The 72,089-nt window shown below is 36.1% G+C and overlaps 1 long non-coding RNA gene across 1 annotated transcript; it reads left to right on the top strand.

The window, feature by feature from the left end:
• Positions 1-23,089: 23,089 nt before the first annotated feature.
• LOC311596895 lies at positions 23,090-57,554 on the top strand. Its single transcript, XR_014779024.1, has 3 exons — positions 23,090-23,232; positions 46,875-46,976; positions 57,015-57,554. It is a non-coding gene; the product is annotated as an uncharacterized lncRNA (long non-coding RNA).
• Positions 57,555-72,089: the final 14,535 nt, after the last annotated feature.

The raw sequence follows: 72,089 nt of genomic DNA, 5'->3' as shown, positions 1-72,089 counted from the left end.
ATGGTCACCCAACATTCTCTATAATGTTGGAGCCTCATCTCTGGCTTTCTGGGCCAACATCTCTGCCAGACTTATTCATGACGCAGGAACTATTGAGGACTTGCTTACCTTATCATGACAGAGTTTGGCTGTTGACTTGGCCTGCATCTAAGCATTAACATTTTTAGGCATAATTCTGTCTGTGGCAGAAACAAGGACATTTTTTTCCCAGTGGCTTGTATGCCACATTTGAAGCTACCTCCTTAAGGATGTTCTTTGATGTTCATCATCTTCTTTGAGTTCGGCGGGGTGTTGTCAGGATTTAACTTGTTTTGTTGTCAAAGAATCTTTAGAAGAGTAAAAACTTCTTTAAATGCCATATTCTGTGGGTCTGTGAGGCTTTTGAAGACATTATTTAACTATTTTACCCTATATATCTGTAAAATCATATCTATCTGATAGACTTAGGATATATATTATTGTGCTAAATCAGACTAGTATTTGATACGACCGTGGCTTGCATCAATATACAAAATTCTATATCAATGACTTAGAGATAACCTTCTTTGTGAGTAACATCAAGGCCTTGAATTAAGGAGTAGGTTCAATCATCTACCTTTTGTTCTATCCTCCCTGAATATTTCTATATCCCCCTTTCTTTCTTTTCAGCTCCTATCTCCTTGCCTGTGGATGAAAGATAAAGGAATAGAGAGACATCCCTGAGTTCAGCCTAATTTTCTCTCTGTACAAGATGAATAATAAATTATAACTAACTCCCTGTGAAAATAAACATAAGAGAGCAAACAGAAACCTACCCTATCCCCCTTAGAGGGAATGGGGCGTTGTTCTTTTAAAGTTTCTTCAGGCTGAATTGGGGCATATAATACCTTAGAAGGGGTCACCCCCCAAAATTGGGGAAAATGGTTAATCAAGGCAAGGATTGTATTTGTGGCCCAGTTTCTAAATGCTGAGAGATTCCAGGCTTAATAAGAGTCCTGTGTGGGACATATTGAAATGCTGGACCAATTGGGAGCAGAAGTTTTCTATGATGCTGTCTGGGGAGCTGTCCAATTCTGATGGGTAACATCAACAGAGGTGTCTGGGGTTGTAGCAAGGAGGATGCAGGACGTCAGTGTCCAGCATGCTGAGAGAAATGTATCCTGTCAGGTCTGATCCAGCATCATTGTCTGGTTCTTTTGTTCTGAAAACATAATTTCTCACAAGCATTATACAGTTCGAACAGTATAATTGTATGAGGTGTGCGGTACGTACAGAGCAGTTAATACTGATTCTCTGCTCATTGTATGAGTAGAAGTAAGACATCTGCAAATCTTCCTTCATGCCATACTAAGAATGGCCTCTAGTAATAAGTCACAGAGAGTCTATGGCCAGCGTGAAGCCTCTCTATGCATTAACATTCATATCTCTGCCAGTCTCAGAGCTATTTTGTTAATGTACTAGTTTTGTTTAAGTATTGCAACATTTAATTTGAACTTTAAATTTCCCTTCTCTGAGTAGCTTAAGCTTGTTGAATATTTTTGTATACATAATTGGCTTTTCGGAAAACAGGAGATATACAGGCTTTTTCCTTAAGTGGATTGTCTCTTTGGTGCTTGGGCTGACCCTAAACTTCAGGGCTCTAGTAATGGTCCTACTGAGTGTCCCTAGCAGCCTGGACTATGATGCATTCCACCATAGATGCCTTGCAGATCTTATTGAAATATGTTCATTAATTCTAGGCAAAAGACCAAGGTAATAAAGCAACTACTGTACAATCTAGTTCATTCTTTTAACAAACATTTTAAACACCTATTTAGTTTCATTTTCTAAGAAGTTATGGCTTATTGATCGATATGTAAGGTTCACTGAAAAATAAAATACCTCTGTGTGTTCAGAAATCTTAATTTATTATTAAAATGACAACTTGAGCAAACATTTCCGGTAGTTAAAACTTTTCTCACAATATAAATTACCAGTAAATATATTATTCAACTACAGTAAAAGTGAAAATGTAAAATTTTAAATCCCTCTTAAATCCAGTGGAATATGTTAGTTTATTTATTGGCTATAGAATATAAAGCTTAAAATAACTAGTTCAAAATATAGAGTCATATTATAATTGAATGAATAAAATAAATAGATAAAACAATGTGCTCATGTCTTTGTTCCACAGATAGAAACTCACAACTGGTTAAAGTGCAGAGGACATTTGTCTGTGGACTGTTGAGCCACAAATAGAACATCTACATAACATGCCTTTTCCTCAATGCTCAGAAAAAAAAAATCTCACAACAGAAAGCATAATGAATGTAAAATCCAGAGTCAGGGAATATCATATTGAACCAATGTGCTGGACAGAGCAGAGCCACTGGACTCATGGATTAACAATGGCTCTGCTTGCTTATACAGGACCCACTCACCCCCAAATCATGACAGACAATATTCCAACATGGGAAAGGGAAGGACATAGTGTTCGCACCCACAAACCGAGGAGTGTTGGACAGTGGATGACTGCCAGGGGAGCGGTGGAGTCAGTTCATATTAGGCATGTGACTGCTGCTAGATCCACCATGCTGTAGTCCCTACAGTGTAGTGGATGGTCTCACAGGTCTATTCATATATATCTATAAAACATTTATATACACATGGCACTATTCAGGAGTCATGTGATTTTTCACTTTGAAATTAGTGGGGAAGACACACATATACACAAGCACACACACACACATGTAATATATATAGAGGAGAGAGAGAGAGAGAGAGAGAGAGAGAGAGAGAGAGAGAGAGAGAGAGAGAGAGACTGTTCACCAAACTAAACCTCAAGAGACTGTGTAGAGAAATGAAGCCAAGACAACTGGAAAGGGGTTATTTGTCTGGGACTGCTCTAGAACAGTGAGGGTAACAAAGAGGAAACTGTATTCTGAGAATAGGGAGAGGAATGCTCAGAACCAGTGATGAAGTGAAAGGAGCTCTGAAAAGCATAGGGCGTTTGAACGGTATCAAGGAGCAAAAAACTAAACTATCAGTAGTTTCAACTGCAGCTCCAGAGTTGGAGATGGCCAGCCTGACCCTACTAGCACAAGATAAGCCCCAGGCAAGTAGAAACAATTCTGTGAACAACAGAAGGTAGGCAGTGCAACTGCAGGCAAAATCAATGGTTCTTACAAACTTTCAATGTGTTTCAGTTTTAGTATAAAAGTAACTCTGTGCTACAGCTATAGCTCAGAACTCATCTTCCCATAATAGCTATTGCTAGATTTGTTCTTGGCTAGTTGGGTGTTCTGGTTCCTAGCAGAGAACACAGCAGGTATCTGCACTTTCCTATAACTTGAACATGAATAGCTGACATCCACACAACACCTAGATCCAGCAGAAGCTTGTCTGGAGGAAATGGAGACGGGTTCATACCAATACATGAGCTGAGGCTTCAGGCACCAGTGGGTTTCACTTGAGCCTATGTGAACAGACCTGGTGAATGTCGACTCACAGGCTCATGCCTTGAGAGTCCTACCAGAAGCTGTGCACCTACCACCTGGAAAAGTTTGATTTTTCTATCTAAAAGTCTCAGATCATGGAATACAGCTACAAAGTCTCGGTTCTGCCTATAATCTGGTAACTATGCGTTCAGACCTAGAATGTGCCTAAAGTACTCACGTGGCTCCAAGCTCTCTTTCAGAGTTCATTTATTAGCACCCAAGGGAACTTTCTTCCCCATATCTTTCCATTACAATATCCCATACCACAGATCAACTAATTCTAATAAATACTGGACCATATCCTGATTCTTAGGGGTCTTTGCAGGAACCTCATTTCCTGTATAATTTAAAGGAGATTATGTCTCAGGAAGATAGATAGTGGTATTTTTCAGATTCATGATTTTAAAAGATTAGAATAAATAAACATCACGCCATAAGCATTAATAAGATACAAGAAGCCTAAAAGTAAATATAACATCTTCAAAAGAAAACATTTCCCCTCAAATAGGTCTTAACTTTAAGCAAATGTATGAGGCCAAAGAATGACAACAAAATGAAAATAGTGATCTGATAGAAACTGGGTGAAATATAACAGGATGTTTTTAATCAATCCAAGGAGACAAAGTCAGCATACAGGATATGAATGAGAAATTTACCAAGAAGAGACGTTATAACAAGCAAGTAACCAGGAACTAGCAAATCCCCAAGTGCAATCACTTAAATGAAAACAAAACAAAAACAAACAAACAAAAAACAGAAGGGAGAGGTTTTAAACAGATTAAATTAAGGAGGAATTAGAATTTTGGGTGCTTGAAGGCCAAACCAGTATTTAATACAGTCAAACAGACAAATTAAACATTGAAGGAAGGAAGGAAAAAAGGAACAAAGGAAGGAAAGAAAGAAGGAAGGAAGGAAAGAGAGAGAGAAAGTGACAGGAATAATACAATGGAATTAAAATTTAAAAAATGAACATACAATACTTACATGGCATAGTCAAGCTACCAAATACACACGCAAATTGTAATTCCAGAAAGTAAACACGAGGAGAGCCTTGAAGCTTACCTCACAAAGCATCGGTATAAAAATTCTGTAATCTTTAGAGATATAAACAGTTACCTATGAAGCCTAAAGAACCCAGGCTTGTGCTTTGTTGTTGTTTGTTTGTTTGTTTGTTTTACAAAATATAGCTTTACCAAAGTAAACTGTAATTAATATATTAAAAACAGTCTGGAGCCGTAACTTAGTGGGCAAAGTGCTCGCCATGCAATATGAGGAACAGGTTTTAGATTCCCCTCCAAGTGTGTAAAAACTTGACTCATCATGGGAGAGAGACACAGAGAATTCCAGCTACACAATAGCTAGCTTGACTAGCCCCCAATGGATTCCAGGTTATTGTTTAGCCAGTTAGTATATTCAAGAAAAATAAAAATCTTTATGTTAAAGATACTTGAATCTCCAATTATTTTCCCACCCCCTTCCCCTTCTTCTACTTCTTTTCTTCTCAAGCAGGGTATTGTTTTCAGATTAGATCTTCTTTTTAACTTTTTTGTGTATTCCCTGGATTCATTTCCTGGCATAAACTTACCAACAATGTAACATTATCTAAAAACCAGTAAAGGAAATATTCTTATTCCCATCTGAAAGCATATCCATATTGTGCATTAAATATCCAATAAATAATGCTGAATACTAGCTACATATCCCAACCCAGTACACACAGCACAATCGAAACACACACAGGTAAAGCTTTACATTTATAAAACTCCCAGAAGCTACAGAGATTCCTTCCTCCTGAGCTTGCAGCAGTTGGGAACTTGTAGCCATCACTGCAGAGTGCTGTTTACAGTGCTGTGCTGCTGTCAGGACAACTTTTAATGGAAAGGAACTCAGGGAAGTTGAGTTTTGTCCTAAGAAACTACCCTTTCATCAAGTGTGTCCAATTATTATAGGGTAACCATTCCATAGCATCATTCTGTTCATTTTGCTATTCTGTGATACAAATATTTGACTTATACATTTGTTTTACAGTCAGACAACAGATGAATTAAGTCACGTTAAATAAATATAAATATAAGAAACTTTCACTCGTTTTTCTTAAAGAATTTTCAAGGAGTGCAAAGTTTCTTTTTTTCATTCTAATGTAGACCAAGTATTAATCTAAAACACATTTAAAAAATTCTAACTATATTGCTTTCTAGATATATCCTTATAACTAGTTTATTTTTGTTTTTATTATAACTTAGTCCTGCTTAAGCCCCTGGTTATTCATGCATGAGATGTTTTTGATTATGTCTTAAATATCTTCATAGAGGAGTTCACGAATTTGAAGCAAGGAAAGAGTATATAAAAGAGGATTTAGAGGGATGAAAGGGTAGGGAGAAATTATGTAATTAAATTATAATTAAAAGATTAAAAAATATAAAATTATTCATGAATGATACTCTGCTTTTGGTATCTCATTATATTGAAATTTCATGATAGTGGCACGAAATTAGTTCAGGTTCAGAACTAAGGACACAAATGTAAAGTATCATTTCCAAAAGAACAAGACAGGGTAATATATGAGAAAAAGTCCTTTTACATTGATAGAAGGGTAAGTTAATGAGGAAAATAACGTTTTAAGAAATGTTCAACTTCTTAAACATTTCTTAAAACTGGATTGCAGATATAAAGTTGTGTAAAATAATAGTTATTGCCTCAACAATTATAAACTGTCATAGCAACTCCAAGAATGACAGCAATAGTGTTTATAGAGAATATAAAAATTTCTATTGAAAGCCATTATGCCCACTATATTATAACTCAAGACATATTCCTAAAAAGAAAAAGACATAATATAAATATGGTAATTACTTCTTATTAATTTCTATATTTATGAAAATTTCAATAATAAGTTTTTTTTATAATTTGGCAGTGATTCTTTTTATTATTTGGAACACTAGATGGATAAGAGTAGCCAAGAAAAAATGTGCAGAAGTGTAAGAAGTTTAAGTTTTCCTGAGCAGATATTCAGTGACAATGTAAAGTTCTAGACCTTTGTGTGCCAGACAAAACCATTTGACAAAAGTAACCATTCATTATGGCAAAAAAAAAAAAAAAAAAATTAACATCATAAAAGAACAAACAGACTTCATATAACTCATGACCTTTGCAGGAAAGAATGGTATGAGGAAAATACAAAATGGGAACCTTTAAAACATAACATTCAAAATCATGAAATGGGAATGAAGTTACATTCAATATTTATTAATATTATACACAGCCCACGTGTCCCTTTTTTCACCTGTTACAGATTAGCATTTCACTTATTTATACCAGTGTATATGAGCAGACAAGACTCTCACTATATTTACATAGTGAGGAAATAATGGAAAACATTTGATCATTAGAGAAGGAACAAAATACAGTTTACTGATACCCTGGGCTTCTGTACAGATAGGATATAATATAAACAGTTAACATGAGTCAGTATAGAACTGTATTATTAAGTAATGTAATGGAAGTTGAATACTGTTAGAAATTTAGGGTATTTTACAAATAATATTTGTGTAATCCAGAAAATATATTTTGCATACACACTTTCCAGAAAAAAATATATATAATGAAATAGATGGAAATGATAATATCCAAGCGAAATAAACTGACTGATATTGTTTGGGAGGAAGGAAATGAAATGTCCACAGGTAGATTGGCTTTCTCTGCATTGCATGTAACTGCATTGGGGACACAGGTCTCGTGCAGGATTTTTTAGTTTTCACAATATAAGTGGTGCCTGAAAGATAGATGACTCAGCAAAAAAAAAAAAAGCTCCTGTCATGTCAATCTCAAAACCTGTGACAGAGGAGAGAACAGGCTCCTGAAAGCTGCCTTCCTACTTCCACACAAGCACCATGGTACAGATAGACAACACATACACACCTCACACATAACACATATCACACACATAATACACACACACACACACACACACACACACACACACACATATATATATATATTATAAAGAGAGGGGGGAATTATTAGAAACATTTAGCTGGAAAGGACATACAGACTGACCCACAGAATAACCAAAATGACGACACCAGATTTTTCTGTCCAAAAACATCAAAATTGAAAGTTGAGGTCCTTAAACAACGCAATCTCTACTTGATGTATTATTGTTAACTGAATTTCTTCACAGAGGTAAAAAACAGTCGATTACCCTGATGTGAAACATATGACTAAAAAATTCACTTTTAAGGAGTAAATTGAGTGAGTATGCACAGAAACTATAGTAGTTAACAACGATGCCAAAGACGGAAAGAAACCTAGCAATTTCCGATGAAGAAATACCTTAAGTAAAGTTAACATTAAGTGAGCTTCTTAGAAACAGTGATAAAAATAACGATAATGAATACTATTAGAAATTGCTGATGTTCAGGAAGCGTTAAGGGTGGCAGGTGAGATTGGTGGAACATGGTGAAGAGCAAGCATTGCCCAGAAGATAATTACTTTCAGAGGAGATGATCAGGGATAGTTTTAAGTTGGTAAAAACGGACTTACTGTATTCTGTTGTTTAATATAATTATCCGTTTCATACCGTGATTGAAAGGATGACAAAATTTGACCATAGATACTTACATGGGATTGTAGATAATTTAGATTCACATTTAATTTCTCCATATCTTTATACAATCTTGATGAATTATATTTGTTCATTTTTATGTAAAATACTAGATTATAGCCAATACTCGCCTCTAGAAAAATAAATGTTTATATGACAAGATGTCTTATAGCTCTCTATAGCTTAGTAAAATCAAGAAGAAAAAACATAAAATATATAGACATGTACATCTAGGTGTACATATGTATATTTCTGTGTAAATTTATAGGAATAGGAGAGAAACTAGGATTTTTCTTTAACAATATTCAAGGTTGAGAAATAGGGTGAGTTAACCTCTTCCAGAGTAGAGGGTCACAGGAGGGGATTGGAAGGTTAAATGATAGGAGATCAATCTATCTGTGGCACCAGCACTTAGCCTGGCCAGGAAAGAGGAGACCAGGAGGTATTGTGAGTCCTCACTAGGTAAAAGAGGCTTTTGTGGCTAGAAGTGAGGCTAGTGCAGGGGTTGGGAAATCGAATAAGCCGAAGAGAGGGCTGCAATTTATCAGGGGCTCTGAGAGAAATAGAACAAAACTGGCAATGTGTCCTTGGTTATTAAAGCAACTGAGCCTCTTAGGTCTGGTGTCTGCCAGGACCATTACTGAGAGTTGCCATGTGTTCGTCAGCTGTGGACAAGGAACTGCATAAATAATCATTTGTTAATAGCAGGTACACTCTCAAGTTACAATAACGCATTAAGGAAAACAGCATTTCGTGTTCTTATTGCGCAATAAAAAAAAACCATAGATACTTTTAAAGGATGAAGTATAAAATTCGAGAGTACGACATTTCCTAGTCAAGATGTGATATCAAGTGTATTGTTCAATGCAAGAAGAATTATTCATTTTTATCAAAATACCGAAAAACTGTTGTAAAGGAAGCCCATGTACACGGAGCTGGTTACATAAATGTCAAATATTAAACAGACTTAGAAGTGTAGGAAACTGGAAGGCAGTGGACTAAGGGGCCTTTGAAAGGTGAACACAGAGTTTGGTAACGCAGAGTCCAGCTGCTACCAGAGAAGGAGCAGCCTTGGAACGCTTCAGGCATGAGCTTTTCAGCTCTCGACAGTCTAATCCATTAGGACTTCACTTCTTGGCAAGGTGAGAACAGAAAATACTTTACTGTGCCACTATAAGCAAAGTTTAAGTAATTATACCTCAAAGCCTTTCCAAAAAGGATCTCTCCTTTCTAGACCTTGAAGCTGTGTGTTGGAGAAAGCTTCCTGGTGTGCTATTTCACAATTTCCGTGTTCTCTTTGGCTCAAGGTCTGTTTTTGCACTGCCTTTTTCTTATTTTGATAGATCGGAGTTGGTTTCTCTTCTTGAGCAACAGATTTCTCTGCAATTATTGCAGGTGGCTGAGAGGATTTGGGGCTGTCTCCAGATACGTAGACTTTAATACATTCGTGGTTCCACTCCCCGTTCCCCACAAGCTGCCTTATCATTGATGTGGTTACTTTATCTTCAGCCTTCACGAAATCTGTTAGTTGTTTGTCTGGAGTCCGGTTCACTCTCAGTAATGTAAGAAAAGAGAGGCCCAGAAAATAGACTGATAAAAAGAAACACTATTTGTCATTTTCCTTTCCAAGTTACCTTAGGATGTTGCCTTTGTATACTGGTTTTGTATATTATTCAAAAATAATCTTCTCTTTTTTTGGTCAAACCACAATGTGGAAATGAATATTCCACTTATCTTAACAGTTTTCATGTTTAGTTTCCCCATATTCACTTCTTCTAGGAAATGATTTTGATGTGATCTGATGGAAATTTGGTTAAGTCTAGTTATTTCAGATTACCAAATGGTTATCACAAAAAGACATATAAATTAATAGCTAATTAATATCTGTTCAATTCGTAAGCAGCAAAATAAAGCTCCTGACTTGGAAGCTTTAATTATTTTAATGAATTGTTCTTGTAAATGAGCTTATGGTAATGATATGTGCCATTCATACAGTCTGTAAACCATTGATTTGTGAATTAACTTTTTCAAATTCAGTTAAAAAATGGAGCAAGCTGATAGAGTGAAAACTTCCTAAAATACACGAAGGTGATTCTAATGAAGTATTTTATTAATGGGGAGATCGAGTCCCAATTGGCCTTGAATACAGGGACTGAGTGGCATTCAATTGAGTCATTGGTCACAGGGAGGTGCGCACATGTGTGTGTGTATGTTTGTGTGTGTGTTTGTGTCTGTGTGTGTGTTTATGTGTGTGTTTTGCTTAAACAACCCAGGCTGTTGCCAAGCCTATAGATTGCTCTCCACAAACTGACAGTGGGGCCCCATCGTTAAGACAACACCTACACAACTCACTGAACATGGAGAAATCAATCTGGTGCCTACATTAAACCTTCACTCCTACATCCTAGTGTCTTTGGTGAAGAAAGGTACATTATAGGCTGCCCAAAGAAAAGGGTAAACACCCTACCAGCCACACATCCTTTGGTTTATCTGCCTGCAAGTTATGCTAAGGCAATGCTGGCACAGAACTTGTGTGAGTAGTTAACCAATGTCTGCTTTAACTTCAGGATGGCTCCATGATATGACACTCATACCCACCATTGATTGGATGACCAAGAACCATAGATTATGTAGCCCAGAGACCCAGGGTAAAAGCAAACACTACTAGTCTTTAAAAAACTATCAATGAAATGACTCAGAATTATGTTCTGCTATATACTTATAGAGCTGTGCCTTATTAAGTCTTCACATTAAATGCTTCCTCCTGCAGCAGACAGGAACAGATTCAGAGTATTACAGCTAGACATTACACCTAGAGAGACTCCTTGAAACAAACAGCTTGCTAAGGGGATGTCTCCATCAAATACCTTCCCTCAGAGATCAGGAAATCCCAATGAAGAAGAGGGTGAAGAGGTTAAGAGACAGAGGGGATGTAAGACACTAGGAAAAGAAAACCCTCCAAATCAACTGAGCAAGGCTAACTGAAGAAATAAGCACAATGTCTACTTGGGTCTACCCCAGATCATCACTATATATTTTATAGCTATTAACTTAGTATTTTTATGGGACTCCTGAGTGTATGAATGATTGGTTCTCTGATTCTTCTGTCTGCCATTAAAGTTATTTTCCTTCTTTTGGGCTATCTGGTCCAGCCTCTATGCTATGGGATTTGTTTTTTGTTTTTTGTTTTTCTCATTATATTTGATTATGTCATGTGTGTTTGTTATCCTTTAGAAATCTGTTGTTTTCTAATGACAGAGTGAAAGGGAGTGTGGGGAGGAGAGGTGTATGGGGGAGGGGGAAGAATTGGGGGAGTGATGGAGGAGAAACTGTAAACACCATGTATTGTATGAGAAAATAAGCTATTGTCAATTGGAAATAAAATAAGTAAATAAAAAAAATGGGCCAACGTGTAAACAACAGGTATTCGGAATAATTTTAATTAACCATAATAAAATGATTTAGAGTTGTCTAGCTAGAATTTTCTGTTATTCTTGTATCATATCTAATCATCCTACATAACTTTGGTCTTCAGGTGTTGCTACCACTGCCATGTGATAACTTGTGTTCAGTTCACAGATTCCTGCATGTAGTCTGTCTTTTACTCCTCTCTCTACACGTCTTGATTATATTTCAAAGGCAATTATTTAGCAGCAGCCTAAACTGTCACTATAAGGAGAAGGTATTAGCTATCCCATTGCAGTATGTGTATTATCACACTTGAAACTATAAACCTAAGAAAATATGTGGGTTTTTGTTTGGGTTTTTCTTTGTGTGTGTGTGTGTGTGTGTGTGTGTGTGTGTGTGTGTGTGTGTGTGTGTGTTTCAAGACAGGGTTTCTCTGTGTAGCCTTAGCAATCCTGGACTCACTTTGTAGATCATGATGGCCACAAACTCACAGCGATCTGTTTACTTCTACCTCCATGGGTGTTGGGTCACAATGCCTGGCTGAAAATATGGTATTTCAATGAAAGATTCTCCTTAGAATTTGTTTTTATTAAATTGGCATTTTTTCTCTTATGAATGTGTGTACTGATGTACTTAATAGAATGATGCTATTTAAATATGGAGACAATGCAATATTGTAGATGGACTTCGTTTAAGATGGGGAATAGTCAATATTTTATAATATATATTTATTTATGAAAACTTTCCATTTGGCAGTTATTGCCATTACCATACGTTACACGGTTCCTCCTTCATATGTTTGTGTTTATTGTTTTTCCTTGGTGTAGTATAGAATCAGTTAGTAGGTAGACTGTCAGGCACACCCATGAGAGATTACCTATGTTGAGGCTTGGCTCTCTGAGAATGTCTACTACAAGGAATTACCTCGGTTGGAGTAATTGATGGGGAAAGGCCCATCTTAGCTGTTGGGTTGGCCCACTCTCCCAGCAAAGACCATGGACTGCTTTACGTGGAGAGGGGGAGATAAGCTCTGACATTTTTCCTCTATTTGATTGGAGACATAATGTGAGCAGTTATCTCAAGCTGCCACCATTTATTTCCCAACCATGATGTAACCATGAGCTCTGAGTCAAGATAAACCCTTCTTCAAGTTTCTTTTTGGCCAAAGTATTTTTTCATAGCAACAGAATAATAACTAATATGTTTCTCAATTTTGTAAAGCGTGTATATAGAGTCAACAGTTTATTTCTTTCATTGATAGGCATCTCTTCATGGGAATAAGCATAAAAAATGTAGATAGTTAAGGATACTTTCTAAATAATATATGCAGTGAGATTAAATATATTTACACATAGGAGAATGAAGGATGGTGTCTTATATTTTCTGTAGAGATGAAAATGTAAACTGATATTTTCATTTCATAATAACTTTCGATTTAGATAAAATTTATATCCGGAGTGCTAACATAAACATATGCACATTTTCTGTTAATATTGCAACAAATTGTAAATCTGTAATCAAGTGCATTTAGGATCATATGGAAAACGATTCATTCTGATGTTTGCTAGCTCTGAGTGCTAACTGTTATTTTAAAAGATAACTGGTTTAAACATACATATTGAAACATTAAACAAGGGGAAATCAAATCACTAAAGCAGAATGTCTTCACTAAGTCATATTGTCTAAACTTACCATGTATATAAATGTTGACAGAGGGAAGAAGAAGCCACACATGCTAAGAAGTGGTAAGATGGCTCATTGGTTAAAAAAAAAAAAAAAAAAAAAAGCTTGACAACAAGCCTGATGGCCTGAGCTGATCCCTGGGATTTCACAGTAGAAGCAAAGAACTATCTCCCACAAGTTCCCCTCTGACACCCACACATGTCCACTGACACTTGAGCACGCACAGCAATGTAATTAAAAAAAAAAAAACAGGAAAGAAAGAAAAGCGAAGCAAGACATGAACCAAAGAAAAAGAACTAAAAATGGTGGGATGATTTGATGAAAGGTTAGTTAACAATATAAAGAAATATTGGAATGGGTGGTGAAAAGGGGAGAATATTCATTTTTCTCACCTACAGCTGCTTTAGCCAAGGAGCCTTTGGGAAAGATGACCCCACCACTCAAAAAAATAAAAAAAGTGACCTTTGCTGCTTTTGTCTTTCTGGAAATTGGTTAACAGTCTGTAAGTCAGTTGCTTCTGTTGAGCTGAAGAGTGACTGGGCGCTACTGACCCTCTGGTTGTGTCAGAGATGTCAGAATAAGGTATTTAGAAAATTCTCAACTGTGTGAAAGCTAAACTGGACATGGAGGAAGGTGTTTTAAGGGATGGAAGTAATTAATAAGGCACATGACAATAGAAAATCTGTAACACTGAAGGACAAGTTATGTATGTGTGTGGTGTGTGAGCCATATTTGAAGAGAAGCACATGCGGCAGATGATGGGGTCAGTGCTAGCGATGATACAGGGTACAGATCACTGGGCCATCAATATAAAGACTGTGATGAGGATGGGCTGGGGAGGAGGAGGCAGGACCAGCAGAGAGAATAAAACAAAGAGTGCTCTTGGGAAGCACTGTCTTGCCTTGTCTCTGGCATGTATGATGGAGTTGGATTTGGAGACTTAACTCTTTAAATACACTTCAGAAATCTAAAGAGATATCTTAACTATCTCTCAATAAAATTGGAGTAGAACATACATTGTAAAGTATTCGAAGAATGTATGGAAGTTGTTTATGAAGATAAGTGTGATGAACCCAGATATTCTGGCATAATAAATCAAACATAATATTATATTTGGGTGTATATGATTTTTAAACACCAAATATATCATTTCAAGTGCAACAAATATAATGACCACACACACACACACACACACACACACACACACACACACACACACAAAGCTTTTACAATTGTGAATATATTTGATTCAGTAATTCTTTTATGCTAAGGTAATAAACACTCATGATTTTACATAAAGTTTTGTTAGCTTATTTCTAACAGTAGCAAAATTTGGGAGTGGAGGAAGTCATCTCAAGGAAGTTTTTAAGTAAGAAGTTTTTAGATGAAATATCATAAATAGGCAGAAAAGACTAATATGTAGGCATTGACATTTTAGTGGAGAAAAGTATTTATTAGTGATAAATTATAACACAATTAAATAGCTGTGAAATATCTACTCTAACACTCATATTTATAAATGTTATCTGCAGACCTAAATGACAGAACTATATTACCAAAAGCTCAGGACACAATAAAGGTTGCATGACAGGAAGGTGATAGCCCAAAACGAAACAGCTATATAATATTGTTTTCATGACATGAAGTTGGTTCTTGTGGTAATCCCTCACTGTAGTATAAAGAGATTCAGAGCATAAACAGATAATTTATAAAAAAATATTTTATTTTTCTGTGAGTTTTCCTATGATGTAGAGACTTTTCAGTTCTGTGATTCTAAAACTCTTCCATTTTACCCCAAAATCTTTTACAAGACTTTAAAAAAAATTCTGGTCAGTTAAATGACAAGTCTTTTTTGCATTTAAGAAAATATAGTCAGCTATTTTGTAGAATCTGTTTAAAAAATTACAGACCAAGAGAAGCACAGCTACTCCAAGAGAACAAAATCTTGGAATAAAATTTTCCAATGTGGCCGTAAGAATCCTTGGTGACCACAGAGAGAGAACTTAGAGATACTTTACTAACTGTGTAAGGAAAAATGTCTGGATGGCTCTGTGGAGATGTGGATTGCACGTAAATCTTGGCCCAGGCTTGCATGTGATGTACACACATACAGGCAAAACACTTGCACACACAAAATAAAATAGACAATTTTTCTAAAAAGTTTTTTAAAATGAAATTTAAATGACTATATATGGAATGCTTCATATATGCAGTCATGGTATCGAAATTTGTGAACCTTTGCCTGAAATAAGGTAGAGGATCACTGTTGCAGAAATAGATAGGATGGGAGACCAGAAAGCTGTGAGCTGGAGCCACCGTTGCTCCTGTGTCCTTGCACGCACAATTTCAGGAGCTCAGTATACATCCAGAGCTATCAGGGCTGGAGGAAAGACGGGTGTGTGTGGCCTGTGGCTGCTTCAGGAACTTCACACAACCTTCTATTATTTCTCCTGCCAGAGTGACAACTTAATTTTCCAGGACAGGTGTGGACTGGAATTTTCTACCTTCTGTTTACCTTCAATATAAACTCCCTGTTTCCTAAGCCAAACTTGGTAAAAGTTAGCTAGTTAGGGGGAAAGTGGCAGGTGAGAAGTGTCTTCAGACATTCAATTAGCAGGCATACACAGTGCCATGAGGGCAAATGGGAAGTGAAAAAAATCAATGTACAGTGCATGCTAGCTTCATTTCCCCAAATCATATTTAAGTTTTTATTAATATTTAATAATACCCTTGAATATATGGACTTAGGGTTTGCTTATTAAAGCTTTCATCATTTTGTTTTCTATAATTAGTATTTTTATAATACATTGTGTTGGTATAATAGCATTTTGAATTAACATAATATATCAAGTATCTTCCCTAAAAATACATAAAATGTTTCTATTTAAACCTGCATCATTCTGTGAATTTATTTGTATTTTGTGAGATAAATCCTCCAGTTATCCTCCAGTTTTGCTCATTTAACATTTCGCAAGTGATAACCTGTTTTAGCACGGCTTATCAGTTGTGTATTCTTTCTCCAGAAACAATAAATGCCAGTCATTTTGTAAATTGATGCTTCAGTGAAATTTTTCTGATGTTTTTTTTGGTCGTGATTAGAGTTGGGTCATGGGCTATTCACGGGGGGCACCACAGAGAAAAAGTGGCTCACTCATCACATCATGTCAAGAGTCTGTCCGTCATCGACATTCACCATGATTGCTCTAAGCTTGATTGCCCTGATAAAGCAGTGTTTACCAGTCTCTGCTCTGTGAAGTTCTGATTCCCTTCCCTTCCCATTCTCTACTCTCTGTAACCACAAAGAATGTAGCGGGTGGGTGGGAGGTCGTAGTTTAGCTTCCAGTTATTTTTTGATAGTATTTCAGCTACATTAATCGTGTGAAATGTAAGATTTGTCCTTTACATTCATTTACATGTTTATAAATTAAATATGATGACAGCTTTTATTTCATAAACTTATGTTTTGTGTAGTTTATTACTTGAATTATTATAATTTGGGTAGTGGTTATTTTATAAGAAATCTTTGTCCAAGGGATCTAATTATATTCACTCTATGAAGGTTTTTAAACTCAAGGATGGTCACCAAAACCTTGGATCATTGATTAATTAATCAAATCTTTTATGAGTAATGCCCTGAGTGCATGTTAAATGCTGCGTTTTAGATATTAAAGCATACCTTATTAAATGTTTATTATAATCTCGATAATAATTATCTAAGAACAATAATTTCTCCTTTTAGAAATACATATAGAATGTGTTTTCTCATTTTATATTTTAGTATTCATTCTCTTTTCACTGAATTCACTTAAATTTGCATATTTTCAATATCAACTACACACAATGTTTGCTACTATTAAAATTTTCTTCAAGCTCTTTAGTGCAGCTTACATTTTTTATCTTTACTTTGCATTCCCATACTAATTTTAATCTTTCTTTAAGATATATTTTATAGTTGATGGAGTCTTCTGTCAACTTTATAATTGGCTATATTATATTGCTTACAAAAATAAAACTTTACTAACCTCTCATTTTAAATTATTTGATTAAGTAATCACAATGCTACATAAACTATTTTTAGCTTGAAACTCATTCTAATACTTGTTTTATACTTAAAGTTTCTTGAAAGTAAAAACACTTAAACACAGAGCAGCTAAATGTGATAGTGATATCCATTTAATTCTGCGTTACAATCTTACTAACAGAACATCAACAAATAAAAGATGATTCTGATTTAATATTAGAATCATTTCTGTTCATGGCAAAATTGGGATTCATGCTATGCTGAGCCCTTAAAATATAATTCATATATATGTTTGCATATATCACATAGAAAACAGAAATATCAAAATTCCATATCATCCTATTCTGAGTTAATTAATACAAGAAACTTTATTGTAGCTATTTAATCCTAAACTGCACATTAGTATTCATTGGGAGGTTTCTAGTGAAAAAGCACATTTCATTTCTTTTTTTATTCAGCATTTGAAGATTTGTGCTACTCTCAACCTTGGTCAGAGCAGCTAACTTTTGAAATGGGACTTGTAATCAGTCAAAGTGCTGAGAATAAATGATGTTGAGTAGTCAGGTATGACTGGATAAACTACATTAATCTCCTTCCATGCAAGGCTCAAGAAACTTGAAGAGGGAGTGAAATAATATAAGAGTCTGTAAAAAAAAAATGTTTTTTAATCCAGCAACATGGCCGCTCTGAAAAGGGATCACATCCAAGGGCTTTCTAGGTCTGTGTGATCCAGATATAATTAGGATTAAAATGTGATCTGACTAGAATACAGACATGACTTTAATATAGACGTTTAATCCCAAACAGTGGAGGTAACATTAGTTTACAGAAGGAAGCAGCAATGTTTGGAAGTGACATCTAATTGAGTATCAGACAAAGTGATGAATCAGAAGAAGATTTGACAGAATGAGTCAGAGATAGAATATGCCCAACTCTCATGAGAACAAGACAGGAAAAGAGAGGCTACTTAAGAGCATTGGGGAGAAAGGAGGTTTTGTTTCGTTTATTTCGGTTTGTGTTTTTAACTGAGATTTGCTTACTTGGACAGTTTTACAGAGACATGTTGCAGAGAGACCAAGATAGACACAGGTGCAGACAGAACAAGCCATTTAATGAGAAGGAGCCAGAATATTAAAACATATTGCCAGAATTAGTTTGATGCCAGGCAGAGCAACTCAGTCAAATACTAAGAGAAGCCAGTTTGAATCAGGCAGCTTGGAGAGGAGTTTAGGCTGCAACGGCTGAGTTAAAATGAGACAGGGAAGAGTTGAGGAAGAGCTAGAAAGGCTTGGCTCTCATGTGATCCCTGTATCTGAGGAAATAAAAATGGCATTTACAAGAGCAAGCATATGTAGAAAAGAGATGTGAAATACTGACTTCTAGCCATGACACGGCTGTTCCACAGCTGATGTGGCAGCTGTGGTTATCTGAAATAAAAACTCCAGCATGGACAGGGAGAAGCCTCCAAAGCCCCACCCTATTGGAGGAGTCACTGATCGTTGGTTGTTGTGGAAGGAGGGTCAGTCTCTTTGGGGATTTGGCTGTTGGGAAGTCACTAAAGCCCCAGTGCACAATCACACACTCCTGGGCATGTGAGCAGCACTAAATGAACTCAAAATGTTATGAATAACAAAAATAACCAAGGGAAAAGGTAAAAATCTACGAGGGAATGATATGGTTGATACAGCAAGAGTTGGAGAGATGTAGTCAGGGATGAATATACTTGATATGAGTTGTGTAAATTCTTTCAAGTGTAAATAAAATGTTATTACAGATAAAAACAGAGAGTTTGTTTTGATAAAAATTAAATACCATATCCGTGTAATGGTTGAACTAACTAGCTGTGATTTAATAGGAAGGCAAGCCTATGTTTTCAAAAGGTAAATTTGCTGAAAGATAATGATTTTACTAATACACAGCTTCATACAGAGACAATACATTGTAATTGGAAGTCTTATCATCTACCAGATGTACTTTTATATCCATTTAAAATAAATGTGAAATGTCTTTACTTGACATTGCACTAAATGTGTATCTTTGTAAATATTCAACAATGGTAACTTGACTTTTGTTTTGGTGTAAAATTTGAGTTTAGGTTTTAGTTTCTTTTTCTCAGAACAAGGACAATTAAAGGCAGGATGATCTCAGAGACCATTATGGGATATTGTTTCTTTCACAAAGTTTTAGTTCATGGTGTTTATAAAATGAAGAAAAAGGCTATCACAGAATCACATTTAATGAAAGGGCACAAGCTATTACTGACTTTGTCATATTATTGAATGCTGACCCTGGGTTTGACATTGCCAATTGTCAGAGAAATATAGCCAATAATATCATGCTATGTTTGTTAGCGGTGTTGGCTCTTGGAGAAAGATTTGAAATGGCAATAAATTGGCAGACATAATTAGTTTTTTAAAATTTTTTATGAAAAATCTCAATGCCATGTTTTATTATACTTCTAAATCTGATCCTAGAATAAACTTAAACATTCATATAATAATAATAATAATAATAATAATAATAATAATAATAATAGTTTCTACTTATCTTGATCTAAAGATTATTCTAAAACATTTTGTATATTGTGTCACTTTTTTATAGAAAGAATTGCAAATGAGCATTTACACAAATTTCAAGAACCATGCGTTGGCAATTTGACCCCCAAATTGATATTAATAAGAAGATTGGAATTTTAGTGGTCATAATTTATAATTTCACACTCATAAATAGGATTAAGACCCTTAAAATGGCATAGTTGATAACAAGTTTACCTTTCTTCTATATGAGAATCAAACTAGAATGCTGTCACTTAACTTTAAATATGTCAGTGCCACATTCTTATACTTCTTTCCTTTCTTATCTATGAAAATCCAGTTTATATTTTTATTTATAAGATGCTTATTTGGTTTTATCATTACCAAAAGGACTAAGATCTTATAATGTTTACAATCAGCTTTTAAAAAGATTCTTCAATTTAGTACACTTAAAAAATATCTTGAAAAAAAAAACGGGGACCTAGAGAATATGACATTTTAAAATATTTTCATTATTTTAAGGATTCATTCACAATAAGACAGATTAACTCCTAGCAACACCCAGGATAGAGGATGATGAGCACCATAGACCCTCCTTATAGAGATGGCTTCAAATGTGACAAACAAGCCACTGGGAAAAATGTCCTTGTTTCTACCACAGAGAGAATTCTGCCTAAAAAAGGACAAGCTTGGATGGAAGTCAAGCTTTCCAAGACAGGATAAGTAAGTCCTCAATAGGTCTTGCCTCACAAATATGTCTGTCAGATAGATTAGGCCAGGAGGCTGAAGAAGATGCTCCAAAGTTATAGTTTTAGGTGAATGCTCAGGCAGAAAACTGTCTTTGTCATTTTCTTATTTGAGAAGCTGCTAACCTGCACCCCCTGTATACTCGGGTAATTAATTTTATTCCTTGTCAAGTCTCTGATAGGGTTGAAGACCAAATAGTTTAGTTTTACAATTAAGCTTAGTTGTTTAGGGGTTAAGATGTTTTTAGGTCTAGATAGATGTTTTAAGTTGATAATGATGAGATATGATAGATATTGATTTATATTCACAATTTTAGACTCATCTAGAGAGGAAAGCTGCCAAATACAAGTAGCCAAAACACGAAGAATGTAACATTTATATATTCCTGATTGTTTTATGCTTCTTCTTGTTTTAGGTCATTTATTATACATACATATACATATATGTGTGTGTGTGTAATAATATAAATGTATATGTTAAAATTATAAACATTAAAAAATTTAAAAAAGTACAAGCTCTTAGGGCTGTGGAGATGGCTGTGTGTCTAAATGCCTTGTTGCCCAAGCATGCAGACCTGTGTTCAGTTCTTTAACACAAACACGAATCTGGGTGCACAGACACATACATGTCACTTCAGTGCTGGACAGCGAGGTAGGCAGAAGCATGTGGTCACTGGTTCTTTCTGAACAACCTATCTGGACAATTGAGTGAGACTCAGGTTTAGGGAGAGACTGTTTCAAAAGGAAGGTTGAGAGAGAAAGTAGAAGACAGCCAGTACTGACTTCTGGCATCCACGTAAGTCTGTACTAGCAAGATTTCATTTATATGCACATGTATACACACTTTTCAGACACACACACACACACACAGACACACACACAATCCAAACTCATTCAACGTTTTCCCCTCTTTTTTTCTCATTCTACTTTTAACAATTCTGAAGTAAGTGCAAAACTTGATACATGTAAGAAGAGATCTGTTTCTTTACCATTATACTCATTCCAGTTGCCAATAGTTTCATTGCTCCTACCAAACTAACTGGAGACATTTTGGTCTGAAGCTAATGTGCAACTGGGATCCCTCCACAGGAATCCTCAAGTAGCTTAATTATGGAGTAGAAGATATGAGTAACAATAGCAGTGTGGTCATAAACAAAGAACTGAGAGACTTTTCATCATGAGCAAGAAGAATTTATTTATTTTTAATTATTGTGGATTGTTCTCTCACAGTTGCAATTGCTCTATTTTTCTTTTATCAATAATAATAATAATAAAACCCTCAGACAGCATGCCAACATATTCCAATTGAAGTCCCATTTTGGATATTTAAATCTTTTAAAGTTTTCATATGTCGTGAAATATAGTATTGTGTTTTTTTAAACTTTTAACATAAAAAAATCAGTATTAGCTTACAAGGTCTAGGTAAATATGAAGCCGACTTCATTAGCTTGCACAGCCACTTGTTCCATTGTGTACTGACCATTGATTAAAGAATGCACCTTTTCTGCAACCCCAAATAAACATGTAACTGATCAAATAACACTAAAGAGCACCATGTCCTTCAAGGCTTACCATGAACTGCTTCTGGGCAAGTGCCACTTACTCATGTCACACAATGTGCCTGTGTTTTTGTGGAAAGATGGCTTGAACACGCAGATGAAGGCACATGGATCCTACTAAAGTAACAATAGCCTTGCCTCTAGAACTCCAAGAATGATACGGATGTCTTACCTTTATTTTTCTATTGAAAGGTATTTTTCCTCAAGAGTCAATATTACCTTTCTATATTTAAAGTTCACAAGTCATTTACAGAAGGATCAAGGTAAATAAATCAGATTCCTAGTGTAAAGAACACATGATGTTATTTCAAGATGAGGCCACACCTGCCCTGCCTAATAAGGACATAGAGCAGAGGTTTGGGAGAAAGCCCTTTATTTAATTTAAGGTTTTCACGTTATAATTATTTTAAAATACTATAATTTAACAGTGTGTTGGGTATAGTTGAAATTAGAAATTAATCACAAAATTGAGATATTTAAGAGTAATGATGACCAGTCTAATAGACTGTGATGTGAAGAGTACATAGTTAGAATTATAAAGGTTACTAAAAAAATAAGGGGCATATTAAAGCAGAATATTGAATACAGAAGAAAGCAACAGGTACTGATGCAGAATTTATTTTGAATAACTTGAAAAGCTTCAGAACCCCATGATATGTTGATACTAAGGATGGTGAAACCGTCCAATAACAGAGGACAATGCTGTCTTCTTAAAAATACCAAACTATCCATAAATTTAAAATGAAAATTGCTCATTTGTTTTTGGCAGTTCTAAAGGAGACAATGTATCAAGCATGTCTAGATCTCATGCTGCTGTCTTCATCTTATTTCAGATTTAGGCCTTCAAAAGTACACTGTGGAGAGCCACAGAGAGCAGCGCCCCCTGCTGCTTCCCTGGTGCAATGCGCCCTTGAGCAAGCCCCTTATGCGCATGCCTGAAGGCGTGAGGTGGCGTGATCCAAACAAGGCATAGCGTGAGGTGGCATGATCCAAACGCACCAACCAAGAGCGACAACGTGGCAGTCTCTGATAGGACCAGGCACACTATAAAGGTTCTGTGGGAGCTTTTCCCGGGGTCATTCCGGTAGTCCAGGTTCCTGAATAAACTGCTGCAAGAAGAGTTCCTGGTGTTGGTGTCTTTCCTGCTTGTCGGGGGCAGCATCGGCATTTTGTTGGCCCGTACGGGGAATCTCAGAACTTGCGGCAGCCAGGGCCGCTAGCTGGTAAGTTCCCCGTCAGTGGGACATAACTGTTAAGTTCTCAGGCTTTGAGACAATAAAGTTCCAGGACTCGGACAAAATGGGGAAATAAGTTCCTGGTAAGTGGGACATAATTGTTAAGTTCTCAGGCTTTGAGACAATAAAGTTCCGGGACTCGGACAAAATGGGGAATTATATTTTGGGGAAAGTGAAAGAGGAACAGTTTGAAGGGGACTATTCTGGCCCCGAGGACAAAAAATTAGAGGAGTTGGCTGAATGGCTAGATAGCATTATTATACCAAAAAATAAGGAGACCAAGATTACTCAGCCGTCAGCTCCTGAACTAGAGCCACCTAAATCTCCAGGCGGAATAAGACCCCCGCCCCATATACCAGGGGGAGGTAGGTCTGCCTGTCCTGAGGTATGGAGGCAATTTCATTTGCAAATGCCCCTCATTGTTACCCAGTTTTTCAGAATGCACAAGGGAATCGTTATCACGAACCCTTGGATTTTAAAATTGTCCAAAGACTGGCTGAGTCTGTTCGTGCTTATGGCACGACCGCAGCCTTTGTTATGGTGCAGTTGGAATCCCTAAGGAGATATTGCATGACACCCTCAGATTGGCAAAATTTAGCACGAGCCTGCCTTTCACCTGGCGCCTATTTAGATTGGGAAGCTTATTACATTGAGTTCTCAGCTGAGCAGGCAGCTGCCAATGCAGCTAACAGACATCTGGCCTGGGACCAGGATATGCTTATGGGGCAGGGACGTTTCGCTAACCAACAGACAGGATATCCGGTGCAAGTTTTTGAGCAAATTAATTTTATTGGCACAAGGGCATGGAAAGGCCTTCCTAAACGAGGGGAAGTATCTGGAAATCTCACTAAAATTATTCAAGGAGGTAATGAAATATTTGCCGACTTTGTGGCCAGATTAGTTGATGCCACTGGAAAGATCTTCGGCGACCCAGATACTACTATGCCTTTGATAAAACAACTTATTTTTGAGCAATGTACCAAGGAGTGTAGACAAGCCATAAATCCATACAAACATAAATCTTTAGATGTGTGGTTAAAGATCTGCAGAGAGATAGGAGGACCATTATCAAATGCAGAATTGGCTGCAGCCATGATGCAGGCAGCCCAAGGAAGGAATAGAAATGGAATTACTGGTCCTCATAATTGCTTCAAGTGCGGCAAAGAAGGACATTTCAGACGCCAGTGTCCCAAGGGGGTTAATCAGAATAGTCAATCTTGTCAGCCTATTTCTCCAGTACAGGGGGGACAACCTACCAGGCATTCTCTGTGCCACTTGCTCAAAATTTAATGAATAAGGGGGAACTGTGGAGAGCCACAGATAGCGCCCCCTGCTGCTTCCCCGGCACATTGCGCCCCTTATGCTCATGCGCAATGGTGCCTTTAAGCAAGCCCCTTATGCACATGCCTGAAGGCATAGCGTGAGGTGCATGATCCAAACAAGGCATAGCGTGAGGTGGCGTGATCTGAACAAGGCATAGCATGAGGTGGCATGATCCAAACGCACCAACCAAGACCGACAATGTGGCAGTCTCTGATAGGACCAGGCACACTATAAAGGTTCTGTGGGAGCTTTTCCCGGGGTCACTCCGGTAGTCCAGGTTCCTGAATAAACTGCTGCAAGAAGAGTTCCCAGTGTTGGTGTCTTTCCTGCTGGTTGGGGGCGGCATCGACAGTACACTATAAATAACTATATTCATTTTCTTTGGCCTTGCAAAATAAAATTAAATTGTAATTTTATAGTCTCATTTATAGATATATCTTAGTTAACATGTACTCAGGACTTATAGTTTATAACTTATTTCATTTAAATAGTGTATTTTATATGCACAAACATATTGATTATAACCAAGACTTCAAGTCAGGTTTAAGTGGATAGGATGAAATTGCCTATGGAAATGTTTGAGGCGGTGTTAGTTTTCATGACAATTTGTGGTTGGGTAGTGCAGAATGTTTTCTTTGTTATTCTTCTTATATTTATAAAATGCTAAGTTAGAAGAAGGGGGTTTGGTCTTGGGAATGTTTGTAGTAAGTATAAAGCCTTGAAGTAAATATTTTTGTCATTCTGAAGTTTTTCTAAGACCTTGCATGTAGCTACTACAAAAATAAAAAAATAAACAGATGGCTTCAATCTTTTGAAGACACAGTACATGCCTTCCTTCATTTGGATACTTGTTTTGTCAGATTCCCTCGCAAAGAAACTCTGGCTTGCAAGATGTGACACTATAGATATCTGAACTGCCTGTCAATGAACAAAGATTTGAAGGATGTACTGCTTTGGGAGATTAGAATTTTTCTTTCTGTTCTACTTTTGTCTCTACAAACTTGAAGACCCTTAAAAGTAAACCACAGACCTCTGGACAAGTAATTCTATGAGCAGGTGTTCTGATGTTTCTCACTCATTTCATGGGCAACCCATTCAATATTTTTAATTCATGAGGATATTATATCATTAAATATCTATGCTATTCACTTTTAAATGTACCAACCATTCATTTGTGTAACTTCAGAATTTAAAGAAAAGATTAAGCCCAATTTTCCTTTAGTCATATTAATGATTAGACTTCTGATATATTAATGGCTGTTTTATCCACATTTGTAAATTATATTATACATTGTATGTATTCTACTTTTAATAGTTTGATATTACAGAATAAGCAATTTATTGAGTCATAAAAGCTCCTATAAATAATCTTTTAAATATCCAATCTTATAAGAGTGTATAATTTATTGGTGATTTGCTATGTCTACATACCAGTATCTTAAATATATAACATTTAGGATTAATAGCGCTGATGGTAATACAAAACATGATATATTCTGCAATAAATGAAAACCTTTTACAATTTAAATTATTATGACCTTAGAAGAAGAGCATGCTGGAATTGGTTTAATAACCTATTGGCTTTTGGTTGAAAGTTTTACTGTTTTTTCTTGATTTACCCATGCCTGCAAGATAGCAGCTGTATCTCACAACTTTATATTAACATCCAGTAATGAATACCTGGACAAAGTGAGAACCCCCCACCAACTCTGTTTTCTCCTTGAAAAGGGATAAGTGTGTTCTTTTGTTTTTATTTTAGAAATTTGTAGCCAATTTTCAGTGTTAGATTTTTTTCTCTCTGTCAATGTCAATTGTTTGAACACTTCTCTTTCTGCGTTCTCTCATGATTTTCTTCTTCCCTGCTCTCTTTCTCAGAGCCATGGACATTTGCAAAATTTCTATCTCACAATAGAAATTTAGTTCTCTTTGATCCCACGTCACATGATTCTCTCACTGACTCTTCCTTTGAGATTTACTCACTGTGGCTTTGCTGTATTCTTCCCAAGATTGCAAATTCCCTTGTCAAAACAATCTTTATACATCAATGACAATTTGTATTTTGCCTCCTTTTCTCTAGTTTGGCTTTGGTATTTATTTACTTTTTATTATATTTTTTATTATTTGAAGAATTTTTAAATTTAAATATATTTGATCATATTTTTCTCCTCCTGTAGCTTCTTCCGGATCCTCTACCCATCCCTACCCACTCAACTTTAAGTTCTTTCTCAACAAGAAAATAAACAACAGCCCAGTATAATAACAAAACATAACACAAAAAAGAAAAAAAAAAGCAATACCCCACCCCTGAAAAAAACCCACAAAATTGTAACCAAATCAAGCACGCACACACGCACGCGCGCATACACACACACACACACACACACACACAGACACACACACACACACACACACACACACAGACTGTGGAGTATATTATATATTGGTCAACTACTTCTGAATATTAGGCCTGTTCTGGAGTGGTTGATATACATACTGTTACCCCATTAAAAAAAAACTGTTTTCCCCTCTTCCAACAGGTAGAAACTACAGTACAATTATTAACATTTACCCAAGTGATTGATTTTTTTCTTTCATTTGTTCATTCATTCATTCATTTTTAATTATAACAAAATAAAATATAGTAAAAGAAAAACTATCACATTAAGGTTATACAGGGCAAATCAATATAAGTAAAAGAGCCTAAGAGAGGGAACAGGTCAGAGACTTACTCATTCAGCAATGCTATACAAACACTAAACTGGAGGTCATCATGTATACACAGAGCAGAGGACTTGATGCAGACTTATGCAGGCTTTGCTCCTGTTGTTTTAGAGAGCCTTGTTTTTGTTGTGTCCTCCATCACTTCGGGTCTTACACTCTTCCCCTTCCTCTTCTGCTGTGTTCCCTGCGTGCTGAGGGGAGGAATTTGATGGAGACTTCCCATTTAGGGGTGAGTGTTCCAGGTCTCTCACTCCCTATGTAATGTCTATCTGTATAAGTAACTTTTATCCTCCTGGCTCAATTGTTGTCTGGGAGGCTTGCTGCCTCCTTCTGCTAACTTAGGCCTAGCCCTGGAAGCTTCTAGCTTTTGTACAATTTACCTAGATCTAGAATGTTTCGGCCTCTGAGAATTACTACTTAATAAACTCACCCTTGTTTTTTCTGAGCTCTGGGATGGCTGGTTCAGCTCAGCTGTTCCTGCTCAAGGCCTGCTCTCAGTTGATTTATTTAATCTGGCTCCTCTCTGGGTGCTCTATTGCTGTGCTGTCCTTGAAGTAATTATGCAATCTGCTCCAAACTTCTGGCTTCTTCTCATTTTCTGGCTCATTCTGTCTTTACCTGAGTTTTCTCTCTGCAACTCCTCTGTTTATTAGTGTCCTGGTAAAAATCCTCCTCTCTCTGTAAGACTGCATCTTAAGCAGCTTCCTTTTTTCGGCAGAGTTGGGTGTATCCTATTCTGTCAAATTTCTGAGTCATTGGCTTTTCTCTCATTCAATAGACATCACTTTCAAATAGGTTGGCTCATCCTACAAAATAGCTTTACCTTCATTTGGGATTAAATGTACGAACCACCACATCTGGACCTAAGCTTTTCTTTACCACATACTTGGTCTATACCAGGCCGGCCTTGAACTCAGATCTGCTTGCATCTGTCTCCAGTATTAAAGGCATGTTTTATAGATCACACAGACTTATACGATCTTTGGATGATCTCTTACCAGCCGGATCACATAGACCTAGAAAGTCTTTGGATGTGATCTCTTGCCAGAGCAGCCATGTTCTGAATTAATATTCCTCTACATCTATCTGTGGATCTTTATGTTTGTTCCCATCTGCTGCAGGAGGAATGTTTTCTCATCATGGGAAAACAATACTCAATTGTGTAAATGTAATTAATTTTCTTTATTCATTCATCTATGGAGAGCCATCTAGGTTGTTTCTAATTCCTGGCTATTATGACTACAGTAGCAATGAACGTGGTTGAGCAGTTGTCTCTGTGGTATGATGCAGCAACTTTTAGTTTATGCTCAAAAGAAGTATAGCTGGATTTGAGGTAAATCCGTGCTCATCTTCCTGAGGAACTGCCACTCTGATTTCCGTAGCTGCCAAACAATTTTGCATGGCCACCAGCAACGTGTGTATATTGCTGTTATTCTACATTCTCACCAGCATGCACTGACACTTTTTTTGTTGATCTTAGCCATTCTGAAAGATGTATGATGGAATTTCAAAGTAGTTTTGGTTTGCATTTTCCTTCAGGCTAAGGATGTTGAACATCTCTTTAAGGGTTTCTCACCCATTTGAGTTTCCTCTATTGAGAATTCTCTGTTTAGAGTTGTACCTCCTGTTTTTAGCTGAATTATTTGTTTTCTTGATATCTAGTTTCTTGGGTTTTCTATATATTTTGACATTAGCCCTATATCCAATGTGTAGTTGGAAAAAATGTTTTCCCATTCTGTAAGCTACCAGTTTGTCTAAAGGATAGTGTCCATTGCCATGCAGAAAACTCTCAATTTTATTAATTGTTAATCTTAGTGCCTGTGTTAATGGTCTTCTGTTCAGAAAGTCTTTTTCTATGCTAATGAGTGCAAGGATAATGCTCACTTTCTCTTCTATCAGGTTTACTGTATCTCATCTTTTGTTGAGGTCTTGGACATGTTTGAAATACAATTTTGTACAGAGGGATAAGTGTGGACTTATTTGTGTTCTTCTACATGCAGCCTTCCAGGTTGACTAACACCATTTTTTGAAGATGCTGTCTTTTTTTTTCTAGTGTGTAGATCTTTCCTCTATAAGCTCTCCATAGATGTGTGAATTTATTTTTGATCATTGTGCCTTCTTTAGACACAACCATGCTTTTTTTTTTTATTACTGAAGCTTTGTTGTAGAACTTGACATCAGAGATGGTGATACCTGTAGCAGTTCTTTTATTATTCTGGAGGTTTTTCTTTTCTTTTTTTCTTTTTTCTTTTCTTTTTTTTTTTTTAAGCTATCCTAGTTTTTGTTTTGTGCGTTTTGTGTTACCATATTAATTGTACTGATCAGTGAGTACAGGAGATCTCTTGATCTTCTGATATCTTCAGTTTTTAATCTAGCAAGTATTTCCCTTGCTTAGAGTTACTCCAAGACGTTTATTATTTAGGGCTATTGTGAAAGATATTGTTTTCTTCGTTTCTCAGAATGGTTAGCATTTGGTTATAGGAGTACTACTGATTATTGTGAGTTAATATTTTACCCAGGTACGTTGCTGAAAATGTTTTGCAGCTGTAGAAGTTTCCCAGTGGAAATTTCAGTGTATCTTATGATCCTACTATATCATCTGCTAATAGAGATGCTCTTCTTTCTTTCCTATGTGTTCCTTTGATTCCCCTTAAGGTGTCATATTGCTCTAGTTAAGACTTCAAGCACTATAGTGAGTGAATATGGAGAAATAAATTTCTCTTGTTTCTAATTTTAATGGAATTGCTTTGAGTTCTGAGCTTACTGTAAACTGCCTTTATTATGTTGAGGTATGTCCCTTGTATTACTAATGGCTTCAGGTCTTTTACAATAAAGGAGTGTTGTATTTTGTCAAAAAGCTTTTTTTTTTCTTTGCATCTAATAAGGTGACCATGTGGATTTTGTCTTTCAGTTTGTTAATATGGTACATTATATTTATTGGTGTAAGTACATTGACTTATTCTTGAGCCTATGAAATAAAGCCTCTTTGATTATATTAGTTAGTATTCTTGGATTCAGTTTTCAAATGTTTTTGCATCTATATTCAGAAGAGAAATTGCTCTGTAATTCTCTTTGTTGTATTCTTATGTGATTTGCGTATGAGGATGACTGTTGACATAAATTTAAGAGGAAAATGTTTCTTCTGTTTCTATTTTGTGTAAAAATTTTTGGATTATTTGATTTAATTCTTTTTTGAAAGTCTGGTAAAATTCTCCTCTAAAACCATGTGGTCATTGGCGTTTTGGGGCGTGGGGTGGGTGGGAATGTACCAGCTTAAGGGCTGGAGGGAGACAAGAGTGGCATAGACCATTGATATTGGGAACATTGCGGGGGGATGAGGCAGAGAAACCTAGTACAATGAAAGCTCCATAAAAATCTATGATGGAGTATGTAGTTTTTAAATTTTATTTTATAGTATTTTTAACTATTCTTTTTTATTAAGTAACTTATTCAGATTGCATCTCATTTGTTATCCCCTCACTTGCATCTTCCCATTCCCCCTCCATCCTTCTTTCATGCTATTCCCTACTCCTAGGTCTGTGACACCTGGTGACATTCAGAGGAAGAGTAAGCAGGCTACCAGGAGGAGTATATAGTTTTAAAGGCTTTGATTCCCTGGGTTTCCTCTGTGTCGGTTGTTTTGTTATCCTTTTCACTCTAATTTTGTGAATATGGATATACTCTATCTGCCTCTTACTTTGATATGATAAATGCTTGCCAATCTTATAGATTTTTCTTAAAATATCAACTCTTTAATTAATTTATTCTTTATATTTTTGTTTATATTTTATTGATTTCAGCCTTGAGATAGATTAGTATTTGGCATCTACTACTTTTGAATGTGATGTCTTATTTTTATTGTAGAGCTATCAGTTATGCAGTTAAGTTGCTAATTTGTGATCTCATCTCTTTTTTTTTTATGCAGAATTTTGTGTTATAAACTTGCCTCTTAGTAGAGTCTTTATTTTTTTTTTTCAGACAAGTTTGGGCATGTTGTGAATTCATTTTTATTCAATTCTAAGGTCTTTAATTTCTTATTTTATTTTTATTTTGACCCAATTTTCATTCACTGGAGATTTTTTTCAGTCCTGTGAGTTTGTATGTTTTCTGTTGTTTTTGATATCTAGCTTTAATCCAAGGTGTTCTAGTAAGATGAAGGATATTTTAATTTTCTTCTATCTATTGAGACTTATTTTGTGTCTGAGTATGAAGCCTCTTGATGGACGGCCTAATGTACTTTAATGCTAATTCCTTCTTACTGTCTTTGTGACCCACCTTTTGCTTAATAAAAAGCCATCCCACGTAGGCAGGGCAAAGGAAATAGGTAGGGCTTGGAGAGAGAGAATCTGGGAAATAGGAAGAAAAGAAAGACCAGATAAGAGAGACCCTGAGGGAAAGAAAAGAAGGCCTCCATGGGTTAGATGGAGGAGAAACACATGGCAGGCATGGATGGAGATTCGGCCAAGATGAAGAACATTAGTAAGTATTTGGGTTTATGGATGGGAGGATCCTATACCTGTCCCACTATGGGAAGTAGTTAGAGGATTATTGTCTGCCCTACCCCAGGTTATGTAGGGCTATTTTAAAATATAACAAGTGTCTGTGTCTTCATTGATGGCTAGCCAGGCCACCTGATAACACAGATAATTTAAAAACAATAGAAGCCAATTTTGGAGAAAGTTTCTTGAGGTTCCAAGAAAGACTTGCCCCTGGTAGGCGGTTAATAAGCATTTATTGTGCATGCCGTGTTCAGACACCTAGTCTGGCTGTCTCACTATTTTAGTGTCTGATATGGAGGTCTGGGCAGCACACCTTGCTAGGCATCTGATCGTACATAGACTATAAGCAGCTGTGCTCATGAAAGTTGCTGTGTGAAAGGAGACGAAAGACAAATTCAAGAACCCCAAACGTTTACCAGTGCCCCTAAATATTTCTGCCATTTCTAGTCTCTGCCCGAGACAAAACTTCTGGAAGAGCCCTGAATATTTCTCACCACTTGGCACAAATATGAGATGGGCATGCTCCATTTCTAGGTTCCCACTTTAAAATTACTTAGCCGGCTTTTTTTCCTCCTTATCATTACTAGACTGTTAATGTTTTGAAGACATATATTACTTTTCAGATTATAATTTGATTACATTTCTTTGTTCCCTGTCCTCTCTCCACTTCTTCCCATAACCTTCCACACTCTCCAGCAAATTCACATTCTTTTATTTTCACCACTAATTGTTATTTCATATGGGTTTTTATATGTATTTACAATTATATTATTAAATATATACTTTTCAATCTTGACAATGTTAATTGTATGTGTGTTTTCAGGGCTGTCTATTTGGCACTGTACACCATTGGCTGCTCTCTTCTCTAGGGAAAACCACCTCTCCCATGCCTAGATTTTCTTAGTTGCTGATAGTTCTTTGTGTAACGTTTTATCCTCATGAGTTGTCCCATATCCAGTTTGTCATAATATCCTTGTTTCACTCATACTTATGCAATCACGTCAGTTAGACTTCATGGACATATATCCTGATATTATTAGGAGACACACTCTCACAGCAAAGTCCCTGGTCATGTGGCAATTACACTATTTCCACTTCCACTTCTGGGAGATTCCCTGAGGCTTAGGTTTGGGGTCTGCATATGGATTGGGCGTTATTAATTCATAGGTTCTCTTGAAGACCCACTTTGACAGTTCTTCTGGTGATAGGTGACTAGTACCGCACATAGATCAGCAGCATTAAAAAAAAATATGCCTTGAGATTTTAATGATTATATTCCCTCCTTTCCTTTTCTCCCTCCAGACCTAACCATATGCTCTAGAACCGTTGCATCCTGCATGAAAGTCAGCTCAAAATGGTTCAAATGCCTGAATATAGTGTTGTAAACTTTGAAATGAATGATTAGGACATAAGTATAATAGTAGTACTTTAATATGTAATCATAGACAATGCCTCTCTGTATAGGGCACTGTAACTCTGGAAGCAAGAGCAAGAATTGACATGGGAACCACATGAAATGCAAAGTCACTGCACATCAAAAAAGTTAAGGGTTCTAGAAACAGCCTAGGATGAGAGACCAGTTTGGATAGCTACTCATCTTAAAAGAAAGTAACATCTGAAATTGTAAAGAAACAAAAATGAGTAAAAACCTAATAACTCAATAAATAGACCATATAAATCATACTATTACATGGTCATCCATTTGTTTGTTTTTGCTTTGTTTTGTTTTAATCTACTTATTTTATAGGAATGTGTTTTACCTATCAGTGTGTATGCACCATATGCATGTCTAGTGTCCACAAGGCTCAAATGAGGACCTCTGATCCTTTGAATGTTAGTTATGGATGGTTGTGAGTCAGCAGGTGGGTAACGGGAAATGAACCTATGTCCTCTGCAAGCACAGCGCTCTGAAGCACCAGGCCACCTCTATAGCCCTCACTAGACACCTTTTAAATAATCTATTGTGTAGAAATTTATATGTGAGGAAATGTTCAATATATTTATCTATTGGGGAAATAAAAATCAAAACTGAGTTTACAACAACTCATACTAGACTAAATGGCTCTCTTTTTACAAACATTATGAATAATAATTATGAGAATTAGGGCAGAAAAAAACTTTAGTCATTACTAGTAATACTGTAAATTGGTCCATCCACTGTGGAATTAAATATAAAGGTTACTTAAAATTTCACAGTACATCTGTAATATAGGCATACAAATTATGCTTCTATGCCCAAATGAATCAATGAGTTTTCCATAGAGTGACACTCCCACCTATGTTTATGGTTTCCTGCTGTGCTCCGCACAATGGCCTTATGATATAATCCTAATATGTGCTAATACATGTATGAATGAGCAGAAAATACAGGACACACACATACACAATAGAATTTTACTCACATGTAAAGAAGAACTAAGTTATTTATCTTCCTGAAATGAGGACGCTGCTAGAAATGATTGTTTAAAGTGAAACAAACCAGGCTTAAAAATTTAAATATTAAGCACCTTTTTTCAATTGGGGAGTGTAGAGAGAAAATTTAAAAACATGGTAATGGAGTGAGTATTGAAAGCAATGTAAAAGAATTACAGAGAAGTGGGTGGTGAGTGGGCTTAAAAAGTCAAATTGTGCTCTTACTGTACAATACTTCTAAAAGTACTTCTTTCATACCTGTCCTGTGCTATTACTATTATCATTCAAAGGTTTATAGTCTGCATGTTGGTGTAGTGATGACTGACTCTCAGTCACATGTGCATACTTGTTTCTTAGCAAACTTTTGATAAACAGAGAATGGCTTCACCAGCAGTTTCTGCTCTGTGTTCCCAGAACAGCGTGGAAAGATCTATGGTTTTGCTGAATTTTGCCACTATTTACTTACAGCCTTCATGGCTTTATTGAATTGTAAGCCCCTCTAGAAGAGAAAACTTTATTTATCTATCAATGTGTCCCCAGTGAAGCGCTAGTGCTCAATAAATGTTTGTTGAACAAATCTGTAAATAACAGCGGTGGGGAGACATATGTAAGATGTTTTCAGGTGGATCTCAGCAGTCTCCATCCATCTTCCCTTCTCTGTAGCTCTAGGGAAATATCTGTTGTGTAATTCTTGTATAATTTTCTATTTGTGGGACCATTTATATTTTATTAAAAATGAAGGTGGTTCTGAGATAAATTTCTCCCTCCTCCCTTCAAAGTTCTAAGATTCTGTTGTGAGTCTTAATTTTTGTCTCTTATGTAGCACTATGTGATATTATGACAAGAGAAGTAAATAACTCATTGGGTCTAGTGTAGTGTCAAACAAGATTATGGAATGAATCACAAGGTGTAACATCTGTTCACAAGGACGCTATGATAAATAAATGAGCTACAGAACAAATATTTATCCATGAACATGAACAATAGGGGTGTGTATAGGCCATTACTTAACATGACTAGCTACATACAGGTACAGGAATCAGTCCTGTGAATGCACTGAAGTCTTAATTTTATACACTTTATATGAGTCATATTAAGTAGAAACTAGAAAGGCTTTGTAGATATAATAAAGGTTTATATACTAGAAAGAACATTGGAAACACAACAAATTGTATAACATGGTAAATAATTTGAAGTGTTATTTATTTATTTATTTAATCTTTTTAATTTATCTCATCTCACAAATTCTAAAAGTATGACTTTCTATGTTGGGACAAAGTCATAAATGCTCCTTACTTTACAAGTAGCCTAGGCATGACTTCATTTGTATTTTTCATCTACCCACTACATCACTATTTCTTTTTTTATCAGTTTCCACATCTTTATGCTTCTGTTGCTATGAGCCTTCTGTGCCCTCTGGTTTGTAATAGCATTTTTTAAGACTTATATTCCATGAGGAGCAACCTAGTGAACCTGTAGCACTCGCTGCCTTGGTGTCTTGTACGATGCTAGTTCATCTCACCTTCACATTCTCTTTCAAAGATGATATGAGTCACAGTGCTCTGTCTCATGACTTCAAGTACTAATTTTAAAATATGGATTCTTAATAAACATGAATTATGTGTATATACATATATACACAGAGTATTTCTACATGTGAAACTAATGTTATAATCCATCGTATTGTATAATACGTCTTATATATCAGAAAAAAAATCAGAATTTGAAAAGTGATTAATTTCAAGATGTAGTAGGTATTTTGATAGAAATTCAGATTTGCCTGTTTCCTAAGAGGCCATTACAAATCAAAATCCAGCCTAAAGAAAGCCCAATTCCTTACTTCATTAAGACATTTCCGTATAGGAATGCCTTAAGTGGGTGTAGCAGTTGCCAATAAAGGGTTGTTTGGCCAATCAGCAGGGGAGAAGGAGAGGAAGTGGAAGGGAGGAGTTTCCAGAGAAGAAACAGGAGGAGGATGGCAGGGCAGGTGGTGGAAAAAAGAGACTGAGGGAAGAGAAGCCACCCCGGGAGTCATCAGACTCTCATGGTATTGGCTTATATGTGAGTTTTAAGGATATTAGGGTTTAGAGTAGCTCAGATTCTGCCCAGCATACTGCTTGCAGCTTAAAAATAAACCATAGTTTCTGTGTCTGTCCTTTGGAAACTAGCTGGTTAAAGAAAACTACTGACTTAATAATTTACTGTGCTGACTAGTGTAGGAAGAATAAAAAGTACATCAACACATTTTCATTTACATAATCTTACAAAGCATTATCTTCTACTTGAATAGAGTGATAAAATAGCATCCCTAACCATGTAAATTTATCTTAGTTGAAACCTGAAAACAGAGGTTATAGGTGTTGATTATTTACATATTAGTCTCTAAGAAGTACTTTAAATGAATATTGTAAATTCAGCCTGCAGCAATTGAAAAAAAGGGAGGGAGGAAGGAAAGAAGAAGGAAGAAAGGAAGGTAGGAAGGAAAAAAACAGAAAATTCATCATGTTGTACCTTCACTTACCCTTTATTTCCCTATAATCTCATCATCAAATATGGGATTCCTTCTCCGGCAAGTTGCTTATCAGGAAAGGAGAGAATCCTCTAAGCATCTTTTTCTCTCTTTCAGTTCTGAACTCCCTTTGGACTGTGAAATTCCAGTTACCATCCACATCAACAACTCATAAGTAATTTCTTGTGATACTTAGCCTTTTTTTTTTTTTTTAGTTTTCTATGTTGAGATGTTGCGATGATTTGAAGTCTAGTAGAGCGCATGTGCAGATCTTGTGAGACAGCTTGTCTTATCTCTGTACTTGCAAAAGCAACACTTGTCTACTGAACTTGAAATCAAAGAGCCACGTGCCAATTTTAACATCTCTTTAGCTGTTTGGATTACTGATTATTAAAAGAAAAGAAAATGTTGAAGTTTTATTTAAAAAAAAAATAGGCCAAATGAGATTATGGTTTCTAGGATGAACAACCGAGTTCTTGCGTGGTTCCTACCCAAAAATGCCATTGCTATTACCAAGCTCACAGAGAATTCTTTACTGTAGAATTCTAAAGCTTCTCACCTTAACTTTAGGGTTATAGGTAGTCCATCCTTCATGAAAGGTATAGAACTGTATCTGCTTTGACATTTAAACTTCCCATTACTCTTTCCACTATTTTTATTAAATTGTAATAATAATAATAATGGAACACACACATACATTTACACTTTAAAGTGTACAGCTTAGTATTATCACGTATGTATATACTGCATATGTTTAAATAAAACTAATTAACACATTCAGTACTAAATCTTGTCAATATTTTCATGATGAGGACATTTAATTAATTTCTTAGCAATTCTCAACTCTATATTACTGTTAATTGTAGCCACTGTCTTAAAGAAGCCATTTTAAAATGAAGAAACCTATGTTCTATCTAAGGCTGATTCTAAGATTCATGTGAGCATATTTCTGATGCTTTACCCCGTTCCACTTGCCTAAGGACCTGCTGGTATTCCACAAGAAATCGTTGAATTGTTGGAATTTTCCAACAGTTACTGAAGTTGAGCAGTGTCAGACTTTCCATCCAGATCCTTTTCAGCGTTCTCCTGATATGTAGATATCATCCTTTCACTGTGCCGGAAGTAACGATGGAGGGCTCTTTATTATTTAGGCTGAATGTCTCAGGGGATTTCAGTCCTATATGGAAGAGTGCCCTACACATTCAGGAGCTTAGTCTTTGATGGCAGAAATGTGTGGTCTAGTATGCTCATTGCTGTGTGGATCAAGAAGCAGTGAGATCTAGCCAAGCCAGAGGTGAGTGTCTCATTCAAGGTCCACCTCCAGCCGTCTGTTTTCCAAGCTATTCCCCATGTCTCAAAGACTCCATAGTCTCAACCAGTTAGGGCCAGATGTTCAAGCACATGTGTAACTGGACCTTTTGGCCACTTTACTGTGTTCTTTTTCCTACCTGCCTTACATACCCCTATTCCTTCCAAACCCCCAAACACTAGGTAGGAGAGAAAGAAGGTGAGAGGGGAAACGGGCCTTCAATGTCATTAGACTACTTACTGCTGATTAGGGGCATCAAGTTCATTGGGGCAAGTTTGATCTTCCTAATCAGGATCTCTCCAACCAGCAACCAGAAATCCAGCAACAGCAGCAGGAACAGAAGCCACTCTTAGCCCTCTCAGGGCCAAATCATGACCCTACTAGAGAATGTGGCAACTCACAATCAGCTGCTGGGGAAAATCTACATCGATCCCGTATCCCATAACTGCTACCAAAACAAAAGCATATATCCTATATCATTTCTGTGGGCTTCTTGAAAGAAGCCCAAAATTCTCCCACCATTTATCCCTTTCTGGTTTTTTTTTTCTGTTTTAAACCTTTAATTATACTGTGTTTAGTGAAAAATTATAAACAGAGACATTTTCAGTAAACTCAGATCAGTGGTCAAGATTTTCAGGAGACTTCTCGTGATCAATTTCTAATGTTTACAAGTTTGATGGTATCCACAGCTTTTTATTTCCTGTGAAAACATAAACAAAACCATATCCTCAATGCAAAACTATTGCAGAATTATATTCTGATGTTAACACATGCTTACAGTATATAGGCTGATTTAACTTCACAGGTTTTTTTTTTCCTATAATCTAGAGTCTCGTGGCTGCTATAATTCTCTTTTCAATAACATTCAGGAAGTTTAGAGTTAAAAAAGAATGATTTAGTCTATCTCTGAGGTCTTTATTCTTCCTCTATGTCTTACAAGCTTTTCTTTTAAAGTGCAATTAGAACTTCCTGTAGCTGCTTGTCCTGTAGCATTGTGTGGCCTCTGATCATTAGCCACTGTTTGCCAGAACAAACACTTTACAGTTCTTCCAACCCCTGCTGCTATTTCTTATAGAGTGGCTTTAGCTTCAGTGTAGAGAAACAGTAGCAGATGAGCAATCCAGTCACCTGATTTAATTTGTATTTCTTTTCTTACATATGTCATAATTTAATTTCTCCTTTGAGATCCCCACCTATAATTCCTGGATGTACAATAAATCCTTGGGAAGTTAATCCTCTGCTTCCCAAATTCATGTCCACTGTTCCTGAGGGCTAAGATCCATAGACCTTATAAAGTGTTAATTTTGAAATACTGAATTTATAGGACTAGGGTAGAAGGTTTATCTGTGGCTGAGCCTCAAGTAGCATGCGTGAGGTCAACAATACTTCTCTGTGGTTTTTTGTTTTTGTTTGTTTTTGTTTTTTGTCTTCTTTTCTGGCTGACAAGAGGAATAGGGCTTGTACTTTTTCCTGTGGGGCTACAATCTGCTAGGTTGACCATTTTGTTTCCAGACAGCATGTCTGCAAACTCTGGACAGCCTAGGTATTCTTTCTGAAAACCCACAAAATGGCTTCTTCACTTCTCTGGTATAAAGTACCATGTTCCTTAGAATTAATGAACCAGATATTTCTATATCTGAGGGTTTTAGCCACTTGGTCAAAATTTCTTTGGAAAAGACCAAACTTTCTGTAACTGAAGCACTGGGCAGTTTGGTATTAGAGACCTTTATTAATAGCTTATCCTATGATATCAGTTGTGACCCTAATCCACTCATCCACTGGTGCTACTCATGCCTTTAATGGTCTAATAACTCCTTTATATTTGGTATTCAGATTCTCAAATGCAAGCGTCTCTGTCAACACATGTTTTGCATTAGGGTTTGCTATGGCTTTGTTTACAGCTGAAACCAATCTTTGCAAGAACTCTGTGAAGGTTTCCCCAGAGGCTTGTACAATCTTACACTAAGTGAGGTGGGCCTTTTCCCAGGCTCTTCAACTTTGTCCCAAGCTCTTAAAGCCACAAAGTGACATTGTTCTATTACAGCATCCTCAACTTGAATCTGTGCCTGTAAATCAGAGGACTGTCCTTCATCAAGCAACTGATCTTCACCAGTATCCATTCCCTCTGCTCTATTTACTGATCAATATTGTCTTCTTCCCTCCGCTACATCAACAGTTGTAATCAGGTCAATAAAATAGCCAGATCATCTGGTTATACACATGATGTTTAAACTGTGGTTGTGGACATTCTGGGCCATTGGGTCTTTCATATAAACTGTAGGGTTCATTTTTGATATTCACAAATAGTTTACTGGAATCTCAAGACTGTTTGAATCCCTGGGTTGACTTCTTAAGAACTGATACTTTGCCAACATTGAGTTGTCTATGCCAGAACATGAAATATTTCTGTATTTATTTAGTTCTTAATTTTGTTGTGCAAGTTTCTAGCTTTTGTCATAGATTTTGTACACATTTTCTCAATATACGGATAAATACGTGTTGGTACTTTAAGTGCTTGATAAATAATATAATATAGTTTATTGTTAATTGTGTTTTTACAATTAAGCTTTGTTGTTTAGAGTTTAAGATATTTTTAGGTCTGGATAGATGTTTTAAGTTGATAGATACTGATTTACATCCAGATTTTTAGACTCAGTAAGATAGGAAAGATGTTTCATTCAAGGCTACCAAATACAAATAGCCAAAACGCTATAAATATAACATTTATATAATTCTCGATTGTTTTGTGGTTCTTCTTTCTGTAGGTAGTTTATTGTATATGTGTGTAATAATGTAAATGTATATGTAAAAATTAAAAAGTATTTAATAATAAAAAGAAATTTAAAAACTCAAAAATTTAAAGAGTGAAAACAAAATTAAATTTGAAATATGAAGAAAACATCAGATAAATAAAGAAACATCAGGGATCTCAACCCCTGAGGACTATAGTTTTCAAATATGTTTGTAAGCCAGAAGATAACATTAACAGAAACTCTAAGATTCTAGAGTAAGCATCATGGTAAAAAATATAAGACACAAGGGGGAAAACACAAAATTGACTTAGAGTCAGTGGCTAACTGCTACTCTAAATATACAGAGAATGAAAGGGTCTTTACATTTTCATATTGAAACATCCTTGGAGAGTGGTGCTTTCAGGGGAAAATAAATTCAAGGGATCCAATAGTGGAAGGACCTAACATTCCCTTATTTTTAGTGAGCACCTACTGTGTTGTCCCTGCTCACATCTACCCTTTTCATCACATAATGAAGAGAGAGGGCAATGTTGTGAACATGATAAGGATGCATGTTCACAGATCACCTGGGCAACAGGAAAGGCAGCAGTGTTTACTGATCAGTGGTGGCAAGAAAAAGTGAGCATCAAAAGATGTAGTGCCCCAAGCCAGGTTATCATATAAAGGAATACCACATATTACACTTCATATACAGTGTATTATAAAGTTGTTTTCCCAAGATTCGATCCTACTGGGAAGTTGAGTTATTTGTCTGCCTATCAATAAGTCTCTCTCTCTCTCTCTCTCTCTCTCTCTCTCTCTCTCTCTCTCTCTCTCTCTCTTTCAACATTGTAGTATCTTACTTTGCTCCCTAATAATTATAGTTCCTATTTGCTAGAACTTGAATCGATCGAGTTTCTCTCTACATGGATGAATCAATCAAGTTTCTCTCTATATGGGTTTAAACTTTGAATCTTGAATCCAATAAAAGCCTTGTATAACCAAAGATTTCCAGGGCATGACTATGTTAAATACAGTGCAACTTTACAGTTGATCTTGACTCATGTGATGATTAGAAAATATTTTGAATGCCTTGAAGATAGATAGATTGCTGTATTTAAAAGATGTCATTTTTAATGAAAGTGTTATTGTATCATGTATTTATAGCAGATCAGCTGAATTGAGTGTCATTCAGTCACCATAACACATAGGAGGAAGTACAAACAGGAAAACTTTATAAGAGTATATTTAATTTCTGTTTTTTTATTATTAATTTTGGAATATAGTCCAATCTAAGAAATTGTGAAAATTTGGAGCGTGTGAAAAATCTTGGTACACTTTCTTTGCTGTCTATACTCCATGAGATATTTTCTCTTATCATCACTATGAAAGAACCTTAAGATACAGGTTAGTGAAAGTAAATTATGAACTATTGTAACTTACTGTGCTCCTCAGAGTTGCTAATAATGATTACTCTACACTCACAATTTGACTCACTATTATTTTGTCACTATTAGGAACATTCTCTAACATTGTTCTAGTGTTTCCTAGCTTCTAGATGATTTTCAGAGTAAACGTTATGAGCCTCTGATGAAATCACAGTTACCACGAAGCACACGGTGCATTCTGCATCATCCCTGGCCCTCTAGAGTGCACCGGAACTGGCTCACTGGCCTACATTTTCTAGATTCTTACCAATGTAATATGTTTCCTACCAATGTAATGTTGCTTAGATGAGAGCAGGAGAATTGTCACCAACTATTCAATAAATCAAGTGTATTGTTACAAAACACTCACAGGCTTTGCATAAAACAATCTAATTGAAACCCTGCTATATCTTAGATTTATCCTTTTGCAATTAAGTAAATGTTAGTGTGATGAAAAATACAACTCGGAATGGAAAGCCTCAATTACTTACGACACTAAAAAGTTGTATAAATAGTGAGGGAAGACAAATACATTTACTACTCTGCAGTGTAGGGTTTGAGAGGAATGTCATATGCAAGGTTTTAGTCAACTATATTATTATCTGCTGATAGAGAAACTGAGGTAAATATCACTACCTTCAATCTTTACATTCTTCTGCAAGTCACATACTCCTCATTTGGAAGTTAAAAATAATAGTATCTGACAGATAAGGAGAATGAGAAAATACCTGGATGGTCTGCAAGCATGCATGCATGTGCATGTACATGCGCAAGTACATGGGAGCTTGTGTGCATTTGTGCATGTGTGTGTGTGTGTGTGTGCGTGTGCGTGTGCATGTGCATGTGCATGTTTTCTATTGTAAAGTCTTGTAGTTTTATTTATTAAATACTTTGAAGACACTGGAGAGATTCCTCGGTGGATAAGAGCACCTGTTCCTACAGAGAACCACGCTCGGATCCCACAGCCTGTAACACAAATGCCTGTAACTCCAGGACCAGGGAGTTACACTGTTTTCTCCTACTTAGTTACTTTACTAATATGGACATACCTTACGAAAACACAAACACGTCACTGAAAAGTAAATATTGAATGTAATAAAAGATTAAAATTTGGCTTGTTCTTGGTATCAGAAAGTTCACAGTATTGAAGGAATTCAAAGTCCCGCCATTGGGAGGAGCCTCCTGTGATTTGGACACTTATTGGTACAATGTTTGTAGACAGTTTAAAAACAAAAATAAAAATAAAAAAATTAGATTGTTTTGCTTTTTTATTAACACCTCAAAAAGGCAGTAAATTTCCTTTCAGAAGCAAAGCCTATGTTTCTAAATTTGAAACAGCTGCTGTGATTGAATTGAAAAAAATTAATATTAAGGTAGCCTATCCACTTTAGCAAAGACACTAGTCCTCCTGGAATTGCCCTTAGCCTCACTTACATAGCTGGCCCAGGACACGTACCTCTGTTCTCAGAGTGAGCTAAAAAAATTTGACATAAGGCCAGAGCAATGGGACAACACTGGATACTAAGGATGAAATGTGTAAATTTTGCAAGGTCCCACCCCAGACAAATAAGTACAAGCTAATAACAATGACTGGGAGGGGAAAATCAGATTCTTCTAGTGTGATGCCTCTGATAGCTGTTCAATGCAAAATGCTCAGCCCTACAGATTCTCTCTCTCTCTCTTTCTGTCTCTCTGTCTCTCTGTCTCTCTGTCTCTCTTTCTCTCAATCATCTATGGATATATGTTTGTTGTGCAAATACATATGTATAACTATACACATATCTAGCAATACTACAGCAAGAAAAAGGCTATCAACTTGAGAGTGGAGGAGACAGAGGAGAGAATCAGGCAAAGGAAGATGGGAGGAGACAATGGGAAGGGGAGGATGAGGAAAGTGATGTAAATCTATTTAAAATAAAAGCATTAATAAAAGATACAAAACAAACAAACTACTAACAATGATCAGACTCATGAAATTTCTCCAGATGCCATTGATAGACCCCTGAAAACACACAAATGGAAACCAGCACTTGGAATCATTGATTGTAAAAGGAAGGAACCAATTTAACAGCGTTAATTAAGTCCTTATTGTGATCACCTATATGCTTTTACTTGTGCTTAGAATTTGTTACATGTGATCTTGAAACAAAGATATGGATTAATATCATACTTTCTGTAATTTATCATGGAAGGTTTTATTACAGTTTATCAAAACTTTAAAAAAATTTTTTTTGTCTCAAAATTTTTGAGATCTTTAAAAATATCACTTGAAGAAATTGTTTTCATTTGTTTTTTATTATAATTTACTCATTTCCCGATTGTAACCCCCTTGCTATTTTCCTGTTCCCACCCTTCTTCCCTCTTCTGCCCTGTTTCTTTCCCCTAGACCTCTGACAGATGGAGTCCTCCTCCCCCATTGTCTGACCTGAGGCTATCAGATCTCCTCAGGATCCCCTTCCTCTGTGTTCTCATGGGGTCTCTCTGCCAAGGGGCAGTGATTAAATTAATGGTAGGCACCAGAGTTCCTGTCAGAAGCAGTCTCCTGCTCCCCTCTCCCCACTCATTCGTCACATGGAGAATGAGCTGTCTCTGGGCTGTGTCTGAACAGAGGGTCTAGTTCTAGGTTCCCTGCTTGCAATGTCCTTGGTTGGTGAATCAGTCTGTGCAGATCTGCCAGCTTTGATTGTCTCCTGTGGAGCTCCTGACAACCACCCCCTTCCACTCCCCAGTACTCAGGAGACAGAAGCACGTGGATCACTGTGAGTTCAAGGCCATCCTGGTCTGCAAAGTGAGTCCAGGAGAGCCAGAGTGACAATGACTCTGTCTCAACAAAACAAAAATAATGAGAAAAATATCTATTTTTGAGATTATACCATGATTACGACATTTCTCCCTCCCCTATCCTATTTCCAAACCCTCCCATAATCCAGTTTGCTTTCTTTCAAATCCATGGCTTTTTAAAATCATTCATTGTTATGACATGCATATTTGTATGTGTGCTTATTATCATAAATGCAACCTGCTGTGTGTGTATATGTGTGGTAGGTTTTTTTTTTGTTTCGTTTTTTTGTTTTTATTTTTACTTTTGTTATTTTACTTAATTTTTTTGTTTGTTTGTTTTTTTCAGACAGGGTTTCTCTGTGTAGCCTTGGCTGTCCTAGACTCACTTTGTAGACCAGGTTGGCCTCGAACTCACAGCGATCCACTTGCCTCTGCCTCTCAAGTGCTGGGTTTAAAGGCATGTGCCACCACTGCCTGGCAACGTGGGGTAGTTTTAAAATAAAATTGGTGAAGCATGTTAATAAACTACTGAGCTTTAGAAACATCATACTTCATCATGATGTCTGAGTATTAAAATTAATTCGGACCAAGTATCTTATGAATTTTCAGGTTGAATTTGAAATGTGTAGTTCAAAGATATTCTAATTCATTACAGCTGCAGACTAACATGTATAAGATTCTAGCTTCTCTTAAACGATAGAATAATATAATTTAAAATAACAGTTTTAATCATGGGGATGTACCTCCGATTGCCAGAGCAGATTTCTACTCTGCATCGAGCACTTGGCCTGATCTTTACCACCACATGAAGCCAAGTGTGCTGATGTACTCCTGTAACCTCAGCAACGCAATGAAGAGAAGAGAAAAAGAGATTCAACGCCATTCAGAGCAGTAATGGCCTGGGTGCAATAGTGAGAGACCTGCGTTCATAGTCCACCGTTGCTTTACAATGGTTAAACCCCAAATCCAGTAAAATAAAGAAGTTTCTTTTCATGTTCCCCTTCTGGCAGTTGTTAGTGGGCTTTCATTTAATGGGTCCCGGATAGTGAATTTAGGACAATTACTATTTACTTCTTCATTTGCTAACTTGTCCATTTATTCCATCATTTTACCTTCATGAGGAGTTGAGTCCCAGGGCTAATTCGTGTCAGCAATGTGAACAGTCTATCTCTACCAGGTATATTCAGTGCTGGTGTTCCAATTAACGATAGGATATGAGTAAAATGTTGTCATATGAAATTGAGAATAATAAAGTTGAGTCTGTATTTTTTAATTTATGTGTTATTAAAGATAGAAAACCCATTATCCAGCAGAGTAATTCCATTTACATGTAGCATCAAATGGCATAAAGGGCAATTTAAACATTTCCTTGTTCTATTTGTGCACAGAGATGTGTGTGTGTGTGTGTGTGTGTGTGTGTGTATGTGTGTGTTTGTGTGTGTGTATTCAGAATGACAACGGAGTAGGCAAATTCTAGACTGATATGGACTTCAGAATTTATGTTCATTAAAAATTACTATTAATTGCTTTAAAAAATAAGTCATTCAGTTAAGTAAGATGTTATGTAAAAAACAAAAAAACATTTTTGGTAGTGTTGTTCCTAATAAAATCTAAATCTAAACTCTACATAAATCAACTGAGACCACAGGGAGTGCAATAGGAAAAGTAAGAGGAAATCCTTGAACAGATAGTCAAGTGGCCTTCAGTATAAATTATTCAGTGCCGTTTGTATAAAGAAATAAAGCTGAAGGCCATGGGTGATACTACTTCACACTTAAAAGCAACTAAAAAGAAGTAAGTATACTGCCAATTCTCATCACTTCTAAGCTGCAGAAACACTATGATATTTATGTAATTTGGGAATATCTATATGTGAGTTAGTGTAAACTTTCTGAAAATAGATTTTTATTTTTACAGAAGTTGATCACCTGTTGTGCTGTTTATATTTCTGGACAACTTGACACCAGCTGGAGTCACCCAGAAAGATGGAACCTTTACTGAAGGGAAGAATTCAATTTGGTATGTGCGCAACCTTGTGGGCTATTTTCATGATTAGTTACAGATGTGGAGATTCCAGCCAGCTATGCAGGGTGCCACCTCTGGTCAGGTGGCCTCTTGATATATAAAGATGAAAAGTGAACAAGTCATGTAGAGAAAGCTGCAGGCAACGTTTCTCCAAGGTCTTTGGTTTATGTCACTCTTTCTGGTTCTTTCTTGAGTTCCTAGAGTAACTTCCATCAGTGATGTCCTCTCATCTTGATGTCTAAGCCAAATAAATCCTTTCCTCCTTGAGTTGCTTCTGAGCAAGTTGTTTATCAAGCAACAAAAAGTAAATGGCTTGATAGGCTAGTGCACGTGATTAAGCTAAAGTGACATGTTAACCTATTATCAGAATATGTGCATTCTAATTACTCAACATGAGGCTAAATACATTAACTGTTGAATGTAATCAAATGGAAATGAACATGCTACCACATGCAATAATACTCTTATGTCTCCCAAGTGAGTGCAATATATGTAGAGTACAAAAAATAATTCTTAGGTAATTTGCATTAAAATAAAAACAGATCAAGTAAATATACACTGTTAGAAACCAGGACAGTGTTCAATTTGGGGGAAAATATTGTAGCCTGGGAAAGATTTCAAGGCAGACATTAGTGTGGTAATACGCAATTCAATAGTGCATCTTTCAACCCTTATGAGAAGACATATTTTTGTCAGTGAATGGAAATCAATACAGAGCCCACAGCTTGTCAAAGTGCAGATAATAAAGTGACGTGTAGTAGTCAGCTCTTAGTGAGACGTCTAAGCCCTACCTCTCACTAATGGCTCAAGTGTCATCATGGAAGAAGAGACAGAAGAAGTGTAAAAGGCGGGTAGTGGGCATCTGCAACAGGACAATATTGTAGACATTACAGAACCTTGCAAGTATGGACTCACACTGGCTTTATGGCATATATAAGACCTATACAAGATCGAGGAAGGCGAAGTTCCAGCATGGATGTGGCAGGACCCATGGAATTCTACCCTCACTATGGAGCTATTGAAAACTGAAAGTTTCTAGGGGAGGGATATTTAGTTTGCTTCAAAGATGTGACCCCTGAGAGACTTCCCTTCCTTCAGTTGGTAGCCTTCATATACAAGCAGTGCTCACTGGACTCTGTTCAGAAAAAAGTATGTGAACTTAGGGGGGGAAAGTAATGGGAATAAGAGAGAAATTGAAGTAGAGGATGTGAGGGCAGATTGGAATATAACATTAAATGCATGTATGTGTTTCCTGAGCAAAAACAGGCATGAATGTGAAGAAAATAAAACTGTATTATCAAAATTTGTTCACAGTTTCTTTTCAAATTTTCACTTCTCATTTTGTAAGCTGGCTAACCTGCACTTCCACTTCACACAATTTTCTTACTTCCAGGCTTAGATCATGTGCTTACAACAGACATATGTAAGCTAACTATAATGTAGTAACTCCAAGATAAAACATGCATAAGAAACTCATATTGAATTTACAGCAAAACCAGTGATGGAAACTATTACTAGCACATTCTCTGTTCATTGACACCAATAATTTAAGCATCTGACATATCAAATATAGAGCTCTTTTAGTGTGTATTTGTATAATGTAATTTTATTTGCCTACCATCAGAATAAGATAGGCTCGAAGGAAGGGAACGTGCTATTGATTTCAGTAACTTTGAGTCGGAGGCATATTTCAAGTTTCACTGTGAAATATTTATACATACAACAAAGCATCACTATGCTATTTTTATAGATTATGCCAAATGAGAAAATACTGGTCTTGTACTAGAGGAAGTGGCTGTTTGTTCTGCTGGGTTCTTATTCCTTTTAGGTAACTCTGAAATAACAGAGGTATTTGCCTGTTGGTTTTTTTTGTTTGTTTTTTTTGTTTTTTGTTTTTTTGGATCCTTATGTTGGTCTTTACAAAATGTCTGGAATATAAATAATAAAATGAAGACAACATTTGAAGTAGGATCATTTGACTGATGAGGATCCTTTTTTTAAAAATTTTATTTTATTAATTTATTCATATTACATCTCAATTGTTATCCTCTCCCTTGTATCCTCCCATTCCTCCCTCCCTCCCATTTTTCCCTTACTCCCCTCCCCTATGACTGTGACTGAGGGGGACTTCCTCCTCCTGTATATGCTCATAGGGTAGCAAGTCTCTTTTTGGTAGCCTATTATCCTTCCTCTGAGTGCCACGAGGTCTCTCCATTCAGGGGACGTGGTCAAATATGAGGCACCAGAGTTCGTGTGAAAGTCAGTCCCCACTCTCCACTCAACTGTGGATTTCTTTATTCTGAACCACATACGTAAGTCCTGGAATGAGAATGACTTCACTCTGTTCATGAGATTCATCATTTCCTTTCTTTTGTTTTATTGTAATTTTGTTGTTTTGCTTTCAGTGTCTGCTGAAGCTGTTACTTTGTCTTGAATGTCCATGGTTATTTCTACAAGTGTGTGTGCACCCCAAATCCATCAGCTGGATCTCGTGACACAAATAAAGGCAGGGCTGTGAGGACTTTATGCCTTTAGTTCTAGATAAGGTGTACATTGCTGGTACTGTAATGAGCAGACAGATCTGGCTTCCTAGGAAGATGTATTTTAGCACAACTACGCCAGGTTACCCCAAAGATTATACATTCCACTAAGCCAACCATCTTTACTGTCAGGGTTCCATAATGATGAAATGACTTACAGATGATACCAATCATTGAAGTTTTATTTCTCTAATAAAAGCATAAAATAAAAATGATAATAAATAATAAAAAGGATATTAAGTGTTTCCCTTTAAGGGGACTTCTTGACACTTGTTTGGATAAGTACAGCTTCCACCTAAACTCTCTCCCAGAAGACCATGTGTAAGGTATTATAACCCCTTTTATTTTGTATAAACTTGTCATCGGAATCTTTGACACTGGCTCAGGAAGCGTGTTGAAACTTTTATAACAATAATGTTTGAGCCCACACGATGAATTTGTCCTTTATTTGAATTTGTTCTTATAAATGAAAAATTCCTTACATCAACATCAAACATTATTAAGTAATTATGTGTATCCTGATACAGACTTTCACATTCAAATTAGCAACCATATTAGTCTAAATAGAAAATAATGCAGTTCCAAAACCAATAAGGACAGGGAGGGAGTTTGAAAGAAAAGTAAAAAAATAACAACAAAAAATGTCATTGAAGCACCACTTAATAAATAATGCAGATCAACCATTGTTTTGGAAAAGTTTTCACCCCTGTAATGAAATAAATACTTCAAAGTCAAAACAAATTCAGATATCTGTACATTTACATACACATTACTTTTATAGATATAATGTATATTTATTTTCTTACTCAGCATCTAGTTTACCTTTAATCTTTATAGGTGTCAAACATACTATAATATTACTGCTTTATATTTAGGAAATAAAAATTTGGTGTTAATCCAATTCAATAAACTTCCAGCTCTGAAAGAAGGCAAACAACAAAGCACTTTATACATTGGTGAGAGGTCATGTGATGGATGTGATGTCTGTTGAGATGTATGTTGGGACCCCAATGTCCAGAATTCTGACTTCTCATTTCACTAGGCATTAACATTGTTTCCTTAACTATAGATTAATTTATCTATTTTAACTAGTACTGACAAATTTTAGATTCTAGCTAGTAACAATAGCTATCTATCTGGAATAGAAATTCTAATCTTACAACTGTAGTTTAAAGAAGAAAGACATTTCAGTTCTGAAATGTTCCATGTTTTCCTTGTTTATTCATTCATTGTTAATTTATCCTGTGAGTGTTACAGGCTTCCAAGCATGGATCCTAGGGCCTCAGAATCAAACCATCCTCTTTCTCCTCAGTCTGATCATGATGTTTCCTGGTCTTATGTACAATGTGAGCTGCACAAACCCACATTGTATATTAAGATCAAGTGCATATGTCTTCTTGCTGCCTAATAAATCTGTCAACTGGTCCCTTTAATGTCTCTTGTACAGAGAACACAGAATTAGCACATGCCTGTGGGCTTTGATCTTTTAAAAATCTACTTTATTTGGGACTTTTTAATGCCTCTACCTCCCTTCCAACCCACCTAACCTAGGCAGGAGATAAAGGATGTGGGTAGAAACAGCGGAGGTAGAATTTTTTAGATCCAGTTCACTCCTTGGGCTCTTCCACTCTTCATTGTCAGGATTTCAACAGCCAACACAGCAGCAGGAAGCAGCAGCAGAAGGAGCAACAGCAGGGACCAAAAGCCCAGAGCATGTCTCTCTAGGAGCATCTCAAATGAAGGTCTACGAAGGATTAGGAACAATGGCTCTCTATTTTTGGGGGGAAGGCTCCTATTTCTATCCTCTCAAAGTCAATACCAGGATGTTTTCAACTGGTGAGGACCACACCCTCTCATGAGATAGTTTCCAGCTGAATAAGATCACAGGTCCTCTCCTGAGTCTGTTCCAGTAGGCAGACAACATGCCCTCACACTAGGCAGTTTCACTCTCCACACTTGACAACAACAACAACAACAACAACAACAAAATGTCTGCATCCACTACACATGCCATTATGTTATTTTGCTAGATTTTATTAACTACAGATTCTATGGTTTTGTATAAGGGCCTTTGCCTGGAGAAATGCAACACCCATCTTCAAGTCCCAGCACTATACTCTCATACGAGAGGATATCTACTTTCATGGTATGTATAGCATAAATAATGATACATTTCACTTTTGATATGCTAAGTATTAATATCAGTGCTAGTCATTCCTACTTCAGAAACTTGTCAGGAAATGAAATGCATAACAAACGTAAAGGAGTATGTATATGCAAGTGCTAATGTGGCTTTCCTAGTTATTTAAATGAATGGCTACATTTTCAGATAAAGCAGATACACTCAAAAGGTGTTGCTATGTACCTCCATTAGAAGTTGATGGAACTGTAACCCTGCTCAGACAATGATAGCCCAAGGCTACTTTAGTTTCCTGGAAGGGACAAATGTAGGGAGGGAAGAGGGCACCATTATCTGAAAGAACTCAGGATTGGTTCTTTTTTTCTTTTTTTAATAAAGGAAGAGTTTATTTATTTATTTATTATTTAATTAATTTATTCAGATTACAACTCAATTGTTATCCCATCACTTGTGTCCTCCCATTCCTCCCTCCCTCCCGCTTTCACCCTATCCCCCTCCACTAGGTCTAAGACCGAGGGGGACCTCCTCCTCCACTATGTGGTCATAGGCTATCAAGTCTCATCTTGGTAGCCTGCTTATTCTTTTTTTGATCACCTCCCTTTGGTGGGGAGGTCTGATGCCACTCAAAGAAAGAATAAGCAGGATTGGTTCTTTTAAGGATTACAGTCGTTCAGCTCCTTGGCTGAATGAATCCACATCTCTCACCGTTTTCTTCTCTGCATGATGGCTATTGTGAGCAAGGCAGTCTCCACATTATTAAATTCTCTAAGTAAGAAATATTATAGTTTTTTATTTGTATTATTCCCTACATCCTGTCTATTTCTTGTGTTTCCCATTTATTTGCAAAAATCATGACCTTTATGCTAAGGTATCTTTAATGACTTTCACACACACCTTGCTGATGCAAAGAAATGCTTCTAGGCGCAAGGAAAGCTGTATTTTAAATCTCTTTAGCTTGCATATGCACATGACTCCTCTTTTGTGGACATGCCCAGACTTAAGCTAAGAGGTTTATATTGCAAACTCATTGGTTTGCTAACCGTATTAACATTGTGGAGTAGCAAATAGTTTCTTTGTGTATGAAAACAGAGAGAGAGAGAGAGAGAGAGAGAGAGAGAGAGAGAGAGAGAGAGAGAGAGAGGGGTGCATGTAGACATAAAAAATACACAATAAACCTACCTAATCCATAGCACTTGTCAAAATTTGTGAGTAAACTTTTGTTAAGAAACATACTGAGTTTAACTTTCACTTTCCTTTCATGTATTCTGCAAAATCCTGGCAATGGCTTCAGGTGGCTCTGCTTGTTGCACGCGTGGCTACTGGTCTCTGAGCTCTTGTTGGCAAACCTTAGCTCTGTTCTCATTTAAGACACAACATAAGTGTCTGCTTTCAAATATTGACCACTTGTTATGTGTTCAGGCTGAAAGTCCTTCAAAAAAATCTTTGAAGAATGATTTTGCTTTAAATAATTTAGGAAGAAGAAATAGATAAACTATGGTGAATGTAATAAATGATTAACATTCAGACACTTCTGCATTAATATTTAATAAGAAAAGTGTTGTAACATGCAAGATGAATTTCCCTAAATATATAAAAACAAGAATCAAGAAACGTTCAGATCACTGTTCTTAATAGTCTACTGGTTATATTATATTTAAGTACATGTGCGTGGTGCATCTCTAAAATGACATAATTAGGGTTTTTTTCCTTTTTAGAACTCAGGAAGTATTTCCTGTTCTTTTTCTCTTTTCTTGGTGAACTTTACCAATCATCTATGTATCACTGATACTATATTTTTATCTTTAAAACAAACAGGAAATTGGGTCTTTGTTATCAACATGCAAATAATTTGTTCAAGTATGTTTGGATATGAATATGCAAACCATAAACAAATCCTGAACATATCACTTCTTCCTAAATAAAATTTTGTTTTTAAAATGCTCTAAGTAAGTAAGAAATTCTATATCTACAAATTCACTCTATGCAAAGAAAGTGTACTGAAGTTCACTTTAAAAGAAGGGCAAGAGTACTCAGAGAATTCCAAATGTCAAAATTTAGCTGAATTATTTAAATACTTATTAGCCTTGTAATTAATAATATTGAAAGGTTGCCTTGTTTTAAAAGCCTGTATGTCACCATTGTTTTTATAAGATACTATTTTGGACATTCTTTAATATAAACACTTTTAGGTTAAATAATACAGAAACTATTCGTGATAGACAATATGTGCATTATTAAACATTTTTTTCCTCACTCTCTTTTAATTACGTTTGATTTTTCATAGTTTGCATTTACTAAAAGATGACTCATAGAAAGCAAATGTGAATTTGGACAGGGATTAAAATAAAATCTACCTCCTAATACTGTGGAAGTAAAACCTTCGGCTGAGAAATTGTTTCTGAGTGATTACACCAGTGATGCCTGAAAAGGCCGATTTCCCATCAAAAGCATTGGTTTCTGTACGGTGCTTTCAGTTTGACTTAAGGAAAAAAAAATCTTTTTTCTGCACTTGTGTTACTCCAAATGATTCTTTGGCATGACTTATCCATTGGGTTATTGTGTTTTATTGTACAGTGTGAGTGCACCTGAAATGAAAGCAACAGAGAAACTAGTTTCCTAGGAGAAGTGTACACCACTTCTTCCAGAGAGGGAAAATAACGTTAATGGAAATGTGGAAACCATTCCAAGAATGTACAAACCTGACTTAACTTGGCAGGTTTGAATTCACTGAGCTAAACAGGCTGTCCAACTGGATAGTGAAGTTCAGGGAACACAATCTTTTGCTGGAATTGCATCATTGACCCTTGGGAACTGGCCACTGAAGTTGCTTTGATGCAAAACATCCGCAGGACCTTTATGTAAAAGGTTTCTCCTTACTTTTTTGATGTTGTAAGGTCATGACTCCCGCTATTTATTGCTGAGTGCTCATCACATTTTTGCCCTTGTATTTTAAGAGTTTAAAGTTTTATGTGTTCAGTTGCACACTCACGCGAAACTCCAGCAGCTCTGTCCATGACTGTGGTCTATCTAGATCAATCTCTTAGGTACAAGGAAAGTAAGCTTAACTCACTATGTGCCAAAGGGGAAAATCTACATCAGACAAGAGCCTGAAATTCCCCTGAGGAAATAAATCATTGGTTCATTTTCATGTATTTTGAAAATTCAGACCTACAAGTAAATGGTACGTAGCCATGACTACTTCTCTACAGGTTTAGATAGCGCAGAATATTCTGAGTCATATCTAGTAAGGGACAAGCAACAAAAAACCACAAAAGCACAAACATCAACAGTATAACTTTTGTGGCTACTGTTTATGGTCATATGGAAATGAGGTCTGTTCTGTGGAGATCTGTAATCTTTGCACTGTGCTGTGCATCTCTGAGTCATCATTGTCCTGGTTTCATTCCAATCAGGTAGCAGACACTGTGTTAAAGAGTCAGTTACATAATAAATCAATGCAATGCACCAAATATCATATATTATTATTAGTTGATGCTTTGTGTTTGACATTTGTTTTCTACAAAGGCAAATCAAAAATAAAACATTTGAATTCATTTTAACCTGATACATAAAAATGTAAAAAGTGAATGTGCTGGTGTATGCAATGTAACAATTTTAGACATGCATACATATCAAGTACCTAATTGTACATACTTATAAATTTCGTAGACATTGACCAATCTCTCCCCAGTATCTGAAAATAATTTAATTACTTTTCAATTAATTACTTTTATGCTATTATTGATCACATATAAGAATGATATAATTTTTTAGGCCCTAGCTTCTTTCTTATAACAATGACCCTCAGTCCATTCATGTGTGTATATGTGTGTGTATGTGTGTGTGTGTGTGTGTGTGTGTGTACATATATTGTATGTATCATTTTCTTTAAACCTTTGTCAGTTAATAAGCGCTTAGTTTGATCCCATTTCTTGGTCATTTTAAATAGTGACTCAATCACAGGAGAATATAAGTATATAATTTCTTAGGTAAATCAGTTTCTAATAATTTGAATTCCTTAGCTTTTTCCCTAGCAATAATTCTTAAAAGTTTTCTATCTGTATATCTTTTGTTATGTCTCTTTAAAGAGTTCATTTGTATTGTCGTTCAAACTTATTGACAGAAAACATTACCTGAATATTTATGAATTGCATCTGTTTGGGGAATAGAATATATTGTCTCTGAAACGGATTGACTTCTTGTGTTTGGAACATTTATTTCAGTGAAGGCAAATGTATAAAATATAAAATATAGTATCCATTAATGATGAGTACTGTCAAAAAATTAAAATGGCTCAAGGTTTAAGACATGCAGTGCAAATGCAGAGTGAAGTATGTCTCTGTTTTTTGTTCTAAAACAAACTTTCCTCATATGAGAGTGAAGAATAGAAAAAGTACTAGGTTTAGGGTAAGGAACTGAGTTTTCTGTGTCAAAATCAGTGAGTGTTATGTGCATATTGAATTAGACCTTAAGAAACCAAGAATAAATGCCAAGTAGTTAGCAGCACCTATGAGTTTGAAATAATACACAGAGCGTGGAATTGAATGTATGAAGAAGTCTTCAGCATGTCCATCTATGCAGTAAGACACTGATCCACTGTGCTTATTCATGAGTGCCACTTGGAGAAAAAGATTGGACAAGCACGAAATATGTGTACTTCTTGACGTAAGGTTGATCCTTATAGGGTGATCTTGAGCTGCAGATTATGAATGCCATTTGTAGATTGCTGAAGGGGTTCTTTCACTGGTGCACATGGAACCATTTCAGCCAGTAAGCTGGCTGTGCGTTCTCACTGTAGAGCGTGGATAGGACCCGAGGGAGCGAGCCTGTGAGAAAATAAGGAAATGGCCACTATTGTAATTTCACCCCAGAAGCTATTTATAGTATTATCACTCTTGTGCCAGAAAAAGGACACATTGTGTTTAAAAAGTAACTGATTTGTTCTTCAGGCCCTTCTGTATTTCCATCAGATGGTTCTTACATACCAGCAGCTCCAGGCAAACAAATGAGTACAGGCATGAAAGCCTTTTTTTCTGTTAATTTTTAAGATTTTAATATAATTACATTTCTTGATTCCTTTCCTTCCCACCTAAATCTCCCACATATCCCTTCTTTCTATTTTTCAAATTGATGGCCTATCTTTCATTATTTTTAGTACATCCCTTCATGTGTGTCATATATATACAGATAGATTTATTTCTAAATATCACCCGCTCGGTCTGTATAATGCCACTTCTGGGCGTGATGTCAGGGATGACCATTTGATTTGATAACAGATTGGTATGTTTTCCATGGGGAAGAGTAGTTCTCCCACTCTTAGCATTACTTAATTAGTCATCATTATTTTCACAGATGGCAGAATCGTCTCAACTGGCTGTGAGAAGGGTTCCTCACAAGCGTGTCCTCATGCCAGGCTTTGTAATGTGGACCCTGAGATTCACGGGTCATCATGCCCAACATCCACTTCCACTTGTTTGGTGAAAACGATGTAGACTTGCTGTTTTGGGATCACCCTTGCCTGCACTGCCTAAGGTTAGGGTTTATCTCTGATCAGTGTATCTTGCCTTTAGCATTAGTGGAAAAGTGAATTTGTGACTATAACTCAACTTTTTTTTATTGTCTTTTGCATTTAAAATAGAAAGGAAAAAATAATAACCTAGATACATTTCTTCCAAGTATACTATCTTGATAAATCTCAAGAAATATATCCAAGCAAGCATTGCTCGTGCATAACTTTTGGTGTTCGTGGACCCCTTTGTCTTTGGTAAAAAGTCTGTAAACTAGTTTCTCAGATGTACAAATGAATATTAGGAATAAATAATTTTAGAAAGGAAATAATTTTTTTCTTGGAAAAGAACTCCTTTACTGTGCTTTCCGAAGCAAACATAACCTGGGATGGATGAGATGACTTGGGGCCTGTGCAGAATTCTACAGGGGCAGCCTTCTCCTCCGTGGAACAAAGAGTAACTGCAATACACTTAAAAAGGACGTTTCTCAGAAATGCTGTTAAAAGTTTACACTTTATTAATCAGCACACTGTAATACAGACAACACCACTATTTTTAATCATTTATGGGAAAGTTTTTCATCTGCACATTAAGGCAAATTTTCACAGTTGAAATTCAAAAACCATTTAAGATAACAAATGACCCCATGGTACTTGAGATTTGGGTACCAGAACAGGGGACTTCAGCATCTAAATTTTAGCATCATTCTTCCTTTGTCTGATGTTTCTTGTTCAGTAGTTCTCTTTTGTATCAGTGCAATTCAGTGAAAAAGCTTTAATAAGTTTGATAGCTGGAAAAGATCCAGCCTTAGGGCATAGGACCTTAGTAAGAGTTATTACTACAGAATACATTTTCATTTAATAATTTAGTATCATTGACATAAAGTCTAAATATTCTGCACATTGATAAGTTTCAGAGATCAGAACTAAATACCCTATAATCTGTGATACCTCTTTGAATATACTCCTTGGTCATATTTTTAACTCTCTGAATATTCACTCATGGCATCGCTCAGTTGGTAAAAATCTTCCCTTCCAAGCATGAGGACCCACGATCTCAGGGTCCACATTACACGGCTTGGCATGAAGAACACACTTGTAATCCCCATGCTGGCAAGGTGCTGACTGGCAAACCCTGAAGCGCCCTGGCCGGTCATCCTAGCGTACCCTGCAAGTTGCAATGTGAGTGAGACCTTATCTCAAAAAAATAAAAATTTACACCTGAAGAATGATACCAGGGTTGGTTTTTCTTGCACACACACACACACACACACACACACACACACACACACACACCTATTCACTTATTTTCTAGATGTGTCTCTGTACTTTCATGTGATTTGCTCTTAAATGTGATGAACTACCTCTACATGTGAAATTTGCATAATATCAAATTGGCTAACCAGTGTTTAATTTGAAATTAAAGCATTTCAAGTGTACAGAGTACATGTACATTTCAGAGACACTAATATTTAAAAGCATTAATTCCCCATTTTAAAATGATTTTATTATCTTCAATAGAAACTGTTACAAGGGGCAGTACATATCATGGCATTTTTCAGAGTACAATCTACCCTTGGGGAAAAGCTTGAACTTGAAAAAAATATTTATGTACCATTATTTACATTATATGAGCTATGAATTAAGTCTACATGATATGTAAAAAACTTTTCAGTTAGACCATTTTATTTTGAGAAGGTTGTATATTCTTATGGATTTACAGGAAGGACAGTCAGAGAGGGAATGTGGCTCACTGACTAATGAGTAGAAGCCACCCATCTGCTGCCCCGAACTTGCATTTTGGAATCCACATAGTGAAAAAAAAGAACTGACACTAGAGGGTTAACCTATGAACTCCAGACTCCTCACCTCACCTGAAAACAATAAATTAAAACAAATCCAATAAAAATTAAATATAACATGGAAATACATCACATAACTTTTGTACCATTTCAACAGAGCATAATGTCCTGAAAAATCATAATGTAATAACACAGGCAAGGTGTTGATATTGATAGAGTCTGGACGGAAAACATTTTGATCATCATAAAAATTCTTCATATTGCTTTTTTATAACAATATCGGCTTTTCCCCTAGAAATTCCTAATCAATTTTCCATATCTATAACTTTGTCAAATCAAAATTTTATATAAAAGGATTTGCTTTGTATGATGTTTCAAATTAACTTTCTTAGTAATAAAATTCTGGCATTTCAGCCAGGTTACTAATAGGCAGTGTTCATCCCTATTTTAATTCAAAATAAATAGTGTTCCCTCATGCGGATGCTCCTTAGCTTGCTTAGAAATGCACAAGTTAAACATGTTTGGGTTGTTTCCAACCTTCACTGTCACTAATGAAGTTTTCCTCAAAAATCAATTGTGAGTTTTAAAAAAATTCTGATTTTCCATTTTCTGGGGTAAATCTCAGCAGTTCACGCTGTGAAGTGCATTGGCTCTACATTTAGTCTCAAAAAAAAATCATCAAATTGTTTTTGCACAGTAACCATATCACTGTGCTTTGCTGTCTATGATGGCTGTGTGATTCACTGCCCACACACTCTTGCCAGCATTTGGTGAAGCTTATGATTTAAAATGACATTTAATATAATAAATGCATGTTTTGAATTGACATTTTTTCACAGTGGTAATCTTTAAACAAGACAATGGTAATGTTATTAAATTTATTTCCACATGTATGTAACATAATTTATGAATAGAAGTAACTTCCTATCTTTGGTCCATTTTCTAATCTGAGTGACTGTAAATGGTACTATAGTGATATCTGTGTAAACACTTCTAATACTCAAAAATATAATTAACTGTGAGTATATTTCTTATGGACTACCATCATACTGCATTCAGTTATTAGGTTATAAATCATGGGTTTTCAATAAAATTGCTGAGAATTTTTTTTACAGTCTTCTTTTACAGATGATTGCATTTCTTTCTTCTGTCTTGCATACCTTTTGTTCTGTTTTGCTTTCTTTTGTCTTCTTTGTATTGTAATTGCCTGCTAGCATTTTCAGTACTATGCTGAGTGAATTCTGTGAGACATGTAATCCTTGCTCCTAAAATCCGAGGAAAATCAGTCTTCCAATAGCAAATGTGGTCTTGTGAATATTTTAAAATTATAATGAAGTTCTTATCCCTTTCTTTCTGAGTCTTATTACGAATATTAATTGAAATTTCTTGATCATCCTTAGTACTAATAGATGTGATTGTTATTCTTGCTCCTCCTCTTCTTCTTCTTCTTCTTCTTCTTCTTCTTCTTCTTCTTCTTCTTCTTTTATTATTATTTGCTGAACTGCGTTGACTGTTTTGGAACCATGATCCAAGCCCATATCACTGCTATAAACCAATCCATAGTGAATAATGCTTTATATTATTTAATTTTGCTTGTTGATGTTTTGTTTAAGAATACTGAGTATAGACTCATGGAAATATCAGTGTGATTGTCTTTTCCCTTTTTATTTTTTGGTATAGTATTTGTCTAGTTCTGAGACTACAGTAATATTAACCTTGTAAAGGAACATTTCTTTTCATATCCATATTTCTCTGAGTCATTTTTTAAGCATTCGATGGGGTTATCCGATGAAGCTCATTAATACTGGAGATTTTCAAAGTTTATGAAACTTATGAATTAAGTTCTCTTAATAAGAATGGAAATAACTGACTCATGCCATATTGAAAAGTGTGTGATTGTTGTTAGTTAACTAAGAACCTCTGTCTCAGCTGCGCCATCATTATCAACGGTGTTCTTTTCTTTCCTTCTTTTTTCTTTCCATGTCCCCATGTCCACAGTCGTTTCTGCCTTCTCACTGATCTTGGTGAGTGATGTTGTTTTTGTTTTATTTCTCAGCTTCTGTTTTTAAGCCCTTTCACTTCTGTTATTGTTATTATTATTGTTATTATTACTATGTTCATCATTTTGTTGGCTTTGTGTTGTGTTGCTCTTTTTTTTTTTTTTTCATTCTTATGGTAGAAGCCTTGATCTTAGAGTTTTCCTATGGTTTTTGTTTGTTTGTTTTTTCTGGGGAGAGGGTCTTACAATATTTATGGAGGGACACAGTTTAATGCACAACAGTATCAATCACATTTTATGAATGTGTTAGTAAAATAAACACTTGTAAGTAATGCCAGTTTTGCTTATATGATGTTCAATTTATAAAGTGGTAACATAGATTTGTGTTCAAATCCTGCTCTGCATTTCATCCTGTGGATAAATTTGATTTTATGCTTATGACTCTGTGAAATGAAAATAACAGTATACTCCCTGCGTTTTTGTCATGAAATGGCCATATCAGTACATTGTGTGTCATAAATGTAACACATTTAAATTTTTATTGTTTTCTCTGAGTCAGTCCAGCACTAAGTAAGAACTCTCTGTATCTATCCACAACTAATTCACAAAATTCCCATTTGAGTCCATCAATTGTTGTTTCTATTCTAATATATATGGGAAAAAAACAAGCACAAAAGAATGACATTCTTAACAAAATATTAGTATTCATGTAATATTTATGTTCCTTTGAGCACCAAGATTCATCCTCTTTCTGCCAGGAAATAGTTTACTTTTCTAATTTTTTTTTTGTATGCTTGAGTAGAACTAAGTTTTATTCTTGAACTGCATCGAGATCAAAATATACAGTGATTAATCCATCATCACAATGGTAAACATGCCTATAATTAATTATTTTAAAAATATCTGTAGGTGGAGGCCTATACTGTTGTAGTAGCCTATCTTTAGGGTGTGGAAAAGAGTTTTCCACTTGAGCTCTTTTAAAATGAGATTGCTTGCACCTGGGAGCAATGGAAACTTGGAGTTCAGAAGATGGTGGTGACTCTGCAGTGTTTCAGTCCTTTGCTTAGGCCGCCATGCAAACAGCAGAGGACACATACAAATGGCACTGTCTGGTCGGTTCGTGGCTGGAACGCACTTGGCCACTGCATCCTCAGTGGTCAGCAGCTTGCATCTGCAGATGAGCACCGAGCTCAGTGTGACAGGGTAAGCTTCAGTGGCGACTGAGGCAGCTATGGCTGCTTTGCCAGTAGCCACGTCCTCAGGATGCAATAGCAAATTCTTCATTTTTGAGGATAAGTGATGAGTCTCTGATGGTCGATGGTCTGGGTGAAATAGATGACAGCAGCCCCCTTTATTTCTTGTGAAACAGGGACTTAGAAACCTTGCACAGTAGGAGGAGTTTTGAGGGTAAAGGTGTTTGATGCTCTGGGGCTAAGGATACTTCATTTACGTGCAGCAGCACAGTCCTATCATAAAAAGGGGAACACAGGACTTAATTAGCCTATGGGTGGGGTGGGGGGGGTGAGGAAGAATTCCAGGTATTTGGAAAAATGTCCTTGTGGAGGGTCTTTCCAGGAATCCCAGGTTCACACTGAGTGCATTTGTTATCAGGAAAGGGTTGAGTCTGTAATTTCCCTGAGATCTATGTGACACTCCCTAGAGGATCTGAGGTTTCTCCCCAGATCAGGCAGAGAGGAGGAAACCCAGCTGAGTCAGTCGTTCAAGCAGGGAGCTCAGGTGCTATCTGGTAATGCCAGACTCCAACCTAAACAGAAGAGTCCAACAGTATCCGGCAAACAATTGGCATGTTCCTTCCTGGGCAAGATTGGTATGCTTGTATTTGGTGATAGCCATTCATATTCTGTTAGCTGCTCCATGATTATATCACGTGCAATGAATAATCAAATTTACTAGATAAAAACAGTGTGATAGTTGCCTTAGCTCCTTTATCATTTGGTGTCATCTGGTTATCATGCCGAGGTTTCAAGTCTTTTTTTTTTTTTTTAACATGGGAACTCAGTAAAAGTACTATTCTTTGTTTTCTAATTTGGCAAAACAACAGTAATAAAAACAAAACAAGTAAATGAAAACAACCACAAACAGACAAAAACAAAACCCTAGAGAATAAATTTTCACTATTGTGGTTCCCAACAAAAATGGCTGAAAGTTTGGACAAAGAAGTATGTCTCACTCAGGAAAGCTGTCTTGGTGGCTTAGACAAGAGATCTTTACATTTTAAACAGAAAATAAACTCTAGCCTTGAAAGTTTATATAGTTTTCTTATACCTCAAACCTAAGGATGTATGCATACCTCTACCAGGAATGTGTTTACTGGCGTATATGGTGAACTTATTTTTGGATGTAGTACCCCGTTGAGTGTGAATGTATTTAAATATGAATCAGAAATAAAGGAGTATGACAGGATTCCAGAAGGCAATCTTAATTTTGCTTTAAGAATAAGTCCTCACAATTTTTCATTTGTTTAAAATGATTCATATAATTTCCTAAAGGTAAATAGTGAGAAATAGATAATATTGGAAATTTTATCCTGTGTTTTCTCCTTTGATGAGAATTATGAACATGAAATGAAAAACTGTTTCTGCTAGTTACAGCAACATTTAACAATGTACAAAGGAAAGTCCAGAGTGAAAAATAAACAAATATACTATTAAAAATTCAGGAAGTACATTTCTCTTTGTTTCTAGCCTGACAGAAATAGGAAAACACATATATAATTGGATCAGAGGGACTGGGGCTGTTCTTTCTCTTTCACCTCCTAGCATTGTAGAGTCACTCTTATTCCACAAGAGAAGAAAAGGGAGGCAGAATATAAGAATGAAAAAATAAAAACAAATAACAGTGACTTTGGGAGGAACTCTGATCAGATATCTTTTCCTTTGTGAGAACATATGTCTTTACTTATTTATTTGTTGAGAAAGTTCTGTCTAGATGAAAGGACATTTATTATTTACCAGTGTGTTTTCACTGGGCTTAATAACTTTAGTAGAAAGTAGCATCCAAAAATAGAAAAATGGATTGGATAAATGTGATTTAATATAACACTCATGGTTTGTTTTTCTCTGAATATTAACTAAAGATCGACTTTAATGTTGTTCTGCCTAACTTGTAGTCACAGGCCATACTGTTTGTCCTTTTATTTATATTTTCTTCATTGGGAATTCATCTAATTTAATTATCTTTTACCATCTCAGTATATTAAGAGGATGGTATCCTTTTTATCATTGCAAAATTGAAATTGCTTTATAGTGGTCATAAGCAGTAATGAAGAGCTTAAAATATAAATGCCTACATTTGTATATATCATTGTATACAGCACATGTTTTACAGTTCCTGGTAAAGACTGACATGTTGCTCTTTGGTTGTACCAACAAAGGTAAGAAGCCATACCTAAGAATACAGCCGCATTCTATCAAGTATTGTCCTGACATAAACACTTCTATCTGCCACATGGCTAGACTGTGATCCAAACATTAGACCCTTCTCTCCAAATATGAAGATTAGATACATTCAGTGAACTGAGACCACAGGCTGGAGGCTAGCAGCGCACAGACTAAAACCTTGATGAACAGAACCTAGGCAGGAAAGATTAGCGGAATGATGGTTTACAGAAATTCCTGCTCTACAGATGATTGGCAATCCAGAGAGCTGGTGAAATTTGTTCAAGTGCATTGTAATAGCATCGAATTGAACTACATTTATTTACTATCTAACTTTTTAAACATTTTCTTATTTGATTTTCAAGAAACAGTTTTCGCCAAGATAATCACGATTATCTTAAAATTTTTGGTACATGATAAATGTCAAAGCATTTCATTTTAACAGAAAAAAAATGATCTCTTAAAGAATCTAAATCCCAAAAAGCAAATTTAATTCTTTTCTGTATAAGGGAAAACTGAATCTAGCCTGGGTCACAAAGGTCCTCTCTCCAGAAGACTACACTGTGACCTCATCTTCACTCAACAAAAGCTCGTTTAATTTTATAATGATTCCTTCATTTGTGATTTTTCAACTCAGTGATGTACATTTTATAGTGAGTTCTATAATGAAATTGTAATTACTATAACACAATTTGGAAGAAAAATAAGGTGCAACAAAAGAGAAAAATACCTTGCTGATATGTTTATTTCTCAGTTCCTTCCTCATAAATAATCAGGATGCAAAGATGTCATATAACGATATAGTGTTGTCACATCCCATCAGTACTGAGGCCATGTGAATAATAAAAATGGATGCTAAGTATTTTGTTTCCTCTTAAACAATAAGAAAAAAAAAAAGCATCCTCAGCAAATGGTGCTAAGAAAACTAGATGTTTGAAAGCTGAAAAGAGAAATCGGATCTGTATCTATCACCTTGCACAAAACTTACTCCAAATGGATTAAAGACCTAACCCAGAGACTCTGAATCATCTAGAAGAAAAAAAGGTGGTGCCCTCCATGACATAGATGTAGGAAAGGACTTCCTGTGTAGCACTCGATTCACCAAAGAACTAAGGCCGACAACTGACAAGTCGGATGACATGGAACTGAATGTCTTTGGCACATCTAAAGAGCCAACCAACCAAAGCAAGAGAAATTGTAAATAATTGGAAAGAACCTTTGTAAGTTACGTATTTGCCAGAGTTTTAATATCAAGACTATTTAAGGGATTCAAAAACAAAAAACAAAACAAACAAACAAACAAAGAAACAAAAAAGGACAATGCTCTATTCAAAGTATAGCCCTGGAGCCTGAATACGGAATTCTCCAAATGGGAAAAAAAAAGATGATTAAGAAATATATCAAAAAATGTTCATCATTCCTTGTAATTAGGAAAAATGAGAATGAAAATAACTTTAAGGTCTTAAGTTACTCTAGTAAGCATGGCAAAGATCAATGCAGCAACCAACAATAAGTACTGGAGAAGATGTGAGGAAAGAGAACCTTCTCTCATGGCTGGTGGGTTTGGAAACTGAAATGACCACTATGAGAAGCAGTGTCGAGAAGTCTCAAAATTAAGTAATTCTACCATAGGATCTTCTTTTAATTCTCCATGGTATATGCCAAAGGAATAGATAAACTCTTCCAGAGTCGCTTGTTCAGTGATGTTAATTGATATTCGAGCCATAATAGCTAGGAAATGGAAACAACCTAAACATCCTACAATCACGAATGGATGCTGAACATGGGACATATACACTATAGAATACTATTCAAATGTAAAGAAAAATAAAATCATGATTTTTTTCCATGTAAGTGGATGGAACTAGAGAAGATCATCTTAAGTGAGGTAACCAGGACCCAGAGAGAAAAGCACCACGTGCTCTCATTGGAATATTAACTCTAAATCTGTGTATGTGAGTACATAGGCTGGAGTAACTGGAGAAATTGGTAAACTAGCAATGACCTTTGCTAGAAACAGGGTGTTGGAGAGCAACAGGGCTTGGGATAACTTAACATGTGAGCTGTGAGCACATCAGAGAAATGACAAGCGGGCATAGGGGTAATCTTAAGGGAAGAAGAATGAGTTAAAATCAGAAGAAGGTGGAACAAATAGGGGCATAGTGGAATATAAGTGATCTCATCAGGAAAATGGGAAAATGTACCCTCTTGAGGGAATATGTGTAAAGTTAAACACAGAAAAAGGAGGGAAGTGGGTAAAATAACAATACAGATTTCTGAAAAGCTATAATCAATTATATTATTAAATACCTAAGAAAACCAAAAGCACAGATAACTCAATGTATAAATGTGCATATTTAGTTATAAAGAACTTTTCTCATCTGGTTTTCCTTCCAATATCCAAAACCACCCTACACTTCTTAATACAAGACATGAACAACCTTATTTTGAGATGTTGGTCTGTCCTGTCCAAGAGATGCCCAACACACACAGCCTGTTGCCATAGCCTTTGGTTACATCTGGAAGTGGGAAGCAGATCCCTACTGCTGAAGAAGCTGTGCACTTCAGAACCAGGACCCAGCAACTACTGAGGTGGATCTGATGTAAAGGACCCCTCTCAGAAGACTAGTTTTCATGGTACCAAAAAGCACCGTGCTTACAAGCTTTCAAAATAGGGAGGCAACCATCAGTACTTTTTAGGTATTAAGTCTATGAACCACATCAATGAAGTGAGCAGCATGTCACCTTGGCTATCATGGAGAGCTTTCATGTTAATAACTTAGGACACCGGAAATCTCTAGAACATCGAGAAGAAATAATACCCGAAGAAACTAGATGACAAAAAATAAACTCAGAGCTAAAATCAAGGAAACCCAAACAAACAACAAAAAGCACAACAACAACAGAAACCTATAAAAAGAATCAACAAAGCAAAGAGTTGCTTTTATTTTCAAGAAAATCACCAACATCAACAACAACAAAAAGACAAACAAGGAGATTACAACAGATAATGGGGTAATTCAAAGAATCATAAAGACATGCTTTAATATCTTAAACACCACAGTGGAAAACATTTATGAAAGAAGATTATTTTTAAATTTTTTATTGAGAATACACTGTTCTCTCATACAATACATCCAGAACACTGTTTTTCCTCCATCCAGTCTTCCACAGTCTCTCCTACCTCCCTCTCATACAACTCCAGTCCCCCTCCATTTATACTTCAGAAAAGAACAGGCCTCTAAGAGAAGCCATCTAAACAGGATAGAACAAAATATAACTCAACAAGACAAAGTCTCTCATACTGAGACTGCGGAAGGCAACCAAATAGAAGGGAAACTCTCGAGGACTGACAAAAGAATCAGAGGTCCACCTGCTCCCATTGTTATAAGTCGCACAAAACAATCTCGACCAAGATTTAAATGAATAACAGATGAGCTATTCTAAAAGACCCACAAGCCCTAGTGAAATAGAAGTAGCAACCACAAAAATAAATAAATAAATAAAATAAAATAAAAAAGGAAAGAAAGAAAGGAAAGCACACAGCCTGGTAGCGTCAGTGCAGAATCCTACCACTCTTTACAAGAATAATTAACAGCAACTTGAGGAGACAATTCCTACTTCTCTACTTCTTTTTACAATGCCACTATTATGCTGATACAAAAGCTACAAAAGAGACAAGAAAGAAAAAATTATAGATTAGTATCCACTATGAATATAGATAAAAATATTTTCAATAAAATACTTTGCAATTCACATAAAATGAAAAAAACTTTCAACTTCATATGAAATTTAAATAGCCAGAAAGCTGAAACAACTCTGAGAGATAAAAACTGCTTTAGGGAATGACCATCCTAGATTTTAAGTTTTACTACAGAACTTTTGTCATAAAAACAGCATGGTGTTTGCATAAAAACAAACATATTGATCAATGGAATTGAATTGCAGTTGTGTTTGGACATAACTTCAAATACATATAGATGTGGGGGTTTTTTTTGATAAAGAAATAAATCTACACACTAGAGAAAAGACACTATCTTCAACAAATGGTAGTGGCCAAATTGGATGTTTGCAGGTAAAAGAATGCAAATAGATCAATACTCAGGTCCCTGAACAAAACTAAAACCCAAATGCATCAAGACCTCAACATAAGGCCATATTTCACTAATCTGATAGAAGACACTGGGAAATAAGCTTGAACAAGTGTCATAAGAAAGTACTGTCTGAGAAGGATACCAAAAGTGCAGGTACTATTACAATCAATAAATGGGATCCAATGAACCAGAAACCTTCTGTGTGACAAAGGTCACAGTCACTCAGGTAAAACAGCAGCCTCCAGTATGGAAAAAAAATTTTTTTAACAATTATACACCTGATGAATGATTAGTATGTAAAGTATATAAAGAATAAGAAAAACCCCTGGCCATGCATGGTGGTGCACACCTTAATCCCAGCACTTGGAAGGCAGAAGCAGATGGATCTCTATGAGTTCAAGGCCAGCCTGGTCTACAAAAGGGAGTCCAGGACATCCAAAGAAGAAGAAAAAGGAGGAGGAGGAGGAGGAGGAGGAGGAGGAGGAGGAGGAGGAGGAGGAGGAGGAGAAGAAGAAGAAGAAGAAGAAGAAGAAGAAGAAGAAGAAGAAGAAGAAGAAGAAGAAGAAGTAGAAACCCTGAAAATCAAGAAACCAACCCAATTTAAAAAAGGGGTCATGAACTGAGCTGGAGCTGTGTGTTCTCAAAAGATGAAAGGCAAGTGTTAAACATCCTTAGCCATTGGGGAATGCAAATGAAAACTACTTTAAGATAGCTTGTCAGGATAAAATTAATTACCCAAGTAAACAGGAAGTGTAGGTTAACAGTTTCCAACGTTAAAAAAAAATGACAGAGACAATTTGCTGCCTGAACAATCACCCAAACTTTCTATAACATTGGAGCAACTCAAGTCTCTTTTGGGGTTAAAGACTATATAGTTCAGTTTTACAATTAAGCTTAGTTGTTTAAGGGTTAACATGTTTTTAGGTCTAGATAGATATTTTAATTTGATAGAGAAGAGATTATGGATATGCTAGATATTCGTTTCCATTGATAATTTTAGACTCACCAAGATAGGAAAGACGTTTTCTTCAAGGTTGCCAAATGCAAATACACTGTAAGTGTAACATTAATATAATTCCTGATTCGTGGTTCTTCTTGCTGTACATAGTTTAGAGTGTGTGTGTGTGTGTGTGTGTGTGTGTGTGTGTGTGTGTGTGTGTGTGTGTAAAAAATAGAAAATAAATTTTAAAAAGATAGCTGAGCGGTGGTGGCACATGCCTTTAATCCCAGAACTTGGAAGGCAGAGACAGGCTGATCTCTGTGAGTTCAAGGCCAGCCAGGTCTACAAAGCAAGTTTCAGGACAGCCAGGGCTTCACAGAGAAACCCTGTCTCAACAAACAAACAACAACAACAAACCTACATTAAGATATCATTTAACACCAGTCAATTATGCAGATGTCTAAGCACTCTTATCCATCCTGGAGCAAATGCAAATTCATTCAGCCACTATGGAAGTCATTTTGGCGGTTCCTTCAGAACCTGGAAATAGATATACTCCATGGTCCAGCTGTATCACTATGGGCGTATACCCAAAGGCAGCTTGACAAACCATCACAGAGATATCTGCTCATCCATATGCATTAAAACTCTTTATGTTATCCAGACATTGGAAACCTCCTATAATTACATCAACTGATGAATGGATAATAAGAATATGGTACATTTACAAAATAGAATAAATTCATCTGTTAGATCTAATGAAATTGTTAAACAGATGAAGCTAAAAAAAAAAATCAACCTGACTGAGGTAATTCAGACCAAAAAAAAGGCAGATATTGTATGTTTTCTCTTATATGTGGGTGTTATTATTTATGCCTTCCATAAGTGTGCTAAAAATCTGAAGTGAGCACAGAAGTTTGTTATCTAGTAAGGGACTAGGAGGAAGATTCTCTTAAGGAAAGATAAAGAGATTATGGTGTTACAATAAGTCATAGGGGAAACTTGAAGAGTAGGAGTAAATGAGGAGGGTAATGGGAGAAAAAAGGTAAAGGAAAAAATACTAGAAGTGATAACTAACATTCAAGACCATTTGAAAATCCATATGGATACTTACTATTGTAGAAGCTTCCTAAACTGTATTCATATATAAATACAGGTATATGGAACCTCTGAAAACTAAGGAAGACACTGAGTCAACTAGACATCATATGCCACCAAGTAAATCCTCTGGTGCTAAGAATGGGTTTTATCTTGTTGAGTTGTTGGCCAAAGATTTACTCAATGGAGTGAGTCTACAAACATCACAGACTTTTGAAATTGATGTGAATTAACATGGAGACCCATAACTGGACAATGTGGAGAGATTTTGGAGCACTCAGTCATAACCGAATGTCTTCATCAAACTTCTCTCCTGAAGACTCAGAGATTTATGCTGAAAAGAAGGCAAAAAGTCTGTAATATCCAGAGGTGAGTGATACCTCAAAGTAACTGTATTCCAGACATAAAAAGACTGATGCACATAGGAGTGAATTTACAGAGACTGTCACAGTGGGCTCTAGAAATACAGAGGTTCAAGTGAGATGACACCCAAGTGAAAGGGGGAAGTGGACATGCTCCCAGACCTACTTAAAAAACTATCTACAACTGGTACCTGTTGGCAAAGGAAATACAAATATTTTTCTCCAAAGCTGTCTGTATATCAGCCTCCATGTTGAGGAATAGTTGACCAACACAAAACAAACTCAGTGTTATTTCTGTAGACTTGTCTCATTTTCCTCTGTCAATTATTAGTCTCATTGATCATTTGCTTATTAATTTTAATTTCCAATTTTGATTTTAGGGGGTGTATATATGTATATTTCTTGTTTGGTTTGGTTTTATTTTAAAGAGAAAGAGGGGGAAACAACATAAAGTTGGGTGTGAAGGAAGGTGGGGAGGATCTGGGAGGCCTCGGGGGAGGGGAAACATAGTCACAACGTATTATATGAAAGTATAATGTATAAAGTATAATGTAAAAACAGTTAAAAGCAATCCAACTCTAAATTGTTTAAGTTGTGTTTTCAAAAGCTCAGTCTTCTGTTGTACATATAGTTGTAATAAATATCAATACTTACTTATTTGTAGATGCTTGATATCAGCCTTTATCCTTCCAGTTTGAGTACAAAGATGCAAATTAGAGCTATCTGTCTTAACAGTTATCAACAAAGCTTGAGGTTAATCCCCAAATTGTTTTATCCTAAGTTCCAATTATTTACATGCTACAGTGGCTAATAGCTCTTTCTCTGAACAACACAAACTTAACAAGTGAATCTATATTTGTATGTGTACTGTTTGTTATTTTATTTTATTTTAGACATAAATTCTCATAGCAATATTAATAAGATGCTAGGGTTGTCCCTTGGTAATTGTGGGATTCTGGCAAATATTTAACATTTGTTTTTTTGTTTTCCTTTTTAATTTAAATGTACAAATTCTCAGATTTCTTGAAGAAATTTTCATATTTTCTTAGTTACAGTTGAATTTTCTGTCCATTTTACTTTTCCTCTGTGCTATTGTGGTACCTGCCTCAAAGGTATTAAATGGTTCTTTTCTCTCACAAAGGAACAAAAGCAGACTTTGATTTCGCCAGGTAATTATGTTACCTTCCTTTCACTGAGGCAGTATAGGCTTGATCTGTGTGTTTTGAAT

This window comes from Acomys minous, assembly GCF_964271855.1.
Source record: "Acomys minous genome assembly, chromosome: 4".
In the NCBI taxonomy this organism is placed as follows: Eukaryota; Metazoa; Chordata; class Mammalia; order Rodentia; family Muridae; genus Acomys; species Acomys minous.
Note: the sequence above shows the minus strand (reverse complement) of the source record. Positions and strands in the feature narration are given on the sequence as shown.